This window comes from Trichogramma pretiosum, unplaced genomic scaffold, assembly GCF_000599845.2.
Source record: "Trichogramma pretiosum strain Unisexual culture from Peru unplaced genomic scaffold, Tpre_2.0 scaffold61, whole genome shotgun sequence".
NCBI classification, from domain to species: domain Eukaryota; kingdom Metazoa; phylum Arthropoda; class Insecta; order Hymenoptera; family Trichogrammatidae; genus Trichogramma; species Trichogramma pretiosum.
The window spans coordinates 452,867-524,955 of record NW_019641638.1 but is presented as its reverse complement, the minus strand read 5'-3'; the positions used below and the strand labels follow the sequence as shown (position 1 = coordinate 524,955).

The window sequence follows — 72,089 nt, the reverse complement described above, 5'->3', positions numbered from 1 at the left end:
AGAATATCGTGCTGGCCGAGGTGAGCACGTGGTGCTTGCTGATGATGGCCCCGGCACCGATGAGCCGACCCTTGTAGACGATCGCCACGAGGTACGGGTGGCGCCGGCTCTGGACCGGCTGGCGATTCGAGCGGTCGCATTGGAATTCGGGCAGACGGTAACCGGTACCACGGCCGATCGCCAAGACGACGACCAGTAGCAGTAGTAGCGTTGACGCAGCGAAGCTCGTCATTTCGCGGCGATTTGATTGATACTGCGGCTAGTTCGCAAAAAAAGTTACTCCGATCTATCTAATGAATTAAAAATTACTCCGATATATAATGGATTAAAAGAAACCGAAACATTTAAAAGCTTTTAACATCATAGTTTTTATCAGATTCCGTCGTTTCATCCTCGTATCTATTCCGCTTAGTGTCGGCGCGAAATCGTTTGTTTTTCGACGCGCACTGTGGTGCTTCGCGGGAAATTATACATACACGTGCGTGCACGACTGGATGGATAATCGGCCTAACGTTGGGTCAATTCTACGTGCCTCTAATACGCGTCACGCTTCTACGTACATGTATATATATGAACTTTCGACACAATCGCGCGGTTGCATCGATCGATCATTTATCTACATTGACCTATTATCGCTATTATAAATATGAGGTAATGCACGCGTTGCGCTATATCGCGTCGACGCGATGACATAATTGGGCCCGGTATAACTATAAAATTTAGAATTTTCAGAACCCCCCCGAAAAATCGGAGTTAAAATCGCGAACGGAGGGCGATTTATAAGCTTGGTAGGCTAGCCGTGCACTACTCCGTGTCGTTCGCACGATCTCTATCCCACATATACAACCAATAGATAGTGACAGCAGTAGTATCGCGTCGGCGTTACGCTTTAATAACACACGTATGTATACGTAACACACATACATACATACATGCTCGAGCAGCAGCACAAGACACAACTTTGTCCGCCTGTATATATATACATACACGACAACGACTCGCGCGAAAAGATATTCATACGTGTCGGACAGTATTTCGCGCTGCTGCTGCTGGGATATAAGTGCAGTCATCGCCTCGACGTGTACACTATACAGCTGCACAGACACACGTGTCTATGTGTCTAGCGGGTGTACACATTTTTCAATCCTCCGGGAATCTTCCTTTCTCCTATATACTAGTACACCTACATATACGTGCAGTGCACCACATGGGAATTTACCTTTCGAATCTACCGTGTGGCGTATGTGTATATATAGCCACTGCACACAGTGCAGTATGTATACCGTCTGAGAGAGAGAGAGAGAGATGCGGTGGCGGCGGCGGCGGCGCGCGAAAAACCACGCCGCGAGCGAGCCACACACAAGGCTCGAAGGGATTAATAATAATATAATATCTCAGCTCCGAAAGTCTGTGTGTAGCGTGTGCAGCGGCGCCGATTGCTATTTAAAAGAGCGAGAGAGAGAGAGTTGGCCAAACTATATTGCAACTTCGTGCACATCGATTGAATAATCGCGAGCGAGCGATGGCCCTTGCGGCACATTTTTTAATTACGTAATTTTATTTTCACGTGCCCGCGCGCACATGCATGCATGTGAAGTACTACTACTACTACTACTGCAGCAGCACGAGCTCACGCGCGGCGGCGGCGGCGGCGATTCGAGAGCTCGTAAACTAGCTACCACTACCACTATTATCTATAGTGTACAACATGTAATACGTGTGCATCGACGAGCGTAATAATATAGAACGAGAGAAGAAAGAAAAAGTACCGCGTGTGTGTACGCGACAGTTCCGCGGCTATGACGAGATATTACTCTACGAGACATTCGACGACCGAGTGAGAGAGAGAGAGAGAACAAGTGTTACAGTAAACACTGTTAACGTGAGTTATTTTTTTTTTCTTTCTCTCTTGTACAGCGCACATAGCGAGCCGTGTGTTATACATTACCGATTGTAAAAGAGTATATATAACATATAGAAGAAAAAAAACCCAAACATTATTATATGTAAATCTATAATATCGTGCGATAATACATACGCAAATGTGGATTCGGCGATTCTATTATGCGTATCACCTATAACGGACAATAAAATATCGCGTCTTGTAACTTTCGGAGAGATAATAGCGTCCATATCATTGCAACGTAAGCTCGACCGGCGACGCGACGAGCACAAACAGATACACTCTTACATACACTGGACTCTTTTATCGTAATATGTATGAATAAAAATTTGGAGCGAACGAAAAATAAAGAGAGGGGGAGAGCCGAAAAAAAGGCATAGATATATGAGAGAGAGAAGGAAGTCGTCCCCGTACGTATATATTCACCTGTGCGGGCGCCTTATCTCCCATATAGCTATATATACACACAAAAGCACTGTGTATAGCTGTATTACACATCCGTCTTGGGGCGACTCTCGAAGTAACTGCGTGTGTCCCCGGCGAGTGACCGCTCCACCCCACTATATACAAACACACACATGCAGCTCTCAACTTTATACAGCATATACCTATATAGGTACGTATGTATAAATACGAAGGGGAGTCGTTCTATCGCGTCTGCTACGGTCAAGTGAAATTCAAGAACATGGGTGGTTCGCACATGTATATCTATACGACGCAACAAGTCGAGCCAAGCGCATAAGATTCTTTTGCCCGGCGAGAACACCCATATTTTCCGTTGGTGGATTCTTCTCGCTCGGGCTACTTCTTTTTTTTTTTTTTGTCCATTTTTCGGGGGTGTGTTTATAAAGTACGCGTTTAATGCGTATATATCATAACGGATATACGCAGCTTCCGTATTTACGCGCGAGATCGAGCGAACGATCAGATATAGCGTTAATTTCATACTCCTTGTAGAAATATCGATCGTCTCTCTCTCTCTCTCTTCTGCAATAAAATACTCGAGCTATTATGTACGATGTACGAGGCGATGATAATCGGGTGTATATCATATAGAGTACATATAAATGCCGATCGCGAGGCGATGATCGCGCGCGAAGCTTATAAATGAACTGCATTAAAGCAGACGTCATGACTTGAAGCTGTGTCTGTGTGCGAGTGTATATAAACATCATGATCCCCTACATTATATTCAAATACGTATATACCACACGTATATATAAAACTACGCTCGCGGCAAGGTCTGCAACGTGTATATATGCACCGAAACCGGTATAATATATCTGGATGTAATCCGTTAAAGGCACGAAAGCGTTGATACGCTGCCGAGCCGTTGATTGTTGTTGTTGTCGAATTAAAAACATTATTTATTAACGCGCGCGTAATACACACACATATACATAAAACGCATTAAACTGCTACGTTATACGTACTCGAGAGCTGTCATGACTTAATAAACATCTCTCTCTCTCTCGCTGCTCGTCGACGCGCTCGGCGCCGCGCGATTAGCGAAGTAATTGAATTTATAAATGTGTGCCGCGCGCACCACGCCGACAAGTGTGTATTATATCCGTGTGTATGTGTGTGTACTGTACGCGTATATATCGATGGAAAATAAACATTATTACATTTTAACGCTTCTGTGCGCGCGGCAGCAACAGCAACAGCGATTATATTCGCGAGCTTTCACCTTGATCAAACGGAAACATTTTTATCCCTTATCGTTCGGCGAATTAAATCGTCGCTTTTATATGTGCATATATACACGATCGCGAGTCAAGTTTAACGTAACTCGCGCACATGTACAAAAATAACGCTACACGTAAAAGCCCATTGAAAATCTATCGGTACCCGGCGATCGGTTAATTTCGTTTCAACGCGCGCTCATCTCTCAATGTACATAGAATTTCGACTCCATTGGCAGGTAGAAGAAGAAGAAGAAGCAGCATCAAGAGTAAAGAAAAAAAAAAAGACAAGATATCGATGAAAAATTCAGCCGCAGCCGAGCCATAAATCGTCCGCGTAAAGGTATATAACCAGTCTGCCCGGGACCATCGATCTCCATTACGCGGCGCGCGGGGCTCTTGATTGGCGCGCGACTATATGCAGTAAGCATTCGATCTCCCGCGCAGCCAAAGTAGCTGCTGCATCGCAGCGCGGAAAAGTCGATCGAGAGAAAACATTGATGGACCTGGTCGATCTATGTATATATAGTTCGAGGCTCTCTTTCTTTCTGATAATGGGTAGTAGCTTAGCTCTATGCTGGCCCCGGCGCTGCCGATGCGATGGATATATAATGGATGATGGAATGCATAAAATGTAATAATATCTCGCGGATGATCTCTATCCCTCTGTATATAGGCAGGCAGCAGCGCCGATAGCACGAAAAACAACGCGAAATTAGATCTATTACGTGCGTAATATGTACAACAGCAACGAGACACGGGGTTCTATTATACACACACACACACACACACACACACACAAAAGGTGCACACACTGCAGCCGCGCAGCATTATTTACAATCGAGCTCTGCTCTCTCTCTCTCTCTCTCTCTCTCTTTCGAGCGGTGATCGGAGATTTAAATTTTTTCTCTCTTTCTCATATACACGATCTCTCGATGCAGCGCAGTGCCTGTATATATTATATTCGAGTTATGATAAAAATTTTTCGTGCACACATGCGTGCGTTATGTACCGGCCGTGCGCCTATGCGCAACGGTACGTCATTTTATCTCTCTTTCTTCTCTGCGCAGTTCAGGTGAGTGTCCGTGTGTGTACTCTGGTACATACATACATACATATTTGCGCATTGTTTCATAGAAAACGACTCTGCAGCGGGCTTTATATACGTACGGTGCATAGCTGCAGTTCGAATCATCGCTTATAAGCTCGCGCGCGCGAAAACAACGCGTACCGCGAGGAAAATGACACTTGTAGTCAGCTCGCACCTATGTATACGTGGTATATTTCAACGCATTATTTCTATGTATTCTATGTAATGTATATATACGCGATCATCGTACACGGCAATCACGCACTGACCCGAGCGCGTAATACACGTAGTAGCGCGGTGTCTTCCGACTACTACTACCACTAACACTGCTATAAACGCGTTGTTGTTGCGCAAGAACACAGCATCCGAGTGCGATAACAGCGCTATATGGGTGTAAGATCATTTGTTACACAGAGCGTCGCCAGCGGAGATCGCCGCTGCTGCTGTCGTCGTCGTCGTCGTGTCGCCACCACCACCACCACCTCCTGCATTGTTTTGTTTCGCCGCGCGCGCGGCTATATCTTTTGCCATTACTCGCGCGGGGGGCTATAATAAGGCGAGAAAATCCTTCTTCTTCCTTGCGCGGAGCGTAACGCGTGACATGCTGCTGCTGCTGCTGTTGCGGTGGCTACGACAACGACGACTGAGACAGATAACATCCTCGCGTTATTCTTCGTCTTCGCTCGCTTCTTTTCTATAGGTATATATATATATACCGAAAATTTTCTGCCAACTCCGCAGCATCGGGGCATCGATACAAATGGAATAATCGAGCTGATATAGCCCCCCGCGGCAACAGAAGAGAAGAGAAGAGAGAGAGAGAGAAACTGTTGTCTGTGCTCGCGCGCGCGCCGAGTTAATTCTTTATATAGCCAATATATACCTATAGTGGGTGAGCAAGAAAGAGAGAGAGAAAGCATTTATAAGAGAAGAGGAGGTTGGGCAAGCTTTTATAACAGTCGTTTGTGTATATCCATACACACGTACACACACATACACAGACAGACAACGGGATGAAAGTAAAAGTGTCTGCTGCTGCAACGCTGGGCTAATATAATGCGCGCACTGCACCAAGATGCACTGAGATGCTGCTGCCGCTGAGCTATATGTATTATGCGATCGCGCGGCCAGCTCTGCACTGTAAGCGCATGGAAAACTTCGTATAGCTCAGCAGAGCGTCGAATACAATTGGCTATTTTTGCAATGCCAAAGCGTCGACACGGAGCTCACGATCTAGGCTCACCGAGGTAGGCAGCAGCAGCAGCAGAAAGCGTCGATAGATCTGTGCTGCGCTGCTTTATGTACATATATATATACGGTTGGAGGAGGATTTTAGATGGATGTGTAACGGTGCAATAGAGTAAGAGAGAGAGAGGCTGTCGTTGCGCGAAGATTTGCATTCGCGCCCGACACATACGCGGCTGAATGTTTATACGTGTATTGGGTGCACATAGGTGTGCATGTAAGACGATTTTGTGTAAAAAATAAAGGGGGGAAAAAAGAAACAGCGAGAGGAGGGAAAATAGATGGCGATGGATTTGATGCAAGGATATACGCGGTTTCGGAGTTTTACGATATGCGAGACTCGTTAATGGTTATCGATCTATTTGTTAGATCGTCCCGACAGAGTGAACAACGTTTTTTTTCTTTTCTCGGGTATAATATAGCTGCTGATCGGTGCATTTTTAGAATTTAAATGCCAGGACGAATGCGACGGTATATAGCGACGATTCGTTGGTCTGTTAATCGAGAATGAATGTATACTCGGTAGGTAGTCGTAATCGTGTAACTTATTATCGAGAGTGAGAGGGACGATTGAAATTTTTATGCTATATTTATGTGTCAAATTGAGATGAAAACTACCCTGATCAAAATGCTCAACGTTGATGAGAGCCTATAATGACTATAAGTGAATATTTAAAGTGTTTTAAAATAAATTGCCATTTGGTACCGATTTTTCTGTTACAATTATTGAGTGCATTTTAAAAAATGACCTCAGTCGTCAATGACGATTCAATTGTTTCCAAAAATTTAGACCACTATTCACCACTAGATGGCGAGTACCTTTATTTCGGTAAATCTGCAAGTGACAAAGTTCAAATAACTGTATAAATCAAAGACATTTTGTGCATATTTGATAATTCGGTAATGCTTCGTTGTCTGTTGTATTTTAAGATATTAATTTTCCCTTGATTATATTTGTTCTGCTTATCACGGTATATGAAGAGTTTTTGGTAAGTGCCAGAGATAGATTGAAAGTTTTGCGGAGGACAAAAATAAGAACGGAAAAGAAGGAATTTCCAATTATTGATTTCCTTAACTTGTACTTGTGACGAAAGTCAAAACAAATCTCGATGCTGATATAAATTAGACAACTAAACGAAACAAATATACGAAAAACCAATTCTGGTGACGATAAACAATTGAAACTCCAAAATAGCATGGATGCGAGTGTGACACGAATCGAGTCACCGCGTGATGTGTACCATTGGTTAGATGCAAATATATATAAACACCAAATAATATATAAATCGAACTGTACCTGCAACATCAAAGCTATAAGTTAGCTTATAGGATATATATATGTGTAGCATATCGAAACAACAACATATAGAAAGGTACAAAAGTAGGGGGAGTGAAATAGGTAAAAAAGGCCGAAAAAATGAATTCGTGCGCTCTCGGCGCATCCCGTGTGCCACGGTGCGCACAAACACACATACACGTATTATAGATCCATACATATCGTACACACACATACATGCCCACACGTCTTGTGAAACTTTCACTTGGCTCCGAGGAGCAGTATACACATGCGGAGTAGAGCCCAGAGGAGATGTGCGCGCCTGTACTAGTAGTAGTATATATGCAATGGGCCTATATGGATTGCCTCGCTCTTCTTTTACCGCTCACTTCGCGCCCCCTTCACGACCTATGTGCAGTATAAGTTAGGCTCGAATGTGCAAATCGCGATCTCCATTGCGCGCGCGGACTCGAGGTGCACCCACGCTTACATGTATAGCACACTTACACACGGTTGTCCGGGCGCGATCACACGAGCGCAGTACTACTACTCGATCCAACCATATACCATACGGAGTATGTAGCTGCCCTATACGTTTTTCGGGGCACACATTTTCGAAAGAGCAGCTCTCTCAAAATCGCGATAAAAGCGGGGCTAATTCATCGGGTACGTATACAGGTATGTAATATTCACGCGTGCCAATCGTATATATACGTGTATGCATCAGCAGCGGCAGTAGGCGAAGATGGCAAAAGACAGATTGCTATCGAAATTCGTGACGAGGCAATTCATATGCATAATATACTTATTCATTGCTCATCATTATAAGCAATAGCCAATGTATAATATGCGGCAGCAGCCAACTATCGAGGAGCTTAAATGCATGCACGATTTCCCTAATACACACGCCACACATATAATATAAGCTCGAGTCTTGTCTGTGTGTGTGTGTGCATGTGCGCGGGTACGTAATTTTCCAATGTGCGCGCCTGTCTGCGTGCAGTCGTCGATCGCTATCGTCCCTCTCTATCTTACTCGCTTCCATCCTATACACAGGCTCCTTTCAAGCGCGCGCGCGAGCTCGAAGCGCTAATTGATTAATTGCGGAATTTCTGCCACGCGCATATTTTAATTTGGGTCCTTACTCGGCGCGCAACAAAAAAAAGGCACGACAACGGACGAGAGACAGCTTATATATGTATGCATGTATACATAATCGCACGAGCGCGTGACGTGCTACACAGAGAGGTAGAGAGATAGAGGAGAAGGTGCGGGAGTCGATCGCTCGGGTAAAGGGAAAAAGGACGAATAGAAAAAAAAAAAAAGAAAAGAAAGAATTATCCAACATCCTAGGCATGAGATCGGTATATACCTGTGTGTGTGTTTAGATGCCCGCGGGATACCGATCTTTCGGCACGGGTACACATTCTCTCTCTCTTCTGTCTCTAGTCTTTTCTTTTGAACTTTACCTGTGTGTGTGTTGTATGTATGTTGGCTGCTGCACCTTCATCACCCACTGAGCGAGGCTATGTGCACCTCACAAACACACACACACACACAGAACTAAACTGTTCATTCCTGACCCGCGAGCAGCACACGGGCCGCCGAGATCCTTTCCATATCGTTGTGTATTACAATATTGAATCGCTTACGAACCGATACATCCTTGCTATATAACAATATTAAATATATCTATTCATCTACATTTTCTCTCTCTCTCTCTATGAAAAATATTTTCTTTCGATTCGCGCGGACAATTATTATATTGCGTTAAAACAATGCGTTTGTGTATTATATACCACAAGATGCTGCTGCTGCTGCCGCTCCATGAGAAATAACAATTATCTTATGCTCGCTCGCGTTGCGCAAAATTCTTGCCTCGCGTCCGTACAATAATCCTGTGCACCTCCTCCTCCTCCTTCGTCTCTCTTCGTTGTTGGCGCGACGCGTCGATCCACTACCGCGCGCGCGGGAGAGAGAAGAATTATTATGCACCGGCTGCTTGTGCACCAAGCTGCTCGCAGTATGTACTTTTGCCGGCACGCAAAAGAGATTCTCGCTCGCGGTCAGCGCGAAGATATTTGTGACCAAGCCTCGCTCGACTCGCTCGCCGGGGTAAATTTGCACTGCTGCAGCTGCAGTTCTTATAAAGGACTTTCTGCGGCTTTTGGGACGACTCGACGATAATGATGATGACCAGTGGTTCGTCGCGTCGCCTTCTCGCAGTCTATCTCTCTTTTTCTTGTGTTGTCGTCGTCGTCGTCGTCGTCGTCGCGCAATAATCAAGCCGAGAGCAGAGAGCTGCAGTTGCATCAGTTGCACGAGTAGTTTTAGTAGTAGTAGTAGTAGTAGTAAGATAGAAGCCTGGCCCCTTTTGTCGCCGCGCCGAGAAAATTTCATACGTATATATAGCTATATATATATAGAGAGAGAGAGAATTTAATGATGGCCGAAGAAGAGCCTCGGTGAGCCTATATAGCCACTGCATTTATTAAAGCGAGAGAAATATTATATAGGAAGAAGAGGAACGTCTCTCTAGTCGCGCGCGCGCGCGAGCATCGCCGTATTACGCGAAATCACAATGTTTATAATGAAAATTACCCGGCCATGGCAAAGATGATCCGTGTGCCGAGCTTAAGCTACTCCTGCTTCTTGCGCTGCGCACAGCTGTGTACGAATGTGTATGTGTGTTTGTGTTTGTGTGTGTGGGAGAGTAGATCGTGACGCTGGCGAAGCGGTATATTCGCATGGCTCGCTCGAGCTATATAGACGACTCGGGGGCGACCAAACGTCGTCCTCTTAGCGGTTTTCTCCTGCAGCAGCACGAGGCCTCGATGAGCTTTCGCTGCATACAACACACGTATATGTATATATATATATTTCCACTTGTGCCACTGCTCGAGCAAGAGAGATAGATAGCGAGCGAGAGAGCTTAGGCGCACAGCCTGCGACGACTACTCGCGTTGATATATATCAACGTTTTGTGTTTATACAAAGGTGATTACACGGCTCCGAAGCGGGGTATATATACTGGTACAGCAGATCGCTGCCGCCGACACACAACCGTACATCTTATATATATACCGATTTATATGTATACACGTGACTCGATCGTCTCTGTCTGTGTATGTGTGTGTATGTATCGCACTGCGCAGTGAGCAAGTCGGCATACATAAATCGTTTATATATGTACGGCGACGGCGGCGGCAGCGCTAAAAACTTAGCGCGCCTCGCGCGACACGTTGAGAGAGCAGTGCATACATGTATATATAGGCACTGTGCACTTTATGTATGTATGTGTGTGTGTGTGCAGAGATGTTCGCGAAAGAGAGAGACTGAGACTCGTATACTCACACATACATACACGTATGCCGAAGAGTCCGATATATAGGGCACCGATGTATATATATGCACACGAGCTGCCTATACAAGAGAGTCGCGAGTCTCACGCTCTATTCATCTGCATCGGGGGCTCCTGTATAAAACAGCGAGAGACCCGTTTTGACCGCGTCTATGTGTATGTGTAGGAGAGGAGAGAGAGAGAGAGGAGCCGCTCCGATCGGTAGCTGCCGATTTTCTCGGGCTACTTTTTTTTCTCTCTCTCTCCATACATACATACGTGTACGTACACACTTTGGCCATGCTGCTCTTTAACTCGCTGAGCTTCTTCCTCGATTCAAGACGACGACGACTACGACGCGCTAAATGGCCAAATGCATTTACATGGTATACGTTTACGACGACGTTTGTGTGTACAGTGGCGGATACCGTTTTGGAATCGACCCGTTCGCGACACCGCGCGGCATTTATGTTACTAATAATATATGTGTGTGTATGTGCAAGTCGATGATCGGCTGCTTATACACGTATACATAGAGAACCAAACCAAAGGTATACATAAAATGTCGAATTGCGACCTCGCGTTCGTAGTGCACTTCGTCCGTATAATGTATGCTCGCTAGCGCGCGCGTGCATGTGTGGGCGAGCTGTGCAGCACAGGCGAGTTTCTTATAATGTTTGATCGATATTATTGTCTCGTGCCGAGCTCGCGAGTCATATATATACATACATATAGCCGCAACCCGAAACTTATACGAAGGTACGTGCTGGCCTGTGTAATAGTCCGAGCGCCCACCGGGGTCAGAGCAAACGACGACGACGACGACGACCCCGGTATCGGGGATTTCGTTCGTTTTCAGTTTTTAGCGTCGAGGAAACGGTAGAGACGGGGCTTATTGATACAAAAAAAAATCGTTAAATTCTTTCAATGAGATTTTTGTGAGAAAATATTTTTCTGAGGAAAAAATGATATTACATCATTTCACAGCTTTAAAGCTACAATTAAATATTAGGCATTGCTATTTATATTTATATTTTATATATATGTATGAAATATTTATACATAATTATTTACTCAGCCACTTGTAGATTTACAGATGAAGGCCACTCGCCATCTAGCGGTAGAGACTGGCTTTATATATAATTAAATTTTCATACATTTTTTGTACAGTTAATATAAATAATAATTTAGTATAACTAATACATTCATTTGCAACGAAGATTAATTGTAAAAGTACATTTATTAAAATTATATATATCTTACTTTATTTTTAACGTTAGATTTTACATAAAAACTAAAAGTACGGTTTTATATGACAGTCTTGAAATTGTCATTATTACTGATCAGATGATCCTGAAAAAATGTTAGCAAAGATCTGTGCCTTGAAAGTGCGAAGGTCTTCTTATAAGTAATTCTTCAACGATAACAAAGATCATCTGTAACAGTTGATCCATTTCCAACACAAGTGATTGAACATATATACATAAAATTAAATGTAAATATAAGTTTTGCACCAATAAAAAATTCTATAACTTAGACCTTTTTTTGTTTGGTGCGCTCAGAAAAATCAAAAAAAAAACCTCTGATAAAAAATTGACTACGCGGAAGAGGTATAAATTATTCGCATATAACCACTGGGCTTCAGATGAAGGCTTTCACGTTTTTTTTCTAATGATTGCAACACTTTACTTTGGGTGTTACAAGTTACGAATAACTTTCGAACTGGTGCATACAACGTGCAACCTTAATAGTCTTATGTTTTGAAGTAACGTCAGTTCTGTTGATAAAGCTTCGAATTTAACCGCTAGATGTCATAATCGATTCTGAACCTGGAAAAATAAAGTTTTCTAGTTAATTATTAATTCTAAATATTAAAAGATAGACTTCGTCTCGATTAATCCTGGTTTAAAAAATGTTTAATATTCACAAAATGCTTTTCTGTGTCAATTATGTTAAAATTATTAAGCGCATTTAAAGACTATTCTGAAATTACCATAAACTGTCACAAATAATTTATACCAGTTTTCAACTTCAAATAAGATGATCCCACTTTCAACGTACGTCACTAGATGGCAACTACCTTTATCTGTAAATCTGTAATTGGCAAAGTAAAAATAACAATATATGTCAAAGTCCGTATTCAAATATTCAAAATCATTTTCTCGCCATGGTAGAAATCATCAGCATATACTGACCAGTTAATACTCAAGTTAAATCGAACTGGTCAGTTTATAAGTCAGATACTGCCCAACTTCGCCATAAACCTTGTTAAGAACGACATGATATTGGCGCCCAAACTGGTCAGAAACTGCTTAATTTTGATAGGGTTTTTAGTCATTTAAGTGATTGAAAACTCAATTCCGTGCAGTGATTAGCTGACCGCTCGCAGGCAGTCCTACCTAACCTCGCTTAAACTTTTCAAACACTTAGTATAAGCAATAAGAATTATCAGTCAAGTCAACTTGACAACGTTCACAGTCATCAAATAAATGAATCGAACGAAAAATTTTATTTTTTCTTGTAGTATTTTTTCTTTATTAAAATTCCGTTAGAACGCGAATTCGCTATTCAGTTCAGCAGTTTCTGACCAGTTTAAAGGCTATTCATTGGCTAAAACTGACTAGTTGTACTGACTAGTTTCTGGTCATCTGAGCATTTCAAATGATTAAATTTTTACCAGGGTTCACTTTCTTGCTCAATTAGATCGCCAATATTAAGCACATTTTGAATCACTCAAAAATGACAATTGTTTTGAAAAATAATGATCAATTTTCAATCACTTCAAGTGCGATAATACTACTTTGAGCCTTCACCACTAGATGGCGAGTATCTTTGTCTATAAATCTGCAAATGGTGGAGCAACAAAATGTGTATAAAAACTAAAGGTCTTCCCTGTATCTGCACACAAATATAGAAGGAAATATGTTGCACCATTCAAACACAATACGAATCCAAAATTTTGTAATCAACAAAAATTTCTCCTCGTCCAAGCCTCCTATACATACATTCAATCGCGTTAATTCTCTCTTCCCGCGCTCGCCCGATACACATATAATAATAAACGAGCTGCTGCTGCTGCTGCTCATCGTCGTGTGCCGTCTCAACGTTACGTAATTAAAGTTAAAGAATAATAAAAAAAAAAAGGCTGCATCACGATATATTTTTCGTGTACGTATATACAGCGCACTAATAAACGCGAGGCGTGCTGAGAGCCCGTGCAGCAGCAGCAGCGGAGTAGCGAGTACCCCATAAAATCTAAGCGTCCGAATCTCGCGAAAGGAAGTGAAAGTCTATATATCTATGTGTGTGTCTGTGTGTTTGTACACAAACGTGTGCCCCGCGTCCAATTATTCTATATTCCACACGTTGTTACGCGCGGGCCGCATGGGTTTCGCACGACCTCTGCTTTAATACATAGATAGATGTATATACTCTCCGCTTGCTCGGGATCTATCGGTGCTCGCTCGCGCGCGGGTGTGCATGAGAAGAGAGAGAGAGGCTTATAAGCTGGACGCCGGTCACTCGCTCCTTTCGCGATCGCCTATACACATATACCTAGGCTCCTTTTCAAAGGCCAGCGCGCACATAGTGGCTATATGTGTATGTGCACTTCTTGGGAACGAAAAAGAGGTCCGCGCGCAGCGACGCCAACGCGCTCACTTACCATAGAGGCTCCTTTATGGCCAGGCCTATATAGGCTGCAGCAGCAGAGGATAGTCTCTCTTTCTCCTGTTTCTCGGGGGGGCCCGGGAGTCGAAAGTTCATGTACCTCCTTTCGCCTCTCTTGCGGCTGATGCCGCTGCTGCCGCTGCTGCAATCGCTACATATATACATATAGCGTGCATGTGCATAAGATCGTGCCCCTTCGTATAGGAGCTATATAGCCGTGGTCTCGATCGCGCGCGTCTAAAACGAGCCCAACGATGCCGATCACGTGCGCGCGCGACCGAGCTATATAGATAGGTGTATATGCCCTATGAGTGTGTGTGTGGATGTGTGGATGTATACATAGCTGCTGAAAAATAATCATTTAACCGGAGGGGGACAATGGGGATTCGCCTGGGCATTTAATGAATCGATAAATCATCCCGAAAAGAGCGAAGGTGTACGTATACATGTATGACGTACGCGAATAACAACACACTCGGCCCTTCCGGTTTCTATAGCTGCTGCTGCTGCTGATCGTCATCATCATCATCATCATCATCATGGGCGACATTGTGTGACCAATCGATTGGTATCGCGCCTACGGGGCTTTTTTCTTTTTCATACTTCTCCGGGCTTCTGCTATTGCTTTTTTTTTCGCTATCCATATGTCAAATCTCTTTACCGAAACACGCCAGAAACATGCCTTGGCATTAATGTCCAAGCATGCCCAGCACAAGCGAGCTCCGTGTCGATTTTTTCTTTCCTTCCTCGTGCTTTTTTTTTGTTATACATAATATCGGCCAAGCCCTTTCATGGCGATATTTAACCGGTGTGCGAGTATGCGTGGTTAGTATTATATACACAGGATTGGGGTATAACGCGACACCTTTTCGCTCGCGATGACTGATCGGATTTTTCCGGAAAAAAAAAGTTTCGAATTTAAACTTTTCACCTAGTTTTTATCGGCGAGGGAAGGAGTTTGTAACAATTACCGGGTCCGGTTGTTGCTTCACTTCTCTCTGACTTGTATACGACGACGACGACGATCCACCCACGCCACTTGTCCAAAACCTAGCGCACAACGAGAGACCATAATATCACTACGCTCATGTGTGTGTGTGTGTGTGTTTCCGTTTCTCTCCTCTCGCGAGAGTTGTGATACAGCCAACCGAGAGAGAAAAGAATATTCTTATTGGGCCGCCTTCGCATCTCTCCTTTGCCTATTTTAAACTCGATCTCTCTCTGCACTGTCTTTTATAAGTACCACATTATAGCTGTGTACGCTGCGTCTGTGTCACACAAAGAGCCGCTACAACAGATCTTTCTCTCTCTCTCACTAGGTAGTATAGGTGCGCATAGATAATAGTTATGCAATCGCCGCGCGCAGAGATACGCACACGCTTGGAAATTTTAATAAGTGACCCATGAGCTTTTCTCGATACCATTGTTGTCTGCAATAATAACGCTATAAGCTCGCTTCGACTACATCACCTCCTCTCTCTCTGTGTACGTATACACTTGAAAGAAAGTAAAGATGAATTATAAAAAAAAAAAAAAAGTAAAAGGGAAAAGTAATACCTCCCGCCCGATCTTCGAATTGTACGCCGCGTGTGTGCCTCGCGGACGTTATTATTGATGCGCGCGGTGCTTCGCGGGAGATCGGCAAGCGAGATATATATCTAAATTGTCATTTGTGTGTGTTTGCGTTTTGTTTGCTCGCTTGTTCTATCGACGAACCTCGGCGAAATTTTCTTTTTTTTTTTTGTTCTTCGCGCGAGCGCGCACACAACAATGAGATCCGTACGCGACGCGGGAGAGTGAAAGGATATTATAAAAAAGTTACACCTCATCGTTCTCTCTGCCGACGACGACTTTTGCAACGCGTGCGTTGTGTTGTGTCCGAGGAGGGAGGAGTCGCGCGCATCATGATGCTGCGGGATAACCCGGGCGCGCGTGTAAGGATACGAGCAGAGAGATATGTGGGTGCGGACAATTGAGACGCGCGCGTCCGTGTATACATTATACATTCGTGTACACGCAGACAGACAGACGTACACAACACAGATCGCACCTAGAAAGCGTCCAGGTCAGTTTCGTTGACCGCACCTTGTAACGCGTGTGTATATGAGTGGACGAGATATCCTCCGAGAGACGACGACGACGATGATGTATGCTTTCGGATCTCGCGCAGTCCCGGACGCGTACTACGACCGGAACATATATTATTAACGGCTAAAAAAAAAAAGGAGTCATAATTTCGAAGGCTGATTAGAGGCTTCTTCTTTTTATAATATATAATACGTGGTGTGCGTTGAAGGAAGTTCAGCGCCCGATAATGTCTATTGCGCGGCTTAGATATTATAGTATAGGCTCGAGAGGGCCACATTTTTTATGCTCGCACGCCGATACAAAAGGTCGCAGCGAAGAAGAAGCTGAGAGAGAGAAAAAAAACGAAGCGATCGTCGGCGTCGTTTATATTCCTGCGTACACGATATATTTTCTGCGCGTGGACAAATGACTCTGACTATAATGTAACGTGGATACATACGTGACCCAATAGGCTAACGCACGATTTTCCACTCTGTGTGTGCGTATATAAAGAAGGCGCTATACATCATTACCGGACTCTCCGGCCGAGATTCGTCGCGTGATCCGCTGGTCATACGTATAAACACAGATTTCGTATATTACGTGACTGCGGACGAAAAAAAAGGGTTTCCTTCCGACGTCTCGTTGTGATGTTATTTCAATGGCATTGAGAAAAAAAAGTAAATAAATCATGGCAGGTGCAGACCGTTGCTACCGGTGAGCTGCGAGGACGCTTATTTTTTTTGATTTTGTTGGAAAAAAAAGATAAAATTAATTCAACGTTACTCCATTGTGTTATGTACATTACGTAAAGGCATGAGATCGCATCCCTCAAAGTCCGCGCACTTGTATGTATATGTATAGGTGTACCCACACACACACACATACACACAGCTAAGAGCTTAGAGAACGTACGATTAGACGACCCAGAGCTGCTCTCTCTCTCTCTCTCTCTCAAGAGAAAGATCGAGTCTCGTCGCTCAGCAACAAATGGGCCGTTGTTAAAGCGGTACATGCCAAAAAACCAAGCCCATTGCATGCCTCTGCGCCGTGCAGCGCGCCTCATATATGCGCCTGCTTATGCAGCAGCAGCAGCCATGAGCCAGAGAAGAAGAAGAAGAGAAAGAGGCACGCGCGTCACGTTTATCCTTATCGAATGCCGCCGACGCCGACGCTAAAGTCGCGGCGCGGTTACGGCATATAGGTAGGTAGATATATGGTCGAGGTAGAGAAAGAGAGACTCGCGCGACGCTTCGAGAAAGGATCGCATACTTATGTATATGCTTATATGTGTATGCCCTATAGGTAAGAGTAAAAGCTCCGAGTAATAAGAGGGCTAATTGCCGCGAGAGAGCAGCTAGACATGTGCAGCAGCGATTCACGAAATTCTTCCTATTTATTTGTTACATAAAATATATAGACCCTATTACCTGAACACGTTGCGTTTTTTTTGTGTGCAAGCCCAGTACTATAAGAAATAAAAAGACGAAAGGTATTTTGTGCGTCGATCGCGTCGAAGCTGTATATAAACGTCGCGTCGAATGAACACGTCGCGTTTCTGCGTCCAATATCAAAGTCTATTTAGGCGCGTGTGCGAGCTGCAAGCCGAGATTTCTATTATAATAATAAAGTGTACGAACGAGAGAGATGCAGCAGCCCCCGCTGACGGAGGATCATCTCACTCTCGATCAGTTCGAGCGTCAAAGTGTGAAAATCGGCGCTCGTTTTTTTTTGTGTCAAATGGACATCACGCGTCGTCATCGACACGCGTATACGGTTTTGCGAAAAAAAGAATAGGAAGAAGAAAGAAGAAGAAGAAAAGACGAAGAATGAGACGAGTCTTGTATGTATACATGCGTCGGGTGACTCGATCGCTAAATGTTACCTTTTTTTTTTTAGACTACGTAATAATAGAAACGGACAATCCGCCTAATCGATCTCGACACGTTTAGCTCCCATTGATACTCTCGACGTGTGCGCCGATCGATTGTGAAAAGAGAAGGAATATGCGCGATGGGCCGTACCGCGTCGTAATAATACTTTTGGTGTAGAAACGCTCGAGATGTTATGGCTAGTTTTTGGCGCAATGAAAAAATTTGTCGGACGTAAAGGGGCCACATTAGAACTGGGCTTCTACTAATCAGAGGTGTAAAGTTTCTTAGTTTATGGACGCATAGTATTTCAAGATTTTTTTAATGACCATTTTTTTAACTTCCTTCAATTCCTACGAATAATGATCTCTCAGATTGTTGCTATTATTAAAAGTAAAAATTTGTGCTGCGATTTATGCAGATATTTTTGCTTTGCCACTTGCGGATTCACGAATAAAGGTACTTGCCATCTATAGCAGTACACAATCATGGGTAATTATTACATTGATTCCTTATTCATGTGTAATTTTCTGATTACCAAGTGAAATTTATCATTGATTTGGATTGGCACTCGGAAATATACACAGCCACGCATATTGTCACTTGCAGATTGAACAGATAAAGGTACTCGCCATCTAGTGGTGGATGCACGAAGTGGTATCATCATATTCGAAGTGGTTGAACATTGATCTATATCAATGTTATGTAAGATAATTGTATGAAAAAATTATAAAAGACGAATCAATAAATGTTGAAATTTTAAAAAATATTTCAAGTATCAATATTTCGGTCATCGGACCATCAATAAAGTTGAGCATTTCTATACCAGGGACATGGACGTCCGAGAGCATATGTATCTTCTCTCCTTTACAATATACCGATGAAAACTGCTCCATAATGCAGCGACGCAGACGCACACGCGGGGACGATTCACGTACATCATAAATACACGCGTGTACACCTTACGCACGTATATACACGCGTACGTATATATTTTTGCCCGCACCGCCGCGATATAATGCGTGTATACGAGCGCAAAAGATGACCCGCGCGCGCGCGCCGCACCTTTTTTCCTCGTTGTCGCTCGCTGCTCGGCTCGGTTCGTCATTATGTAACCTTCTTCTTCTTCTTGCTTCTCTTTGCCCTATTGTTGACGATGCGCCTCTCTTGGCTCGCGCGCGCGACTGGCCATCCTCGCTCTTTTCTGCATATTATTAAAATAACGACGATGATTGTCGCTTCTTTCATTTCTCTCTTCCTCTCTGCGTCTTTCGTTGTTGTTTTGCTGCCTGCGCCGTGTCATCGACGAACGAAACGCCGGACGACTGACTTTACTTTCGGCCCTCCTCTTTCGCTTGTATGCGTGCGAGTGGGTGGGTTTGGTGTAAGTCGAGTTCGCGAGTAAAATTCTCCTTTTAATTACGAGAGATAAAGGCCTATATATATATGACCGTGGTTTTATTGTAGCGGCGCGGACCGCAAAAAATCGGTTTCTTATCGGTATCGTATTTGTCGTTCGTCTTTTGTCAATCGAGTTATACGCGCTCATGAATATTCAGAGAAAAAAGTATGAGCGAGGTGAGCTAAATTTCATCGAGTGTCGCAACTAACGAGTCGCGGTCTTTCGATCGTACATACCCTACGAGACCCAAACATACACACACCTGCGCGAAGAAAATAATTACGTTACAATTTTTTTCTCTCTCTCTTTTCAACATCGGCGCGTGTAAGAAAGAAGCTCTTTAAAAAAAAAAGAGAGAAAAAAAGAAGAGACCAAATGCGCCTGTTTACCACGTATATAAACTACGCGGGAGGTCAAAACACATGCGGGCCGCGCGCGCGCGCATCATATATACACGTTTCTGTGTGTACAGTCCATTGCAAAAGACAAAAAAAAAAACAGAATGATTATCAAAGCGGCACATTTTATGCAACTCTCGTAAACGCGCGCGCGAAGGCTATCGCGTGTATATACATGGCACTGCGCACTGTACATAATAATATGCACGAAGTTAAAATAAATTTGCGTAAAATTTCTAAATAAACGAACGATTAAACCCGGGGTAATTTTCTCTCTCTCACTCACTCGGGCAGGTATATGTGTGTATACGCCCGTAAGCGGACTTGTCTTCGCGGTTATGAACAGCTCTTATACTACTATACACATATAGCTGCGAGGCGAGCAAGCGCGATTACGACATCTCTCTCTCTTTCTCTTTCTATATAGTAAGTGTGCGCCTGGCCGCGCGTGCGAGAAAACCTGACGATTTTTCGTCTCGTCGCATCTACTAAGCGCGAGCAATGTACATCGCATAAAGAATACATAGTAGTGAGATGCGGCGGCGGCGACGGCGGCGCATTATTATCCCCGCTCTCTTGGTGTCCCCCTCTTTCCTTTACCCTCGCATTGCTGTTGCTGATGCTGATGCTGCACCGAGTCTTTTTTTTTTGGTACGCGGAGCGCGCGAGGAATCGTCCGCGCGCGACACCCCGTATAGCTGACTCCTCGCGCGAGCAGAGAAAGTAATGGGTTTGCAATTATTTTGCGTAGGAGTGAGCTCGCGAGCAGCGCAGGAGAGCTGCAACTGAAAGAGAGAGAGAACACAATGGCAGTTATCTGTATTTGCAAGTCTAATGCAGGCCGTGTGTATGCAGTCGCGGCTCCGACACTTTTTGACGTACGCCGTGTATATATGTACGTGTATGTGTGTATACCCATTGTACAGCTATAGTGAGTGAGAGAACTCGAAGCCCGTCCGGAGCGATGCGAAATCGACGAGCAGTATTATATAGTAGTAGTAGTAGTAGTATGCACATTGCGTTTGCGTAATGCGAGATATCTTTTCGATTTTAGGAGTGCACACGGCGGCATTTGTGTGTTGCCTCATATATACACACAATATATCGTATACACGTTGCTGATTGTCGTCGTTGTTGTTGTCGTTGCTTCGCTGCTATGGTCAGTGCGTGCCAAACATCGTATATATACCTACCCACCTACGCCGCACGGCCCGCATGTCATCGACGGCGGCGGTGGCAGCGCGTCGACACGTGAGCCATCCGCAGCCCAAAGACAACGCACAAGCTGCATATAGTATATATAGACATAAATTCGATCGGGCCCCCATAGTCGGAGCAAAAGAGAGTGAGTGAGTGACGAACGGCCTATAGTGCACATGTATCGCAAAATTGATTATAGTATGTAGGTTGCGTGCGTATATATCCGCGAGGTTACATTGATAATATCATTTCAGTGTATGTGTGTGTGTGATGTAAAACTCGACGATACCCCTAGTGGAAATGCTTGGCGTTAACGGTGGCCTATAATGTCCAAACAACTAGACATTTAAATTGTTTTAGTATTCAATAAAATTAATTTTTATGTCACAATTGGTTTACAAATATTAAGAGCATTTCGAATGACCGCAATGAGACAGTTTAACCATCTATAGACAAAAAATACGATAATGCAACATCTTCAAATTCTCACCACTAGATGGCGAGTATCCTTTATTTGCAAATCTGCAAGTGGCCAAGTCGAAATAATTGTATAAGTCAAAGCAAAATTTGGAAAATTCATGTAAAACTTTTTCGATCGATATATTTTGTCGATATTCCAACATCTTTATTCGTAATCCAAAAATTAATAACAAAAGCACTTCTACCAGGGTAGTCGCCGTTACCAGTACGATGCGATAATTATTGCCGCCTGTGCATAGAGAGAGAATCGAACATCACCCATTAAAATACGAAAATAGCCGCTACTTCTATGTATATTACACATCATAGCAATGATCCACCCCGAACAGTAGCTCGAACAGACCCAAGATATAAAGATTATAATCTCCTTTTGCCTCCTCTTGGCTCCTTTACTTCGTCGTCTTCATCTTCGTCTTTCCTCGCTGCGTATCTGCCTCTTTATAGCGCATAACACACACACACACACACACACACATATATACCCAATTCTTATCCTCGACAATACACACACACACATACACACATGCAAGTACAAACGAACGAAGATTCAATTAAACTTTTCATATACGGGTGCACACGCAATCTCGGCCGATCCGCTCGGCCCCGGCTGTGTAAACGTTTCGCCAATGAGGTCCTATCTCTTCTTCTTCGTCGTCTTCTTCTCATTCTTATATATTCCACACGCTCCGTCTTGGGCTTCTCTTCCGTATATTATATACTGCTAACTGCCACCGCATTGCCCCGCGCGTATATAAAACGATTAGCAGCCGCGAGGCGAAACGTTTTCTCTCTCTCTGTCTCGGTGTTTTTCTTACACATATATAGGATAATGTACGCCGCAGATTATCGAGGGGTAAACGTGGTGAAAAGGACGGACAAATACGTCTGTGCTGCAGTTTGCGTTGACGTGTGCTTGTACGAAACACGCGATGGATAAACATGTCCAAGAGAAATAGAGAGAGGGACATTTTGTTATTGTTATTATCATCATTATTGCTTATTTTTTTTCTTACGAAATTGGTCATCCGAGGCCCGAAAATATGATTAACTTTTCCAACGTGACGCTGGATAAAAAGCGGAAACGTATATATGTCTGTGCGCGAGTATATACGTAACCGAAAATAGGCGACTTTGTGCCTGTGTATGTGTGTGTGCGCAAGGGATCGGTATACACACAAGCGGCGCGAAATCGGCCGATACATTTATACACCGTACACACAGCAACGACAAAAGATCACGCGAAGCGCTCATAATGAAGCTAAACGGGCACGACGACGACGACGACTGCTGTCCGCAGTCAGAGAGAAAAAGAGAAAAAGTCGCTCGGTCATGATGCGTGTGTGTGTGTGGCTATATAATATACGAGATGATGATTGTCTTGTCCTTTTTAACGCGCGTGGACGAGGTGTCCGATCATCATCATCATCATCATCCGAGAGTCGTCGATCATCATCAAATGCAAAAAAGGTGACGATTTTTCGAGAAAAATTTTTTCAACGCCATTTTCACCCCCACAAGGGTGTAGAGCATGAAAAATTGCATCAAAGGTATACACGCGTCTGACGTTTTGAAGAATCGGACTCCGGGCGCATCTCATGCGACTCTGGTCACTTCTACGAACACGATCTCGTCTTCTTTTCGCGTAAATTTTTTTTTCTTCTCTCTTCGATGCGCACACGATCTTAAGGTGTATACGTACAATGATAAATACGCGCTGCGAGTCGGTGTCTGTGCGGGATTCCGTCGAGAGATGACAATTAGGCATGATTCGTGCGTTTTCGCTGGTCATCAATGCTGTCCATCGTCGAGGGAAGGGGGGAGGATAAAGAGAGCTTGTGTATATGGATTTCGTTTCCGCAGCATCATCGTGAAAAACAATTAAGCAAAAAAAAAGGAAAAAAAAACACATACATTCGTAAGAAAGGAAGAAAAAAGTGTCGCACGTACTGATCAACGCAGCGACTATGATCCTTACGTGCTCACGAATAAAGGCGCCTACGAAGCCGGAGAATCATATTCGTCGATGTTAAATCTCACGCATTCTTTTCGCCGCTTTTTCGGAGGAAAGAGTATGCGAGCGGCTCATATGTACGAGCAAAAGGCTATAATAAAAGCGCCATCCAGAGAGAGAGAGAGAAACTGGGAGCTATTTTAACCTTTTCTCTCCCCATCGGCGACGACGTCGTCGTCGTCGAGTTACTTGACCCTTGGCCAGCGCGTCGTCGTCGTCGCGAGCCGGAGAGCATAAAAGCGAGCCTGAAATGATTATTTTTAAACCGGATCGCGGCGTGGTCGCTGCGCTAACTGCTGCTGCTGCTGCTGCAAAAATGTACATAAGTTACCGAGAGAGAGAGAGAAAGAGCCCCGTTGACATATGCAGAGAAAGAGATCTTTTACAATATCGTCGAAACGCAGTCGTCGACGGGGGACGCTTCTTTGTGAATTCTTCACTTGTTTTTCGAGAGAGAGAGAGAAAGAAAAAAATGTCATAAGTCGCTCGAGCGCAATTATAAAAATAGCCAAAAACAGGCGTGTCGCGAGCCCATGCACCGTCGTCGTCGATATCGCCTTTCGCCGTATAGTACTTCTTGATGTCTCTCTCTCTCTCTCGGCTGGTGACATCTCTCGATTTCCTGAAAAACGATATATATAATATCGACGATTTCTCGGTACCCAAGGACGTGATTTGTTTTTCGGCCGACCCAGTTGACATAAAAAATATATAATACGTACGCGTAGTTGCAAGGTTTGTGTCGTACTACCGCCATGGTGCTGCACTCATGGGTGTAGGAGCGTGTATATATCCAGGCTATTTTTGGTCCATGAGAGCACGAGCAGTAGCGGCTCGCCCACGCGTTTCTCAAAAAAAAATTCAAGAGAACCCGAGCGACTTGAGAAAAATTCATTTAGGAGCTCGCGAGAAATTAATGAACGCATATATACATGTAGTACAGGACGTATGTGCGGGGAATCGAGGAAATTAAGACGGCGTGTAGCACTTGAGCCGCGCGTCGATGATGGACGTGCGCGTCGGTGGGACTTTTTTTTTGTGTAAAGCGATAATTTTCGATATACCTTTGGAGTTTTTTATCAAGTCGGACCCACTCAAAGACGACGACCATCATCCGATACGATACGGTCGCTCTATCGATTTCCCACACTCGAGAGCGAGCTTATATGTGTCCTTACGGGGCCGCGCGCGCACTTGTGTAAAGCACGTGTATGGAGCGCAGCGACGATAGATATAGATTTCCGGACTCTTATACGTATGTACATATACATGTACGTACGGCGAATCGAACAGTTGCATCTTCGAGTATCGCGCGCCGGTCGAAAAGTCAAGCGAGAGAAGAAGAAGCAAAAAAAAGTACTCTCGAGTACTGCACGTCTACTAAACATACGGCTGGGTATATATGTATATAACGTGCATCGACGTACCTGCTCCGATTTTGGAAAAAAAAAAGAAAGAAAGAAAGGAGAAAAGAAGAAAAAAAAGAGAGATGTGTGTGTGTGCGTCGGTCTGTCTAAGCCCGTGTGCACCCGCGCTGGCTCGAAGCAAAGGGCAAGGTTTTATTATTGTGCTCTATATACACCTCTTCCCACGATTAGTCGATGGTCAGCTGGTGTTCGCGGCGGCGGGCCCCACGATGCGCTGCTGCTGCTGTGCGTTTATAAGGTGCATGAAATCTCTCTCTCTCCCCTCTAATACACCATATATACCACTTATAGCCTACTAGTACTAGGCTGGCCCTTCTATGGGGCATTTTTCTACCTAAAATCTCCTTTTCTCCATGCCGTGTATATATCGTTTTATTATTATGCGGGTCATTCGAGATCTTTTTACAGTTAGGCCAACTCGATCCCCGCTCGCGCGCGGTATATATGCGAAAATACCAAACTACGACGATGTGTGTGTGCAGCTATTCCTTAAGACTGTGCCAAATAAACGTGTGCACTTTGTACACCACGCTTACGGGGTAAAAATTATTATTTCTCAACCTCGAGTCTATAAAATACTCGTCGGTGTGTGTGTTTTTTTTATTATTATTATAAAAGAATCTCTAGCTCGAGGATAGGCCAAGACTAACTGCCCCGTGGGCCTCTAATATAGAAGAAAAGGAAACACGTAAGACGAAGAGGACGACGACGACGACGATGAAAGAAAGGAAAGAAAAAATTGGGCGTAACGTTGAATGAATTTCTGTTTACCTTTTCATGCTCTCTCTCTCTGTATATACTGCTACCGTATAACGTGCGCGCCTACATTTCGGAATCTGGTCAAGGACGAAGATCCTTGCGGCACGATCAACTCTGGTCCACGCACACACAAATTTCCTCCTTGCGCTATGTACAAGTTGTCCCGTTATGTCGTACACCGTGTGTGTGTGTATTCTTTTGTACTGCATTATGGCCAAACACAGTGTACATATAATGTATATAAGAGCCTATATGGTCTTCTAGTCTCTCTTTCTCTCGGACGATCATCAAGTGTTTTTCGATTTCGACCCTATAAAGAATAAACGGTACATGAATTTACACCGCAATAACGAGGCAGGAATAGTGTAACTACCGCGCGCGAGAGCGTCTATATGGTAACAAGCAGCATCGGAGAGCAGTAGTAGTAGCCAATTTAGAACATTTTGCTGCTGCTGCTGCTGCAGGACGCGGGTGACAGAAGAAATTATCGAGGTCACACCTGGACGTCCGTTTATGTGTATACCGAGGCGTCCTTTATACATGCGCGATTAGAAATCGAGTGTCGAGCCTCGTCGACTGTTGTGCAAAAAAAAGGAGAGAGAGAAAGAGAGAAAGAAAGAAGAAAGAGTGAAGAGCCCTTCGGCATATACCTTTTTTTTTCTCCTATATATAGATTAATAGAATAGCTTAAAAAAGTAGTGGACGAAATTCGATCGAAAAATTAGAGCCACGCACGTACAAACGCACGCGCTTACCTATACCTCATGCCTTATGTGTACATGTCCCTTTTCATGCATCGGAGCAATAAAAAGATACCGTGCGAGTTTTTTTCTTCTTCTTCTCTCTCTCTGGTCTTCTTCTAGGCATCGATCGCTGCTGTTGCTTCGTTTTTTTTTTTCATACGTACGCACCGGTGAGGCGTATTTTTTACTTACCCCTTAGCCATTGCAGCCATCTGCCATTCGTACCCATAGCGCAAGAAGAAGGGAAGCTTCGGGCTGCAGCAGCAGCAGCAGCAGCGATCCGAGGAGATTTCGTAGATGTGCGTCGGGTACACGTGTGTGAGTGCATATATGCGTGTCTGAATGTATACGTCGATAGAGTCGTAGTAGTAGTAATGGTATAGATATATATAGGCCGCTGCGATCTGTGCATAACGGCTCGATCGTGCGGCATCTTGAGATTTTGTACTTGCCCACGCGTGCGACGACGACGACGCCGAAAGGTGTGAATTACGCTTTAATAATTTCCCGCTGCGCAGAGCTTTTGTCGGCCGGCTATATGTGTATTTGTGCGATGTGTACGCGGCGAAACGAGCGGCGAACGTCTTATGAAATTCAATATATAATGTGTGTGTGTCGTGTATTGCGTTATCCTTTGAATGATGCGCTTATGTGTTTATACCGGTGCTACCGATAAATGTCTCGCGCCCTTTGTACGTGCGGAGAAGATGATTTCATTTCGGGCGAAAATATCAGGTCTAATTGCGAGTAATTGGAGACTATAACTTCACGCATGGACATGATGAAATGTGCGCCACCGAAGGATGCGCTTCGAGTGATTGAAAATTATTTGTTCGGAAATTCATAATAGTATTAATAATTATGAATTTATAAGATAATTTCAAGAAATTAGGGCTTTTAGTAGTTGTGAAATGCACATGACGAAAAAACTCTTTTAATCGAATGACCTTTAACCTATGAATAATTTACTCCAACTTTAATCAAATTCACGGAGAGTAATTTTCCTGATGGCTTGTTTTTGGCAATTTTTCTCTTACGAATGTATTAAAAATATGAAACTAACTTTAATCACTTAAAAATTACAATTTAAATTTTTCTAAAAACTTAAATCAGTTTTTAACCGCTTTGAATACTATATCACCTCTTTAAGCCTTCGCCACTAGATGGCGAGTATATCATTATTAGTAAATCCGCAAGTGGCAAAGTCAAAATAACTGTATAAGTCAAAACATGTAAAAACCATGTTTTGACGAGATATGATCCTATGGCTCTTCCATGAATTACGTAATGGGATTGGTTTCTTTGAAACTTTACAATTGAAATTTTGTACAAATTATTTCTTTTGAACAATTCAAAATTCTCGACTGCTTGAAGGTTTACGATTTTTTCAATTAACAAATTTAATTCAATCGATATTTTACGCATAAAATGTATAGTAAATTAAAACTAACTATTAAAAATATATATATAAATGATATTTTGCACTAACTATAATACGTCGAGCATCTCACTAAAATACACTCGATTATAATTGTTATATATTTGTATAGCTCAAAAAGGGCTTTAATTCGGAATATTATTAGAAAAAGTTTAAAACGTCAGTGTAAATAACCAATCTTAAAAGATGCTGCACAACTCACGACAATGCGCATCCAATCACAATCGCGCGGGAAGCTGCCTACGCAAAATTACCCATGACTTTTTTTTTTTTTTAGAGCAGAGGATATCTGCGTATGCATATACGGAAGGTGCGAGCACAGTCTACGAGTGTCCGTGTGAAAAAATACGATTAACGCGGCCCGAGGGCAGAATAATAAGAGAAAAAAATAAAAAATAAAACGATGATCAATATTCATCGAACTGGTGCGCGCGAGAACAGAACACATGTTCCGGCCCTTTGCGCGCAGCCAAGTACTTGGCTCTTGGCTATATATATACATGCACTCGTACAGCACGTATACGCGTAACTTCCGAAATGCTCACCTAATTTCTTTCCTGTGCGAATATATATATAGATGTGTATATGCGTGCAAGCATATGCGGCCAGCCGTCACTTTTTTAGCCGTAAAAAAACGAAGAAAAAGGTATATATACAGCATAAAGCCACGGGTAAAAAAGCATTTCTAATCTGGACCGTGGCTAAAAATGCGCGCGTTTTTACGGTTTTTCTCACGCAAAAATCCGCGCGCGCACCCCTATTAACACGACGTACCGCTGCACAAGTATTTCCGTAAAAAAGTTCGAAAAATATATATACGGGAGAGTAGGTGAACAACATCCCCCCTCGGGGGCCTTGGGCACATCTCGAGACACACACACACAGAAGCTCATACGGTATAGCGGTAATTCACATTTTTTTGAGGTAAAAAAATGCCTCGTTCCCTGCGTCCTTCTTTCGATAACTCGGCCGCACCGTTTTTTTTTTTCTCTCTAGCCATCGGTATGTGTACCCAAGACACTCCGGGTACGGCGCGGTGAGTTTTTTATATATTACCCCCCTTCGGTCTCTACCCCTGAATTTCCGATACAGGACGCGCGCGACCCCCCGATCGGTGTATATAAGGAAAAAAGCACACACACACACACAGACAGACAGACCGGCGAAAGGAAGCAGGGTGAGTTTTTTAACAACGGGACACACATTGCGAGATGCACCTTATATTATTACAAGGTGGAAAAAGGGAGAGAGGAAATGCTTCTGCGCGCGCGGCCTTTTTCCTTTTTGGCTCCTAGGAAGAGAGAGAGAGAGAGAGAGAGAGAAGCATATCTACGACTCATGACGGCCGAGTCTAAGCAGGGAATAATCTATCGCGTAACTACGCACACGTACAGAGAGAGAGAGAGCGCCTCGTGCGAAAATAACGACGGTGAGAAGTTTTTTATGCAAAAATGGACATGGGAAAAAATCGCTGCCGCCGCTTTTTTACTCGTTGGTGCAGTGTGTGTGTGTGTCGCTTATTATGTATATAGGTATGCTTATATCTTAGCCGGGCGTTAAGGTGATTTGTGATAGATAGACAGTCATTTTTTTATTCTTTTCTTTTTTTTTTTACTTTCGGTCCGGTGGGTATTCGATGATATACATACTTATACTGCATATCGATGGAATCGATTCCTCTCCTCAGTTCTCACCGAATGACCGCGTCTCTCTTATACACTCACCTCATCTCGTTTTTTTCTTCTACTTTTTCAATGGGACTGACGAACGCGCGATAATCGCGCGAACGCGGAAGGAAGACACTTTTTTTTCTCGTAACATAATCTTATCCGGCAATATCCTTAAACTCTTATATACTCGCTCACTTGAATACATAACGGAGCTCTCTTACGTTTTCTAAGACGTCTCTTGGTCGCGCGAGTTCTTTTTTTTGTTGTTCTTTATCAAATTTATCTCAACCATTGGTCGCGCGATAGCATCCACGATAATACATACGCACACATATAGATTTCCAAGATAGTCCATCGCGCCTTTGTACTTTCTCTCGCTGTGTTTAATAATAGATTGACTTGTTTGACTGCTGCTGCTGCGTGGAGTGATAAAGAGAGGTGACAATTGGGTGTGTGCGTGTGACGAATTGGACGCGAACGTCCGATATTACAGTTATAAAAAAGTATCATCGTTATAATATAGCCGCGGAATTTCGGCGATTGCGTTTCCTTTTGTTTTTTATCGCGGTCTTACCGTAATACTCAGCGATTGGCGACCGTATTGTCTAAGACAAAAAAAAAATAATAGACGAGCGAATGATGTATATCCAAACTGATTCATCGCGGACAGTTAAAATGACGACGACGATTACGCGGTTTCCTTCGTCCATTATCTATCTATACATGTTATATGCGGATGATAAACGCGAGACATGTGTTTGTATATTAACCTCGGGAGAGCCCAAGACGACGACGACCAAGAGACAGAGAGAGAGACGATAACGATGAAAAGAAAAAAGGAAAGAAATTTTTAAAGGCTATGTGACTCTCTTCGTGAAATAATAAAAAAAAAAAGGAGAACGAAAGAGAGAAAAAAGTAAGCAGGAGGAAGCGTAAATCCATCAACGAGCCGTAGGTCCTAACTCTTGATACACGAAAAATTTCAAACCTCTCCTCCTATTTTTTTCTCCTTCTTTCTTTCTTTCTTTCTTTGCTTGGCGCTTTTTTAGCGTGCGCGTTTATATTTTTGGTCTATATAGTGCACCCCTGCACAGCAGCAGCAGCAGCAGCAGCAGCGGACGTGGATGGCCAAACGCAGAATTTCTCGGCAGCGCCTTTTTTTCCCTTTTTTTCTTTATTTCATTTTGTTGCTCTCTTTCTCCACTCGTCATCCGCTGCAACGCAACGCAACGCGCAACGCACACGCTGCAGAAAGAAAGAGTTTTTTCTCCCTTCTTTCATACATGCGTATTCTTTACTCTCCTACGCACACACACAAGTCCGTGTATATAAGCATGCGTTTTTCTTCCTCTCTCTCTCTCTCGCTCTGCGCCAAATGGCGTTAGAGAGGGCATTGTGTGTATATATAGTATGCAACGAAGCTGTGCAATTGGTAACGTTTAGAAGCTGCGCGCGAGATACCGAGAAAAAAAGTATTTATTCATTGCGCATCGCGCGACTAATTGAAAAGTTATCATAATTTTGTCATCCTGATCGGATTCGTGCGTAATACATGTATACATACTCTCCCCCCGATATCGCTCGTCATCGAGCGGAAATATATATTACGCCTATTTTTTTTCTCCTTTGCCATGGTACCTACTACTACTAGACCAGCTGGACTCGGGTGTACTAATTTTTGTTTTTTATTTTCTTCTTCTCGTGCCATCATCGTCGCACGATACTCATAGTAATGATAATAATAATTAGAAGAATAACAAAACAAGCTCGTACTTGAGAGTGTCCAAAATTACGACTGTATCACCGATACCGTGCTTGAGTAGACGTATCGCGCGAACTCGACCGGCACACGCGAGAGACGTGCAGGAGGGGAGAGAAAGAGAGAGAAAAATCATCTTACAACTAAACATTGTGAGACGACGACGACGACGATGAAGAGCCTCTTCTTTCGCGTAATTGAGCTTACATGTATTTCGAGACACAGATACACGCACGAGGGCGTACACGAGCTTCTTTGCGCCTATAATGTGCAAGAAAGAGAGAGGCAGATGTTTTATTTCCCTTTTTTTGTTTTTCAGTCCAGATGATGAGCCGCACCGTGTCCGAAAGGAGCCAACGATATGATTTTTTTTCGCTCACATTTCTTTTTTAAATCTCGCTTAATTGCCGAGAGAGAGACAAACGGAAGGAATGGATTAATATTTGATGTCGCGTCTCGATAAACACACGGACCTTTCGGACACACACACACGTGAGCGGGGGTCGGGTGCGAATGTCTTTGACTTTTTAAAAAGCTATTACGCGCGTATGTGTGTGTATGTATATGAATCCTGCCAAAGCTTGTGTAATGTTCGAGCACAAGTACATTTGTACGAAAAATACGCGAGAGAGAAAAGGTCTCTCAGCTGCGCACATACACATTGCACCGCGCGCGTCTCGTACCTTTTATAATATAGGCGCAGATACGAATCTGCCTATATCCATGCTTTCTCTCTCTCTCTATTTCTCTCTCAAGTCTCATAATAATAAGCGCGAGTCGCTGCCTCAAGAATGAAAAAGACACAGAGAGAGAGAGAGATGGAATATATATCGAAAAGTTGATCGTTATCTCTCACTCGCGAATGCGTTTTGTTGCTGCTGCTGCTGTTGTGTACTTCCGCGATTGCTTCTCTCTCTTCAATTGCGTTCCTACAGTGAGGCGAAATCGCGTCAAAGAGCTTTTATATTTATTACGCGCGCGCGCGTGTGTGTGTATAGTAGCTGCTGCATACACGAAGCGATTCAATTATTCATTCGCGTGTGTATATGGCGCGTACTCGTCACGCAAAAGGAAGAAGAAGAAGCTTTCGAAAAGTTTGACCGAATTAGACAAACTTTTTTTTTGTCCCTTCTATCGCAGCTCTCGGAACGTCCTTTACACGTGCGCGCAAAAAAAACCCACACGCCGAGAGACAATCGCGTTTAGCTTTTAGCCGAGGCCAGCAGCAGCAGCACCGCGAGCTGTTTGACAATGTGGCGGTGGTGGCTGGCTGGCTGGCCAGTTTGTGCTGCGAGTGTTGAATCAGTTGCCCGCATATTATATTATGCGCGTGTATGTGGCCTATGTATAAAAAATGCGTTACGTGTCGCTCTTCTTTGCGACGACGACGACTACGACAAAAAAGTAAAAAAAAAAAAAAGAGAACGAAAGACAACAGGTAAAGTGTGTGTATGTGTATATATCTCTCTCTACGCTGCACGTAATATAATGTGAACTGTATAATAACGGACGAGCCGCGAGACTCGTAAAGCGCCTCTCTTCTCTCTCTCTCTCTCTGCTTTCGGAGCGCAGTACATACAGCTCGCGACGACGACGACGAGATAACTATATTTGCCTTTTATTTATTCGTCGCGCCGAGTGTGTGGCCTTTTTTCTTCTTCTTCTTCTTCATTATTTCCGACGTATCATTGCGCGCGCGCTTACGTACGATACGAGATCCTCGGCAAGCTCGGAGAGGTGTTACATTACGTATTTTATAAAAAAAAAAAAATATGTATGCGTGTTTGTGTACACACGCCTAATTACCGGGTGACCGAATGACAAAACGTTATACATATCGAAAAAAAATGATGAAAAGACAGAAAAAAAAACTCGCATGCTCCATTTCGAAATTAATTTACGATCAAACAGCGCGACGCGCCGCCGAGCGGCTTATCTGATAAAGCGAGCGCGTCCGTGTGTATGCCGTATTATAATGTTGTGTATTATGTAGCGCCCGAGCGCGCGGACGATCGTTTATAATTGTAACATTTAATAAAGCAGCGGCGGCGCTCGCGACTGATTTGTAAAAGAGGTGGTGTTTCGAAAAATTCTGCAAGCGGCGATTTTTCACTTGGAATAATTTCGACCTTGATTATGCTCGCGGGCTTCTGCTAATTAACGACACGATAAATATACATACGATGTTTAAGGAATAAAACGGCACTTAAGCGATGTATCAATATACAATCATCGGAGCTCGGAAGCTCGTGATAATAAGTATTACATGCAGCGCAGTTAATAACGAATCAACGGGTGAATCGGCGTTATATAGTAATATTTGAAAGTGGATCTCACTAGTGGTAATAGACGCGCGGGCAGGCACCTGTTAGATCCGGCTCGGTCTCAAATACACACACACACACACACATGTTTACGTACTGGTCAAAAATTAAGCTAATGAAATATATGTGTGTACAGTAGCCCCATTCATCAACGTCACGTAAATAGTATATAGGCGCGTGGCGGTCGAGATCTTAATTGACCCTCATTAGTTTAAATGTGTGTGTGTGCGGTCAAGATCACGGTCGAGACCCGTCGACACCTTCGTCGGTATAAATCGTCAAATGGATCGCCAGCAGCGGCTTTGATATATACATACAGATTTTAAAAGAGATAGTTCTCAAGAAAGAAAAAAAAATAAAGATTAAATCTTTCGAATCTCTCACTGATTGTGTTGTTTGATCTGGCCTAGCTCTTTTAAGTCGGTCATTTTCCAAAACGATTCTAAACGATCGGGATTATCAATAATCAATATTGGGCTATGTATATATTTTCCTTTGATTAGTTCCTTCCTTATTACAAGAGCTCGTCTCGACTTTGTCTTTTTATATATAATGTGGGAAAAGACACGAGGCCGTGTCCGAAATTTTTTCTTTCCTTCGAAGCTGGCCCTAGATACAGACGCGCATACATATCATGTGGATAAAAAAAGCTAATATATCTTTCGAGAGCTCGTAGTTGTAGTAGTACGACGACGTCGAGTGGAGTGTAGCTTAGGACCGGATGGACCATCAGCCAAGGCGGCCGGCGTGTCGCCCAAGACTACTACCACTACTCGTCGCCGTCTCCTTCTCATTACACACACAAGAGATACTTATATATACACAGTACATGATACGGCGTATATAAGGCATATAAAGAACCGAAGAAGAGGCGAAAAGATAAAAATAGTTCGCGCGGGCTCTCGATGTGTCGTCGTCTTCGTCGTCACGGCAGGACAGCAGCGGCATGAGCCATGAGCCAGCGGACGTGTATATAGCTAGATATATTATATATATCCTAAAAAACAGTTGCAGCGATGTCGAGCAGCTGTTTTTTCAATTTTTAAACGCGCTACGCTGCTGCAGCAGCAGTTGTCGCCATGCCAAACGCACGATGATGATGCGATGCATTTTTACCAGATACAAAAAAAAACTGTATTGCGTCCCTCCACTCCTCCTACTTCTTTTTTTTCCACGCGCGGCGAACGTATCGGCACGTGCGCGCTTTTATATACTCTTTGGAAAATATATCTCTCTCCAACGCTCACACACACACAGATAGACATCGGCGAAGGCTCAGCAGCAGCTCTTCGTCCGCGATTGCATGTGCGGTGCAGCAGTAAGTAACACGCGGACGCTCATGCGCGCCTCCCCTACTACCATCCACCAAACTGCAATGATGCACGAGTCGAGGAGTCGCGATCGCGCGCGACGGCCGTCAGGGGTACAACACACGCAACAACACACACAAAAAGGAAAATTTCACCGACGTCGACGTCGGGGTATTATTACATGCACATTGCAGCAGCAGTAGCAGCAGCAGCACTTGTGTATATATATGCAGGCACACACACACATACATTCTCGGCTTTTACAACCCCTGAGCTGCTTCGGAGCTTTGCCACCACCGCCACCACCACCACCACCAGCCAGCCACCACCAGCCTCGTGCGCGTGGGGTACGTTTCTCCGAAACCCTATATAGAGCTACATAAGTCCGTCTCTCTCTCTTCTTCTCTACTCTGCCTTGGCCGATGTGCGCGCGCGCCAGAGAGCTGCTGCTGGCTCCAATGTTTTGCCATATATAACGTAGCCACGTTCTCCTATCTCACGAATATATATACGTGTGTGCGCGTGTATACATGTATACATGCACGCGAAGAGTCCCTCTCCTTTTGCGCTCCACACATTTACACACACTTGCACACTAGAACGGAGCAAGAGAGCAGTTCAGCAGCAGTGACCCTATATACATCGCCAACAGCAGTGGCAGCGCCAGCGAGCGAAAGAGAGAGAGAGAGAGGATGAGAAAGTCCCCAACACGCGCGCCGCTCGCTCACACACACACACACGGACGGCGAGGCACCAACACAGACAAGCGCGCGCGGGGCACGAGAAGCGGTGTGTGCCAAAGGCGCTAGTGCGCTGCCGGGTTAGTGCGGCGCACGACCACAGTCCACTCACGGATACGATCCGTGCTGGACGTTTTCTCCACAAACGCTCGACGCTGTGCTGCGCGCCTACGATCAGTAGTACTACTGCTAGTACCGTGCGAATTTTAATATACACACAGACACGGGGTCCGCCGCCGCACTAGTTTTATTATTACAACCGTATGAATATACACACTGTTCACGGCGGACTGCGGACGAATTTTAACGAAGGAACGAGAAAATTTTTTAACGCAAAAATTGAATATATAAATAAAGTGACAACGAAGAGTGTGCCCGTGAATATCCTCGTACCAAGTCGCAGGATATAGTTGTTGACTCTCTACGGAGTGTGTATGTGATGTTTTATCGTAACGACAGCGACGAAAAGTGATGATAAATAAAAAAAGGTCATCGCAAGCTCGCGTGTGACGGATTTTGCAGACGAAAGAAATAAAAAAAAAAAACAAGTGGTGTTGTTATACAGTTCGTTTCTTTTTTACGTTGGTTCGTTCTTGTTTTTTTTTTCTTCCTTCTTTTTTTTTATTAACTCGAAAACGATGTTTAAATACCGTGTGATCGTGAAGCTGCGTCGACGCAACAAAGTCGAGTAGTGAACACACACGCACGCACACGCACGCACAGGAGGCAGAGAGAAGAAGAGAGGCACCTGTGGGACATTTCCAGCTGCATATGCGTGATATAATAAATTAATGAATTGCGAGGCGATAAGAGCGACGAGCCGACGACGCAGAAGAAGAAGAAGAAAATTCATCAGCGACGAGTGACGAATTTTTTTGTGATCGTTGTTTTGAAAAATTAAATAATCACATGTGAGGAGGAGGGAATAAAAATACGAGTGCGGAGAGAGGAAGCAAAGATCACGCAGTTATCCGAAAAGTGCGAGAGACAGCTTTTTTGGCTTCGATCTTTTGTTTTTTTTCATACTTGCTTTATATTTTATAATTTTCTCTCCTCTGTGTTCGAGGATCCGTCCTGTCAGTTCGAAGAAACGGTGCTACTTACTACTTTGTGTTATATGGTGAATAAAAATAAAGAGAGAATAGCACGAGCGGAGAAGTGAACTTCCGAAAACTGTAGTACATACGAGAGAGGATCGTCGACAGAGAGGGAGAGAGCAAAAAAGCTCCTCTCCAGAGAAACACAGTTAAAAAAAAATAAGTGCGCGCGAACTTCGATACAAATAATCCAAGATGAGGATCAAAATGCCAGCAGTGAGGATCGCTCAAGGTAAGCACGAAACAAACAAAAAAAAACAAGATAAACATTCGCGTCGGCATATAGAGTGGCGCGCGAAAAACCTCGTGGCAGAAGCATCGTGCTTTTCTCTACCCCCATGACGACGATGATATCGCGCGCGAGCTTCGTTGGTGGTGGTGAGGGGGTAAACGTTCTCCGTCTCCGTCTACGTCGGTGTGATACACGGTACGGATATATCCATACTTTCTTGGGCATTTTTAATTAGCCTTCCCCGCGAGACTCTCCGCAAGCTCCTCGCTTTATACTTTCGCCGCTACCCCTCCGACGCCTCTCTTTCTTTTCTTCACGCTCTTTTTCGCTTAATATACATAGATATATATAATACGCGTCGTCGTCTTCTTCTTCTTCTTCTTCTGCTTCTTCTGATAATATGAAAAGTACATCGCGACAGCAGCAGCAGCAGCAGAAGCGGGTGGCAGCGCGGCATTGGAGCGACGACGACGAGCGAGAGAGAGAAGGAACGGTGGGAGAGGGGTAGTAGGAAGGCATTGTCATGCGCGCGAGTTTTTCACCCAGTATTTTCCATCCTCTCTCTCTCTCTCCTTTTAAGAGCTTTAAAGCTCGCAAGCTCTCTCTTTCTTTCCACCCACCCGCGACTTTTCTTAATTACGAGCTGCTGCTGCTGCTGCTGCTACAAGGGGGGTGATATTCTTCGTCTTATATTCTTTCTAACTAGTCGGCGAGATGACGCCGAGGTGAAAAGTCTCTCTCTTTCTCTCCCTCGTATTTTTTCTTCGGATTTCGATGCCTTGGCTGCAGTTGACTTTTCAACGTTCCGTCAACCTCGATCGCACTCGTTATTATGTAATGTACGAAGACGCGTGACTCGTGTGTATGTGTGTACCGAGTGTGACAGTGTCTGAAGCTCTTCGCGAGATTCGCTGCGCATAATCCACCAGTGATAATTAGCCAAATCCTTTTGGCAAAGTGTGATATACGCGGCCACCTCGCGAGTCGTAAATTATACTCACGGACAGCCTTGACTGCTAAACCGATGTCTCGTTACTGCTGCTGCTGCTACTGCGTTTAGTTTTTAACAGTGCGTTAAGAGAAAAAAAGCTCCCACGATTCGCGCTCGAATCAGCTCTGCTCTCTTTGCGCGTTTGCAACGACGATAAAAAAAAAGCAGTAGAAGAAGAAGAAGCAGTCGCTCTCTTTCTCTCTCTCAAGATCGCTAATTGCGCCGCGCGGCTTTTCTTGAAGAGTCGTTTCACCGCTGCCGCCCCCGCGCGCGCATTAAAGTTGTAGCTATATACACGTCGTATACATGTGTAAGCGCGCGTGTGTGCATATTATAATATCGACACGTGCTTGACATATGCACGGAGCGCGACACACGTATCTCATAATAGTTGCAGTTGCGTCGAGCTAATTTCTTCTCCTTCTTCTTTTTTTTTCATTTTGATCTTTTGACGAGCACCGCCGTAGTCTCGTGATATATGTGTCACTTTACGCGCGTACATAGATTCAGTACGCACAGAGACAAAAAAAAAGAAGAAAGAAAGAATTATAAGCGAGGGCTCGAGTCGCGCGCGTGATGCGCTCGCAGAGATAGATCAAGTTTTCGTGTATTATTAAGTGAGTGAGTAAGTGTATGTAAGTAAGCGCTCGTCTCTCGTCTCATTTATGTGTGCTTTATAAAGGGGGTTGAGGTAATATAGCGAGGCGCTCTGTCGTGTGTCGAGCGCGTGCAGTTCAGGTATATTTTGCATACCGGAGAATCCACCGACGGACACGTATGTATATTCGACGATGAATACACGAAAGCGTCGCGGGGCAAAAAATCTGTGTACAAGTCCGTACGCGTGCGGAGTAACTCCAAAAATTATCAGAAAAAGCTCGCGCGTGTCGGCTAGAATTCGTAGAAGGAGCTTCCGTCGCAACGAATCGAATTGTTGGCAGTAGCAGCAGCAGCAGCAGCAACAGTGGTATAAAAAAAAAGAAGGACTAATTGAATCTCACGAGTGGAACGCGGAAACGATATACATAATGAAACGCGAAGACGCGCGCGCGCGATATCTCTCCCTCGCGGTGCGTGTGCTGCGGCTCACTGTGAGCCAAAGGAGATTCTTATCCCGTGTGTGTGTGTGTAGCAGCAACACAACAATATAACGAAGAAAGGCGGCGATTCTCGCGGAAAATCGGGGCCTCATCGCGCGCGCGATTCTTCTGCACCCACACGCGCACAAACACACAGCGACCGACGACAACGCTGTATACTCGCTGCGACGACTAATTGCATATATACGTAGTTCTCTCTCGCTCGCTCAAAGCACGGATGTACGTGCGATTTCACGCGCTCTAGGCTAGATATACATTTTATGCACCTACCTGTAACACGGCCAGAGATGAAGATTTCCATTGGTGTGTATGCTCGTGCGAGGAGGAGCAGGAGGATTATAATGTATATATAGTAGCGGCTGAGAATGCGTTTATTAAAATATGGCACGCACTTTTCGTGTTAATATTATGTTAATTGTGCGACTTGTCGAGTGCCATTATTATGTATTAGGCGTGTACTGCGAGGATCGGATATCGATGCTTTCGATCTTCGCATCGGATTGTAAGTATATGAGGTCCAAAAATACCGAACGTATCAACGAGTGTATCGAATTCACGTAAACATTGTTGAAAAAGCCCCACGTTGGGCGCCAACCAAATCTCGAATTATAAAAAAAACAAGGTATAAAAGCAAACGGTGGACGCGCGAATCGCCGATACACAGCCGCTCGCGCTCATAGCACGTAAAATAGTTGGTCGTCGGCGAATGAGGTGGCGCCACGAGGTGGTGTGTCGGGCCGCCCGCGCGTACATACACCGCGATAATGTATACATTATTATTATGTGTATACACAAGCCCGACGATGCGTTGACGCGCGCTACTGAATCTTCGCGCGTTAACTCGTTTATTTTTAATAAGGAATAAAAATGTATAATACGGGACATCTCTATAATTCATGTGTGGCAAAACTACTAACGTATTAAATTTTCCATTTCTTTTTTCTGCACTACTCTCGTTATCGAGTGGAAAACTACGCGCTCGTGGTCGATCTCCGCTATCTCTCTCTCTTCCACTCGATCCAAACGTATACGTATGCGTATAGAAATGTTAGAATTACGTGCACAGGTGCACACAGGTAGTGTATGCGGGTGTCTTTTCTCGCGGGCGCGATAAACGCGGCTATACACAATATTTAATACGAAACTGGCGCGAGGCACGACTTATTACGCACACACAGACTTCCATCTTGTTTGTACATTGTTTTTTTTTTTAACGCGTCCGCAATGATTTCTCTTTCTCTTTTCCTCTTTTTTTTTTTATTGCCCGTGCGTGCAACAATATTTGCAGTCGACCTTGCCTCGGAGCGCGGATTATGTTTACGCGCGCGCCGCAATTGCAATTTTTCGGATACATAATGATCGTGTACAAATGGAGATATTGGCCGAATTGACAAGGCTCTTCGTTTCTCCGTATTTGTTCTGGCGAACGTGAAAAATTTTTCTGCACGCGCAGACCTTGTTTTTTGACATTTGATGCCAGCTCGAGCGAGAGAGAAGCAAACTCGCGTTCGCTCGCTCGATAAGCTCGTCGGCGGGGCCTGGCTTCGATAATTGTAACGAGCGAAATAAAAAAAACTCATCGATGCAAATTACATGCACGTTGGCTACGTGTGCAAAGCCGAGGTGTTTGTGCTTACTTTTTCGTCATCGTCGCGATGATGATGATGATCGTCATTGCCGTTGATCTTTCACGCGTGCGTAAACTCGATCGGAGCAATCATCGACGATCAATATTGTACCCCCCGATTCGTTTAAAACAAAACACGAGCTGCTCTTTTTACGTAACGATCCGTGTCCCTCTCCTCGCTCTTTCTGTCTTTCCTAATGATACACACACACACACACACACACACATACGCATGTGTAAGATATTGTACATTATTTGTCTCCTTATCTCGCGCGCCGCGAGGAATCATAGCAGAGCTCGGGCTCTCCGCGCGCCATAAATCACGAGAGAGCAAATACAGCGCGCGCGACGAGAAGAGGCAGAGCTATATACGCCGAGTCATCTATCTGGGTATAGGCAATAAAATGACATTTACCGACTTAGATATGACGTCTGTCCCTCTCTCTCTCTTTATTTCTGCTTAACTGTGTGTGTGCGTACCATATCTGCATAATAATGCACAATAAAACGTTGTCCGAGAGGCAGAAAAAAAGAGAGACAAGCCGCAATCAAGCTCTGGAGAGGGAGAGATGACCTTCCGACGCAGCAGCAGCAGTATTGGGGCGAGCACAGGCTTTTATCGTCTTGTATCATTGAGACCAATCTCAGGCAATAGGCAGAGCAATTTGGCCCAGGCTGAAATACGACTGTCATCGAGTGTGTGTGGGAGAGAGAGAGAGAGAGAAATTACACGAGCTCTCGCAAGCTCCGAAACAACGAAACAAAAGGGGTGTTAAAAACTAGCGGCGGCCCCCCTCCTCGACCCTCTCTCGCTTATAATGGGCTCTTACCCGAAAAAGCCCCGAAATTGGACGTCTCAGATTGGCTCGCTCCTATACTACTTCTTTTTTTTTTTAGTTAGTGGCTGCACAAGAGCGCCGATAATGAACGGCCGCGCGTCTTGATAAACGATTATTGGCGCGATATAAAACCGCGACCAATTGATTAAAAAAGAAATTATAGCCCGAAGAGAAAGAGATAGAGGAAAAATTACTTTTTTTGTTTCTTTTTTTTGTCGGGTCTCTCTGGCGTGTGTCCGAAGTCAATTGGCTTGTATGTATACATTACGAGGGATATACATAATGGACAGCCACGCGCCGCAGCGCTTAAAAAGCACTCGTCTCTCTCTTCCTTGGGCCCGTAAAGGTGTTATATCCATACACATGCTCGACACGCGCTTTAATACACATATATTCAAAGCAGCGCGGCTCTTGTCTTGTTTATCGTTCTCTCTCTCTTCCTTTTTTTCTCTCGTCTCAACCTCGTATTGTATACGTCATTCCTATATACAGCAGCAGGGTTCATCTCCCCAAAAAAGTGTCTAGACGCTCGAGTCGTCGTTGTCGTCCCCTTGCAGCAGTAGTAGTAGCTGCTGGACAATTTATGTTGTATACCGACGAGTCGCTCCGTGGTGTCAGTTTCCAGTCTCTCTCTCTCTCTCTCTCTCTCTTGGCCATTGTCCAGCTAAGGTGTTACACGCACGACTGTATATACGACGGCAGCTCCGCGATAATCTAGCCTATTTAACGTGTTCCGCGCGCATTATGTTATTATACACGTCAGAGAGAGAGAGAAGGTAACACACCCCACCTGTAGGATGACTGGGCCCGATGCTTTATTATTGTAACATGTGACCAGGGGTCACTTTCTTCAGGTGCCGAAAGAAGAAGAAGACGGAAAAAGAAGAGAGTCTTTACATCGTTTATATCCCACACATCACCGCCAACGCTATGTATACTTACTCCTCTAGCGCAGCGGGGACAATTTCTTCCTTGCTTCTCAAGGATATGCAGTTATTCCGTATCCATGAATTTCCAATTGAACGACGCCGAGTGTATAATACGGCGCGTCTACGCGTATAAAAGGGCGAGACATTTTTTTTCTTCTCTACTCTCTTTCTTTCTCTTTCTTCCTCACTTTTTTTTGCGGATAGTTAGGCACGATCAGCTCGTCATCGTCGATGTACATTACATATACAGAGAGAAGGCTCGCGGGGTCGTAAGTGGATTTACTTCGGGCACCCGAATGCGATGAATACCACGGGCTAGCTGCGTTTAGTTGAATCTTATTATTTGGTCCCTGTGTGCGTGTGTGAGCGCGTATGTCCACACGTCTGGGCATGTATAAATTCCCGAGATCGATTCTTCCCCCCATCCGATATACGCGTATAATGTGTACCAAGGCTATTTGCGACCCGGTATATATAACTTTTTTTTTCTCGGAGAAATGTGTATTATAGGCCCACGCGGTCGAGGTGACATAGAGCTGCTGCGGGTTTAATTGCTTGTAAAAATATGGGCAATTTCCGATCGCTTTTTATTACGTGACGATGATCTATCTATGCTGCTGATACTTGTCTGGAAGCGAAAGAAAGACGAAAAAAATCTCGAAAGGTCAATGACTACGTCGACGATATACTTAATATACCTTTCGTCAAAATATAACATATATCAACACAAAAGCTCGTCGCGAAGCTCATTAAGCCCGTGCGTATTATTATGTATCGTCGACGAAGATCGCGAAAAATTTCGACGATATAATAATATATATCTCAGGCATCGCGTCGTTGCTCGGTTATAATTCGGTCCGAATAACGGCCAGCGCGGACCCTCCGAAAACACAAATATAATATATAACCACTGCAGCGCATTCCACTCGCAGCAGCGGCGGCGCTAAAAATATACGATGTTATGAATGCGCCCGTGTGTGTGTGTGTGAAATGTACAACAGAAAAGCCCTGTGTATCCAAGTCCAAGTTCACTCGTCGCGTCGTCGTCGTCGGGCGAACATTATAGACGGAAGAAGAAGACGAAGCAGAAGAGGCCGTCATCAAGAAGAAAATTTCCAAATAGGTGGAATACACGTTACGAGCGTGTATATAAACACACACACACACACACATACACACGCATAGAGTCGTAACGAACGATTGTGTGCGTGCGCGCGCGACCCCGACCTCTAGCAGTCATGGGAACGACGACGCCGCCGCCACAGAGCTCCGCCACATAGCGTGAGGCGAGTGAAAGAAAGAGAGAGAGAGAGAAGCTAAGCCCGGAAGCACGTAATTAAAAAAAAAAAGAATAAAAAAAAATGAAGATACCACGCGTAGGTGGCAGCCAGAGAGAGAGAGCAGCTCTCCGCATAATGTTTATTAAAGGAGCATCGTCCGCGCGCCCGCTAATATGGGAAGTTTTTCTACTACTATGCACTGCTATGCGCCGCTAATGGAGAGTTCGTTCGCCTCCTTTTTTTTCTCCTCTCCTCTTCTACTTCTTCTTGCTAATTCGTTCTTTATGTGTATACACGCGAATTTTTCTCAACGCGAGTTCGTTATTATATAGCGTATACCTACACCGACTTCGGACAATTGCAACAGGATCCTTCTACTGTGTAATAAAAATTGCGCGTTTGCGATTGCACGCAAGAATAGCCGAACGCGCGCCGAACCAAGGAAATGCACTTCTGCATTCGTACTTGAAAGCGTTAAGGATTTTTGCTTGAACGATCGTCGCTTCGATCAGCAGCTGTTACAAATAACGCCTTATCACGTCCTGCGTGCGAATTGTCCTTCTTATAATTTTTTGTCGTCGTCGTCGTCGTCGTTGCGTCGATGCACACTCGCACATTTAACTTATATATTTATTTTAAACAGTCGAAAGCCCGGAGAATAACGATCGCCATTTTGACGTGGTCCGGATTCCGTGAGTCACGTTGATTGGTCGACGAGTCCGATAATAGCACCGCGGGACACACAACACAACGCGTTATATTATACGTACCGTTGCTATAGCTGCCCATTAATATACTTATATACTTACGCATATACGCGTACGAGTATATATATGTGAATTAATCGACGAGAAACGAAAGCGAGAGGAGGAGGAGCTTAAATACCGCTGCGCATGCTCCGAAACAAACAAAAAAATGACGTAATGCACAGACTGGACCAACAACACATCGAACTCGTTATGTAGCGAGCCACTCTGGTTTTGGCGAGCTGCGGGCTGCTTCTTCCTCTTCGTTACACATACATAAAACTGGCACTACGGCAAAAAATCTGCCGTACGATACAATATCGTGCGTGTATCGCGCGTGACATCATCTCGCGTCGGCGAGTGTCGTCGAGCTGAGCGCGAAGAAATAGAAAGGTGCACACATAACATTGTTATAATGCCCTCGCGCCTTTTCTTTTTCTCTCTCGCCCGCAACGAATCGCCTGCAACTATACAGATATAATATATACAATGCGCGCGAGTCTTGTAGCTCGGAGCTTGACTATGTTTTTACAACACGGTGCTGTGTGTGACATTACTCACATTAAAGGCCGAGTCGCTGAGCTAGCTGTGATTTATCGATTTCAAATTTTCTCTCTGTATACGCGGATGACGCGTGTAAATAAACGTGCCTGTTTTGACCGCTACGTTGATTAATGAAAAAAAAGTACAAAAATAATAATAACAAATAAAGAGCGAGCGAGCGAGCTAGAGAGAATAAACGAGCGAGAAGCGATTTTTCAACGTACTTGACCCGATGAAAATTATTACAGCGTGAAGTTGTAATAATTTAAATATCGATTGATCTGCCTCGCGAGGCCGCATACACACGTTGATCGTTTGTGCGCGCTCGCGAGCACAAAACACGCTCGCGGCAGCACACAATCCCTATAAGGCGAAAATTCATACATCGATGCTCTCTCGCTCGGCTCACTTTTGGGCGCGCGATATATATAAACACACCGCACACGTAACGCATAGAGAGAGAATATACGAATATATGGAAAGGACGAGAGAAAATCGTACGAACCAAATACTCGTTAATTATTTCACGCTTTGCCACTCGGTTTACGCAGTCGCGCGGAGTAAAAGTTTATACATATAACGCGCGCATAATCACATATATATCTAGGCCTCGCAGCTTCGTAAGCCCGCGAATTTTCGTTGTTACTATGTTTATGTGTATGTGTGTGTGTGGGTGGGTGGATATAATGTAACGAGCTTCTCAATGGTACAGCCCTGGAAGTTTCTAATTAAGCGCTTTCCACACACGTATAAACCCAGGCCGCCGCTGCCAAGTGAGCTATATAACACAAAAGCTCGAGCCACGCGCGCGCGGTGGTGTCAGCGACCGCGGCGAGAGAGAGAGAGAGAGAGAGAGCTTTTCAAAAGCTTTCTCTCGCTGGCACCCAAAAGGCGAGCGCGGGGGAGATACCTAGCGCCGCGCTTTTCGAATTCAACGCGCCTGAAAAAGGCGATTGTTGCGCGCCGCGGCCGTGGTGGTGGCAGCAGACTCGGGATCAGCGTTGCGAACGCGGCGGACAGAGTTTTGTTGTTTCGGTCAGCGATTGTGTGTGTGTGGGATACGCAGCCGGAGAGGAGCGAAGTAGCAGCTTTAGCCCATCCACCCCCGCGTTCGCCTTTACATCCTGTGCGTGGTGGTGGTATTTATGTATACCGATGCCGTGAATTCGTAACTCGTTTCATACACGAGCACGACGCGACTTTTTGGGTGGAAAAAATAATTTTAAAGGCTTATCTAGCACAAAAAAATTGCCAACACCGCGCAAACCTTATACAATTATTTTGACTTTGCCACTTGCGGATTCACGAATGAAAGGAACTCGCCATCTAGCGGTGAAAGTCTAAAGCGGTATTATATCGCGTTAAAATTTTTTGGAATCATCAAGATCATTAAGAATGCGCTTAATATCATAATTTTCACTGCAAAATCGCTACGAACAAGCCGATTCTCGGTCTGATTTTTACCCAGGACCTTGATATGATTTAGAAAATCTTGAATAAAGACAGCGTTACAACGGTACTCGAGCTTTACGCGACGGTGTGCTTAATTGCCAATGGACGCGCGAAAGAAAAGCAGGCAAAGAAAAGAAAAGAAGGGTATAAATACGTAGAAAAACAAAACGAAAGCCCCTCCTCCTTCGTGCACGCCATCGCCAACAACACACACACACACACAGTCGAGTAATTACTCTCCTAGCCGCGTCGTCGAAGGAGTCGTAGCGGCAGGAAAAATCGCGTGCGAAAGCATCTCCAGACCATAAATATATTCGCAAACAAGGCATCGCGTCAAATTAATCTTTATACGCGCGTGTGGTGGTGGTGCTGCTGCTGCTCCTTCTGCACTACATGTCTGTGTGTATCTGATGATGCTTTTCCTCGCGTACTTCCGGAACCGTATACCTACACGTGTACATAAATACATATATTTACACACGCACAGACACACGGACGCGCAGGTACATTAATGAACAATGAAGGCGCGTGTGAGAAAATCTCGCGTGAAAAACCGGAACAATCGTCCTTCTACTCACTCTCGCGGGCGCGTTAGTTCGCGTTCACGTCGTCGTCTGCATGGCAGCTGGTGCACACACACATATATATAACTGTACACTCCGTTTCGCGAGGAGAGCCGCAAGAAAGAGAGAGAGAGAAAAAAAGGGTTTCACGAATTGTGAATAGGAAAGAGATCACGCACACACACACTCACGCATCATAGGAGCAGGTCAGTCGCTCGCTTTGCAGCACAGTCTCTCTCTTTCGCTGCTGTGCCGTATAATAACAATGGACAGCGTCCGCGTTTAGATATATATATGTATAGATCCTCCCACGATATATAGGGAAGAGCTGCTACTACTACTACTACTATTCTCGCGTATGTACTCGGCGCGCGTGAGAAACACTGCCGTGTATGCAGCAGCAGCGGATTTTTCGCCTCCGTACACCTTTCCTTTTTTTTTCACAGTCCACACGACGTATTATGGTGGGTTTCAGCGATTTACCTATTCGCGTCAGTGAACATCTTCTTCTTCTTCTCTTTTTTCTCTCTCGTTCGGAAGGGGGGCCCCGCGCACTCTTTTTTTTTTGGTTTGTTTGTTCATTCTTCTTCTCTTTTTATTCTATACGCGATGGTCATCGTCCGTTGTTGTTTTGTGTGTCGTGGCTTTTTTTTCGGTAGCGGACTTAGCTCGGACACCGATTGAAATCGCGTGGGACGATTTTAACACGCTTTACAGTGTATTATAGCGTTTGTATACTACCTGTACCTGCGACCCTCGTACCGTTTGAATTTTTTTTTTCATTCTTTTCTTTTCTTTTTAAATCGCCTAGAGAGAGAGAGAGAAACTGTCACTCAGAGAAGTTTCGGGTGACCTATTGAACCCGTCCTACTTACGATCGCATAATACAGCGATTTTTCGTGCATACCATTAATACCAATACGTACGCGTTTGATTTTTCATCGATTACTCTCTGTATCGCATTCGTGAGCGATTATAATATATACCACTTGTGTCTAATCGTCCGCGAAAGATCAGCGCTTAATTTTCGAGCTACCTCTCTGGGTATTACAAATACGTCGATATATACACAATTGATTTCTCGAAAGCTTCCGGATCCGTTGAAGCAAAACGTCGAGGTACTTGAGTGAGAATAAAAAAACATCGCAACGCGAGAACAAATCGATAAAGATCGATCGTCTCTCTCTCTCTCAGTTTTGTCAATTTTGCTCTTACGCATAAATTTACGAGTGTACAAACGCGCACATGCAGAAAGGACAGAAGCAGCAGCACCCAAGAAGCTAATCGTACATTGGGCCTGGCTCAACGGTACATTCGTATACAAGCAGTGTCCCTCTTTTTTATAATTCAGCGTCGTCATCTCGGGGTCGAGCTACTTTTTTCTCCCATCCCTCTCTCTCTGTCTCGCTTATATACTTTTTTTCATCTCCGTCTACGCGCATCTCTCTCGCATACGGGACTGGAAAAAAAAGTACAGGCCGCATCCTTTGTGTCCACGCACAGGCACGTCTGGGTCCTATAGGGGTTAATCCGAAACATCGAAGGAAGAAGAAGAAAAAAACCTCGCTCACCTATATTCTCTGTGTCCTGTCCGTTCGTGTATATGGGGCATATAGACGTGTGTGAGAAAATCGTACCCCAGAGAGAAAGTGTAAGGCAGTTACGCGTATAGGCCCAGAGGCCCTACCACCACTACCGTACGTGTACGTGCCCGTAACGAAAGGGGTTGTGCCGAGCTGAAAAAAAAGTAGTACCCAGAGAAAAAAAAACTCACCCGAGGAAAGAAACGTTAGGTCTATAGTTGAAAAAAAAAACCAAACCGATCCCCACTCTCCACCTCTCGTCTATCGTATACACACGCATGCGAGGCCCAGAGTCCGCGCGCGCAGGGTCCGTTACATGAAACGCGTCGTCGAGGCCTTCGACTTTTTTTTTCGGCTAATGTTCTCTCTCGTCGCTGAATCAGCGAGAGAAAGGGACGAAGGGAGGGGGATCGGCATACGGTATCTAGGCGTCGCGTAGAAAAGGTCGCTAGATTTCGAGGTTCCTATTGAGTATAGTTAGCAGTAGGCAGTTTGCAATCGAGCGTGCGCGCGAAACCAGTCTGTGCCGGCTTACTGTATACAAACATTTCCTGTGCTCTGCTGCTTAAATTTTGTTTATTAAACATTTGTGACTCTCGTACTTACGAACGGAGTGGAATATGTGAAACTGGACTGACCCACATAATGTCGCCATTCATCGGTAACGTAACACCACGTCGATATATTTTAAAATAAACCAAAAATGTCGATTTCTCTCTCATCCTTATCTACGCGTCTCTCGGTCTAATTCCTTATCAACCCATCACCCGAGTAATTCAAGATATAGCTCTACTCTCTTACTCTCTCGTATAATCCTAGGTCCTGTTGTGCACCCGTCGATTTTACGTCTATATATCTATACGTGTATTCCTGCAGTTGTCTGTGCTCGCCTCGCCTCGGCTCGCAACTTGCCAATACTAATGGATAATGGAATTATTGGTTTATTGGTCGTACAATCGTTGCTTACCCACACACATACACACATACATTCATATATGTCGTGTATTGCGGCTGCTGCCGATGCCTTTGGGGATGATCGTAATTCAATTGCACACACAGTGTCTCTGTATGTGTATGTGTCGCGAAGACGGCAACATTACGTCGCGTACGTACGTACGTTTTGACAGTTAGGATGTTCTAACAAGGACACTGCCTCCGGCGACTTTAATACATATAATACACACGCGCACACACACGTGCATTATGTGGGTATGTCACAACTGCGATGTTGCTATATACGGTGCACTATATAGGAGGAGGCAAGTAGTCGCACGTCGTTCGTCTTCATTCTCCTCGTCTTCTTTCTCTTTATTTTTCCGCGTGACGGAATATTAAACGATACGTATAGCGTTTATTTATTACGGTCCGCTCGGTACTAATGCAGCAGCTACAGTAGAAATATATAATATAAGATTCTCATTATGTGGACGGGACGCGCGAGAGAGCAAATGTAAACTCCAATTTTCGTAAATTACAATATCGTCGATTACGCCTGCGCTTCGATTGCATATACACACATACACACAGGCGCAGATAGATATACACTTGATACATCGATACAGATATAGACGTATAATAATAACGCGAAAGAAATCACAGAGAAAAAAGAGAGGGCAAACAATGGCAATATCGTGTCGTACGCAAGGAGAAAGAGATGTTTTTTCGATCGGCGGGGCATTACGGATGTATAAGGTCAATTTGTAAGCAATCGAACTTATATATAACAGCCGCATACATATATAGCGCACCGAGAGAGAGAGAGAGAGAGGCAATATTGTATTTTTGTGGCTGTATATGTATGTGCGCGCGCCTGGGCATCTGTATACGATATACCGCACTTGGAATCGAATTTATATTTTCTCTTCTCTCTATGAGCTATAACATATTATTCGTATGTATAACCGTTGCATTGATTTATATCGTAGTAGTAGTAGTACGTCGTCGCGATTTTTCCATCATCGCGAGGCAACGAACGTTAATCGAATGAATCGTAGAGAATGATTAGGTCGAGGCTCGTGTAATAGTACGTACAACGATGAGCGTAACATAAGAGATGTTTACCTCCCTCGCTCTCTAACTTCCTCTCGCGATGCGCGTGAAATTGACCAAAAAAAAAAAAAAAGAAACTAAAACAATCTCGTACAAAAGTTGTGTATACACACACGACGACGACGATTTACACCCGAGTCGTATAATGTTTACAGGAGCAGCAACAGCAGCATCCATCCCGCTAGACGGAAATACTCGTTGTACACGCGTGTAAATGTGTGTGTGTATGCAGTACGTATATAGGTACACGTAGAGAGAGAGAGAGCCCCGCGTGCTGCTGCTGCAACAGCATCCACACATCTGCCCCCGAAAAAACAAAAGTCCCATTGTTGCCTCTCACTCTCTCTCTCTCTCTTCGCCTCGTCTCTTGTTTCTAAAACCGGCCGCGCACGTCGTCGTCGTAGCAGCAGAGCACGCTTACATATTTTTTTTATTTTCCTTTTTTTTTTTTTTTATAATTCAATCTTTTTTTTTCTATACTCGCATTCTTCGGGTTCTAACGGGGGTTCTCTTTACGCTGTATATAATGTACACGCTAACCTTCACCGCAGCTCGTAGCAGTATATTTTTCTCCGAGAGACGAAGGAGAAGTAAAAAAAAAAAGAAAAGTTTAACGCGTGCTCTTGATACGCACGCACACACACTTATATACATGCAACGATAAAACCGAGGAAGTTTGCCTGTGTGCGCGCGCGCGCGGGGGTGCGAGAGAGGAAAAACTCTCTCTTTCGATATTTTAATTCTCGCGTAGATTAAGACGGCGGCGAAGAGAAAGTGTTTCGCGCGTACCCGCTATATAGAAAACTCGCAGGCAGCGCGTATATATAGCGTGACTTTAAAAGTCGCGTATATTTAGGGGTGGTGCGCGCAGCAGCGGCAGCGCCGAGCGAGGAGAGGGTTGAAAGTCTCTCTCTCTCTCCCCTCCCCCTTCTTCTTCTCCGATGCACGACCGCCCCTCCCTTTCTCTCTCTCTCTCTTTTCTCTTTTTTCTTTTTTCGTCGCGTGCTATATACTATATACATAATGCACGGCACATGGCGTACGGAACGCGCGGGACTTTTAAAGACCGCGAGAATACAGTGTGTGTGTGTGTGTGTGTGTGTGTGTACGTGTGTATGAAACTAGACACGGGAGCTCGAGAGAAGAGAAAGGTGTGGCCGGCTCTCGCGGGGCGATTATACATCATATATATATATCGAAGAGGGGAAAACTCGGACACGGCGGCGCGCGCAGATGGCCAATGGTCAGTCGCGCCGGACACTCGTGACCACGCCCAATAGTCCAATCGTGTATATAGAGGCTACTACTACCTACTATGTATATAAGCTTAAAAAATGGAGTCGAATCTTTTTCGCTCTCTCTTTTTTTTCTCTCTTTCGTTTCGGTCGGAAAAGTAAAGCCAGAGAGGAAGGAAGAGAGTAACTGCGTGCGCGGAGATAAAGGTTTTCTTATATACGTATATTATACATATAGTCGAGTCCTGCTGCCTCTGCCACACACTTACACACACACAGTATTATCTGGAAAAAGAGAAAAAGGAATCGATATATGAACTCATGCCAATCTCTATGTTAATCTCGAGTCCCTTTTTCTTCCTTCGTGTGTATATAGCTCGTGTTGGGTAAGGCACACACGAATGTACATGTATGTACACACATGTGCAGGCGTGGCAATAAATAGTGCCAAAAGAAAAGAGAGAGAAGTTCGCCCGACGTTATATACGAGTCTGGCGAATGCTGAACACACACACACACACGTATATAACAGAGATGGACTTTGAAGGAGACCCTAAAAGTGAATTGTTACGTCTGCGGCTGACCTCTCCGGGTAGTTTTCTCGTCGAGTACGGGGCTATTAAGCGCCTGTATATATAGCTGTATCACCCAGCAGCGAATAAGGGCCAAAATCTCGCAATTTCACCCCGAAAAACTCTTCTCTCTCTCGCCCAGATGATAATAAAATAAAATATATAAAGCATCCAATTGACTTTAATCAAGCGTCTCTAATTTTTCTTCTTTATTATTGCAGCGGAAACATCGCAGAGCGGCGGCGGCAGCGGCAGTGGAGTCGTCGTCGGTAGCGGCATTGGCTCCACGAACGTCGCCACGAGCCTGGACTTCGTCACTTGCGGCGGCTGCAGGGCCTCCTATCCGCTGGAACACATCGTGCGCTTCATCGAGCACAAGGTCAATCACTGCCGGAGCTCGCTGCCCGGCTGCCAGAGTCCCTCGGCGCTGGCGAATCACGCGCCCGAGGACTCGGACCCGGAGGACGCTCTAGGTCTCAAAACTGGTGGTGCTGGTGACCCCACAACGACACAGGGCACGGGGACGATAACGACGGGTGGCACGTGCGGCGCGTCGAGTACGGAAAAATTGACGGCAGTGCCGAGCATCTCGGCGCCCATCATCAAACGCTCGTCGTCGGCCCGAGCGCTCGACAGTCCGCCCACGTCCCATCATCATCATCATCATCATCATCATCACAGTAGTAGTCATCATCACAGCGGCGAGTCGGGAGGAAGTCCGATCGAGCTGAGGGCTAATGCGAGCTCGACGCCCAAGCGAAGAACGGGACAGGACGCGAGCCTGGAGGACGACAAGGACTGCATCGAGGCGCTGAAGAAGCCCAAGACCGAGTCCGTGGACGCCGACACGAATACCATCAGTAACGGTGAGTGATTTTCTGATCTTTTATACACGTTTCTTAAAGGGAGCGAAAACCAAAGTGCAAATCGCGTGTATTATATGCCACGCTGTCTCGTGGCTGATCATCGCGTGTGCATACGCATTACGTGTCTTTATGTGTGCGAGTGCAATATTTACGATGTGTACGTGCGGGCTATCGATTAAACGAAGCCCCGACCTGTACACCGGCGCTTCGGCGAGCGGTAATTGCTTGCTCGCGTGCACCTACAAACACTCACACACACAAGCACACTTGTGTATTGCTCTAATCGCGTATATGTATATAGTGTATATGGTGATGGCTTCGAGGCGAAAGAGGCAACTTTCCCTTTTCACCGCACTGCATACACGCGCGGAAAAACGCGGGTGGCACGTTCTCTATATACCAGCTCGAGAAAATATATTCATCGAGGCCAGTATATATGCTTTCCTTTTTTTTACCCGTATTTTTTTTTTTTTTTGCTCTCGCTCCGAAGCTTAGTTATACAGACTCTCGAGTTTGACGAAACTTTTCGGACGAGCGAGAAAAGGGTCGTTAAAACGTTACTGCAGACATACGTGTAAATATAATGCAGCAGCGCATGTTGTATGCGAACTGTTGGACAGAAATTAAGACGCGTACATATATGTACGGAACGATATCGGAGCAGTTAACAGCAAAAAAGCGACCGTCGAGCAGTACGCGCGCGTTTTACAATACGCACAATGATACATTTGGTTCAACGAGTCCGAACAATTTTCACTGCCATCGACGCAACCAACCAACCAACCAACCAACCCCCTCCCCCAGCTCGTCCGTCGTTTTGGAACGGTAGACGACGACCCCTGCCTGTTTTTCGGGCTTGGACACAGCAGCGGTGTGCCTTTATGCGTGTAGTACAACGTATGATCGCGGGGGGTGACACGTACCGCACGGACGGACGGACTGCAATAGTTGTAGTAGTAGTAGTAAAACACAACGCGTAGAATCGGATTTTTGAATTTTAAAGCACCCACAGGGGCATAAAGTAATCGATGCACCGGTCACGCATACTTTTTTCATTCCTGCTCGTTTTTTATCACTTTTATATTTATTGCCGCATTTCATCGATGACATTCGTCCACGCGATTTCTTCATTGTCTCTCGCGAGTAGATCAATCATAAAATCACACCGCAACTTAACGAGCTCGTTTAGGGCAGTCAAAAATCTCTCTCGCGTGGCGTCGATTCGCTTTCGTGAACGTTATTATGATTATCATCATCGCCGTATAGGTATATATAAGAGAAGATACACAGACAGGGACGCGCGAGAGTCTAAAACCTTAATCGTCATCCCGTGCGTGTGCACACGCGCCTATACTATATATACATACGCACACCTTGACGATGACCCCTTCACCGTCGCGTGCACGTATATACGTGTATATCATCTCCTTCTCAACCCTTTTTGCAGCTCGTGCGCTCGCTATTATATATAAAGACGCGGATGCTGCGGGGTCTTCTCTCTCTGTCTGCTTATTTTTTGTCGTCGTTGTCTTACTTATACGCCGAAAAGCTCAATTAGAATCGCGCGTGCCATTGTTCGGTAGTATACGTGTGCCCTCCCCCCTTCGCTTCGCATAAATATGCAGATAGCTAACACGCGCTCGGCTCGCGACGCACGCGTATTTATATGGATAGTTTTTTTGTATATACATAACATCGGGATGTGTATGAGGCACACTCCTCGCACGCGTTTGATTCACAATTCTGTTACACTTTTTTTTTTCTTATATACGTATAAAAATTGAATGTAAAGAAACGACCGTTACGAGTTTTCTCTCGCGGTGCACGATTTTAAATGAGTCAACGAAGCGACGATGAATTATAAACGATTCGATCGCGAGATATATTTCTGTGTCACTGCTGCTGCTGCTGCTGCTGTTGGAGGAAAAGAAGAAGAAACGCCTGAGATGGACGTAAAGTGACGTCTCGCGTTACCCATATACATACGTACGAACTCCCATTGTGTCCAAGCTGCCTCCGAGAGATGCCTCGACACTGATATGACAAATATGATTTTTCAGAGAGACTCTTTTATATAATAAAGTGTCGCGTGCTTTTGTTGCCCTCTTCGTCGTCGTCGTCGTCGGTGTAATATTACACACACCTTTCGCTCGAAATTTCGATACATAATTACATTGTTCGCGCACTCGATTGCATTATATAAATTCATCGCGCGGAGAAATATTTTCTGCCAGCGAGACAGAGAGCTTTCGGCGAACGAATCGCAATAATGGTCCTACGTGCTATATATGTACAAAGCTTTCGCACCTCGCTCGTGCCAAAAAAGAAAAAAAAAAGAAAAGAAAGATAAAGAAAGAATCAAACTGTCCTGGCAACATCTGCGCACGAGCGGCTCTCTCTTATGCATAAATACATGCACGCGCTGTATATATAGATACAAGCACATAGGCAAAAATGACGCGATGTGTGTGTGTGTCTGTCAAGCTGCGAATATTAATTTTACCTTTTTTTTTGCGAGGCGCGCGAGCGAGAGGCAAAAGAGAAAAAGCTTATCCTTGGCCTGACTCTTTTTTTTTCTGTTCTTCTGCACCCTCGCGCGCGTCTGTATTGCTCGTCGTAAACAAAAAAAAAGAAAGAGAGAGAGAGAGAGAGAAAGAAAAGAAAAAAACGCTCGCACGCCGTTTCTTGAAACTAGCCCGCGGCTAGGTGGAGTAGAAGAGAGAGAGAGAGAGCTACTGATATACACCACCCAAACGAAATTGCTTGGGAATTGCCTTGGAAAAACTCGAAACAAAACACGGCGACTTTTTCTCTCTCTCTCTCTCTCTTTTCTTTCTTTCTTTCTTTCTCTCTTTTTTTTTCGCGCTTGGGCTCTCCGACTTTTCCGACGCTTCTAAAAGAGTATATTATATGCTGGCAAAAGTTTACACGCGCGCATGTAGCAGTGGTACTCTTCTCTCTCTCTCTGTGTATAGCCTCGGTAAAGTTTGCATACCCGTGTATACAGACACCTAGTAGTAATAGTACCAGTAGTAGTACAGACACGACAACAACAACGTGAATTTGACTCTTCGGACGGAGCCGCGCGTATATATGTAACATAAACACGAGCGCGAGAAAAGGAGTGAAGCAAAAAAAAAAAAAAACAGTCGTCGTTGTCTTCTTACGTGTTTTTTTTTTACTCATCGTTCTTACACGCACACGTGTATATACGCGAGCACAAACCGCAGAGCGAACAAATCGGTCATTTAGCTGTGGTCTGCTATCTCTCACGTGCTTATGTATATGTGTGTGAGCAAATAACTCTGCTCTGACCAATGCGCGATAATAAAAGCTCGCGCTCGTACATGTGTGTTTCTCCCGAGAGTGACCACAATGTCGTCGTGTATGTATCGTCGCTTTACGAGAGACGCCGCAAATCGATTTTCAAAACAACAACAGAAAAAAAAAATAACAACAGCGGAGAAGATGATAATAACGATGAACGAAATGAACTATACACGCATGACGTACACACGTGCGGATCGTACTATACTCGCACTTGACAGCTTTGGCAATTAAAAATTAAAAAAAAAAAAAAAAGAAAAGAATACCATGACCACGGTCCGTGCGCGCATACACGCGCGCGAGCATCAAAGTGTAGATAAGCCACGTAATCGTAAAATAATTCTCTGCCCCGTGTACGACGTGTATACAGTATATATACCTGAAAAGAGATTCGGTGAATGTGCGGTGTGCATAAGCTGCAGCAGCAGCCCCTGCTACACGACACAGCCTCTCTCTCTCTTACGCACCGACGAGTCCACACCGGCTCTCGTATCGCGATACAAAGTGCATACGTGGCATACGTGTACGCGTATGTGTGTGCAGTAACAGCGACAGCAGCCAATCGATATTTTAATATTGTCGCAGTCTGGCGCAACACGGGTCGCAACGGTACAAGGGACGAGCCTTTGTCTGCCCCGAGCGTCCACTGTGTATATCCACCGTAGTACGCTTCGGTTGTATTATATGAGTAGTGGTACACTTTGTCGACAGAGAGAGAGAGAAAAAATACTTTTGACTCGTGACAGCAGCAGCAGCAGCAGCAAAAAAATAGCGTATCAATTATTACGCTCGATGCAGTTTTTAACGGACCCCCACCACCACTACTACTAGTACTACTACTACTTGGGATGTGTTCGAGTGCGTCACGTATATATCGTTGTGTGCGGGGGCTCGATGTGAAATCTGGCGTGAAAGAGTTCGAGGCCCTCGGAAAGGCCGTATTTCCGTCGCAGACTACTACTACTACTACGGGCGACCAATGACCAAAAGGAGACCAGGGCCGATGATATGCCCATTGCCGACGGTGCGACGACACAGACACAATGGTAAATGCAGCAACGACGATGAGGACGATTTCCAAACGATTTGACGCTCGAGTGCCGCAGCAGCGGTAGTAGCAGCAGACTTGCGGTGTATTATATGAGGAGGCATCACGCGCAATTTCGGAACTAAAACGGCTCTCCCATCGTCGTGCGGGGTTTATGCATTATACAACGTATACGCGAGAGCTCTAACTCGATAAATGGCCTGGTCACTTTACGCATGAGACTCGACGATTGCCCCGGATAGATTCCGTGTAGTTCTTTTTTTTTTTGCTTTTTTTTCGCCAAGGGAATCTCGATCTCGCTCGAAGGGGGTGACGAAGAAGACTTCTTTTTCGGTATCCTCGGCGAAAGAGAAATTACGGATTTGCGCGCGCTCTGAAAGAAGAAGAAGAAAAAGACGAAAAAAAAGAGAGAGAAGAAGAAGTAGCAAGCGAGAAAATATAATATATAATCCTATAACGGATGGCCACCCGCAAAGTTTGCATATGAAAAGAGACTCGAAAGTCGAGAGAGAGAGAGCTCGTGTGAATCGATACACCTTTATTATGTGAAGGTCTATGTCTGCTTGTGTGTGTGTGTCTATACACATCTGCACGGGGCACTTTCTTATCTCTCTCGGCGCGTCGGATAGAGAAGCACAGACACCCCCTCGAGCCCGGGGAAGTCGGCAATATTTTTGACTTCCGCAAGCGAGCAAAGAGTGAGTGAGCGGGTGAGAGAGAGAAAAAAAACGAGAGAAGAAGAAGCGCCGGAAAATAACTCACACAATTCATTTTTCGGGGCCAGTGGATATTATATATAATACCTCTTCTCCCCCGCAGCATATGCATAGCCGCGTACATAAAGCGCGCGCTCAGACAAGTGGAAAACAAGGCGTACTGCCGGCGCGGTGGTAGTAGTGGGCGCGAGTCTATGTCATCGATTGTTTTTAATGAACTACTCCTCGTGCATTATATAATATATATAAAGTTCCTCGACCTTTTGTGCCGCGAAAAAATCAGAAATGCCCGTTTAATTAGCCCGATCTTGGGATCTCGTCGTCCCCTTTTGTTTTTCTCTCGCTCGCTCTCTCTCTCTCTCTGCTCCCTTTTTGCCCTTTAACTTCCTACGGCCGCCGCCGCCGCCGCGAGAAACAGGAAAACGATCGAAAACTTCAACGAGCTTATACAACTTGCAGAACCTTTCCTAGGCGCGCCCGAGAGCTGCTCGTCTCATCTCCGGGCATTGGGGCACAGGAAAAAGTTTTTCGTCTTAACAGGTCATTTAAAGCGACTGACTTTCTCTCTCTCTCTCTCTCTCTCTCTCTCGCTAGCCGAGGAACTTCCCGAGTAGACAAAGACAAGCAGAGAGAGATGCGACAGAGAGACAGTAGAGTAAAAAAGTTTCGTACGGCAGTAGTCGTTCCATTGTTGTCCGGAAGCCATTGGTTAAAAAAAAAAAGCAAAGCAAAGCAAAGCAAGGAAAAAAAACGGTACCTCTTTTGCATTTACTCGTTTGCGCGCGCGAATATTTGCCGACGCAATTCGCTTTACTCCTATAGACAGCAGCAGCAGCCGACTAACAATAACGATACGAAAAAATTCGTTCGAGTTCGATTTCTAAGCCATTGTGAATTGGCCTTCGTCCATTATCGTCCGCGCAGTCCAGCGTCGTGTACACGCGAGAGAGATCAAAAAGTTTTTAATTAATCGTGAGAAAGGAAAGGCTATCGATAAATTAAAAAAAAATTAGATTCCCCGGGACCTCGAAATAAGCTCGATTATTAAAATACGTCGATGGAAAAAATTGGGTTGTCGCATCGGAATTAAAAAAAGACAGATACATAGCCCTATTTCGATGACAGCTCGTACACACATACACACACTTACACAGTTACTCCGACCGCAATCGGTTCATTGATTCGTCGGGTCGCGCGGCGCGAGCTCGAAAACTCGATCACGGCGCAACGACGACGACGACGACGACGACGACGACGGTGGCATGGAAATCCGATTAAAAGCATTAACTGATTCAACGAGCAGCAGCAGCAGCAGTGCCGATGCTACTGCTGGTGGTTGTGCCACATAGATACTCTGTGCGCGCAGCGGCTATAAATTTTTGAGTAGGCGCCCTCGTTGTGCAGCAGCAGCAGCAGCAGGGCCAGCAGCCACCACCACCGCCTATACCACCACTTTGAAGATATCCCGCGCTATATGTATATATAGGCAGCAGCGGCAACAGCGGCCGACGTTATAACACATCTCGAATATGTTTCGAGGTCGTGTAAAGCATCCGTTAGCTATTACCTTCGGCCTTTTTTTTTTCTCTCGCTCGTATCTACTTTCTTTCCAAAGGCTGTGCCGTTGCAAAAAAAAAAGTCTAAAATATCTATATACGCCACGCGCGCGCGGTATACTGCTGCTGTTGCATACGAGCCCGAGGGAAGTCGATCGTATGGCTGACACGACTGTGTGCGCCGACGGGGGTGACAAAGTATCGCACACGGGGGGGCTCGACTCGAATTAATAAAAAAAAAAAGAAAGAAGGAGACCACAGGATGATCGCCGTCCGAGACAACGAGAGCGTGAAAAATGGCTGAAAATCTGATATTCCGGATGAAAAACATTGAAATTCAAAACCCGTACACGGCCGAGAGAGAGAGAAAAGTCGTTAAGGGTCAGTTTCGCTTCTCTCCTTTTCTCAACCCCCGCAGACGAAACGTTGTCGAAGTCGCGTCGACAATGATAGCCGTGTCGACCAGCAGTAGCAGCTTGTCGTCGCGGATATTATTATTATTATTTTTTTTTTGCTTCTTCTTATTTTTCTCCTACTCCCAAGGCAGACGGGCAATTTGACGCAGACCACGCGGCGACCAGGCGCGGTTTGAATTCCGAATTCAATCGAGATAAAGGAGAGCGAGAGTAAGGAAGACGATTTCGTACACGGTATATTAGAGGGTTTAAAAACTATAATAAGCCAATCGATTTATCATCTTCCCTTATCTCGGAAATATACGTGTAAAGAAACTGTCATTTCTTTAATTGGTTTACCGCGATTTTCAAATTGTCAGTACGTACAGCCGACGTATACGTCAGCTATGGTAATATGCACATCAAAATTGTGAGATCATTCTCGATCGCTGACTTGAGCAATAGGGACGATACGTGTAACAACGAACATTTAATGTCCTTTCTTCTCTCTACAGGTGAGAAGTGTAAATAGTACATGTAAATATAAGTTCGTAAATAAAATTTCTCTTCTCGTTGCAGAAACTCAATTTTGTTCGCGCTTACATCTCCCTATATACTATAAATTGTCTCATATACGCAATCAATTTTTTTCTAAACATCATACATTATATTACAATATATAAAAGAAAACCTTTTCTCTTACCCCTGTTGCAGAACCAAAGTGGCTGCGATGCACGCAGTGCGGCGCGCGCTCCTCCACGGCCTGGGAGCTGGTGCAGCACGTCCAGAGCCAGCACGGCATCCGGCTCTACAGCATGAACTCGTCGGCGAGCTCGTCGTCCAACACACCGGCGCCGTCGCCGCCGACGCCCACGCCCACCCTGGCCGGCGGCGGCCCTCATCCGGTCTCGTCGCAGAGCAGCAGCGGCAGCCACCACCTCAGCCCGCTGAATCATCTGAACCTCAGCGGCAAGTCGACGGGCAGCTCCTCGGCGGCGAATTCGTCGGGAGGCGGCAGCAGCACGGGAGCCGGTGGCAATAATACCAGCGGCAGCAATCGCCAACAGCAGCAGCAACAACAAGCTCAAATAACTACAGGACCACTGAACGATCCGCTCAGCAGCTTCCTCCGGCTACCCCACAACCTGGATCGCAGCTTCCCGGTTCCCCCGATGTTCAGGCCGGAGTTCCTCGGGATCAATCCCCTGGGCTTCCGGGGCATGCAGGACCTGCAGCAGGCGACGCGCAATCTGCAGAGCCTCGGCGACCCGCTGCGCGGCATCGACGGCCTCCAACTCGGCGACTCGCTGGTGCGCAGCTCGATCGACTCTCTGAACAACGCGCGCAACATCGCCAATCTCGCCGAGCTCACCTCGGCGGCGCAGCACGCGGCCCGCGCCCAGCAGCAGCAGCAGCAGGCCCAGGCCCAGCACCCGGGCGGCCCCGCCGGAGCCCCGCCGCCGTTGGACACGAACCTGGATTTTTACTCGGCGCGCCTAAGGAGCCTCGCTAATACGTCCTTAGGCGCGGCTCCGAATAACGCCTCGGTCCAGGTAGCGAGTAACAATAATAATAACAATGGTGGCGCTGCGATAGTGAGTAGCGGTAATGCCCAGAACGGCGTCGAGGCGCCGAGTCCCGGCCCGCGGGAACAGCGGGATCGAGAACAACAGCAGCAGCAGCAGAGAGAACAACGTGAACAACGAGAACGAGACCAGAGAGAACGAGAGCAGTCAACGAAGGAGACGACGCCGCCGGTGAATTACGCGCAGAGTCCGCTGCCCGGCGAACGACACCACAACAACAACAATTCCACGGACAGCGAGAAGACCTCGCCGCCGGTGACGACGTCCACCCCCATAATCGGCGGCGGCGACGGCAGCCAGATGATCGGCGACCTCGCCATCTTCGCCTGCGACGTGTGCGAGAAGAGGTTCCGCTTCCACGGCAACATGGTCAAGCACCGCAAGACCCACTACGTCAACACCTCGGCCGAGACATGCCTGCTGCGCTGTCAGATCTGCGAGGCCGAGCTGCAGGGCTACGGCGAGCTCAAGCGACACATGCACAAGGAGCACCAGGAGCCGATGAGCCCCCAGGGCAGCGTGGAGACGGTGCCCGACGACGACGACGCCAGCAGCTGCGACGAGAACATGGACCTCGACGAGGACGGCATGATAGTGAAGCCCGAGGAGGAGGAGAACACGCCCGAGGACCTGTCGACGACGCAGACGCAGCTCAACGACGTCGACGGCAAGATCGGCGTCGACCCGGGCAAGATCAGCCTCGTGGGCGACATAATGGAGCAGATCGGACTCAGCAATATCGCGCAGTACAACGAGGCCTATCGCCAGGCGCTCCAGGAGAACCACCACCATCATCGCTCGTTAGGTGGCCACTTTGGGAAAAACGAGCCCAACTCGCTCGCTCAACCCACTCACACGCTCAACAACAACAAGGAGAAGGACAGCAGCGCGCTGTCGCCGACCAACTTCAAGGCCGCGGCGAATCTGTTCTCGGGCCAGAGCCCCTTCCCCAGGGCGGCCGGTGTGCCCAGCGAGTTCGGCCTGTGGCCGCTGGGCGCCGCCGCCGCGCACTACCTCGACACGGCGGACTATCGCAAGGCCGCGGCCAAGGCGGTGAGCGCCCAGAGCCTGCACAGTCTGCAGGCGAGCCTGCAGCAGGCCAGCCCGCAGATGATCAAGAAGGAGCGCGGCCACGGACGCAACGACACCTGCGAGTTCTGCGGCAAGGTGTTCAAGAACTGCTCGAATCTCACCGTGCATCGGCGATCGCACACCGGCGAGAAGCCGTACAAGTGCGAGCTGTGCACGTACGCCTGCGCCCAGAGCTCCAAGCTGACGAGGCACATGAAGACTCACGGCCGGCACGGCAAGGACACGTACAAGTGTCGCTTCTGCGACATGCCGTTCTCGGTGCCCAGTACCCTGGAGAAGCACATGCGCAAGTGCGTGATGGCCGTGCAGCAGGGCCAGAAGATGATGGGCGGCGGCGGAGGTGGGGTCATGTCGTATCCGGGCAGCCAGGACGAGGACTCGTCGTCGGTGAGCGCGAAGGACACCTGATCGTGGCCGGCGACGCAGCCGCAGCAGAGTCAGCCTGGAGGATCGTCGATGCCGATTCTAGCGCCGACGACTACTACTACGACGACGTCGCTCATCTGGCCGCATCATCGGCCGCCCTATCCGGTCTACTGAAGTCTATATATGGGAAACCGGCTGGACGATTTTATAGAGAAAGAGAAAAAAAGTGCAGAACGTAACGTAACGCATATTTATAAATAAATAAATAAATGTATGTACGTATGATAGGCAACGAGAACCAAAAGTAACTTCGCGAGTATAGGAAGTATAATTGCATCGAGGCACGGAGCTCTGAAACAGCTCCTGTCAGCCCTTCGCGCGATTACGTGCATGATTTTTACGAGGGGCGAACGATTATGGCCAGTCTACGACGATCGAAGTTCGAGAGCGTGGCGCGCGTTGATTTTTTTCAGAAAACGATACTTGCAACGAACACGACTTTGCGAAATCGACGCGACGCGCGATCGTCTTTTTCGTCGCTCGATATATATATAGTACATCGTTCACTTACTATATCTATTTGCAAAAAAAAAAATAAACAAACAAACAAATCTTATATTTATGGTTACCAGTGTACTGGGAAGCTCGAGTTCGCGTACCTTCAAAAATGCATATATAAATATAAAACGTAGGATAAAAAAGTACGTGGGTACTTACGAACGTGCGTGAATGGAGAAGAAGCGCGCATCCGACGCGAGATGAATGAGAGAAGGGAGAAAAAAAAGTATATCATAGTCGACAGAACCATAACAGATGATTATATATGTAGATGAATATAGTATACTATATATATAAATATATAAATATTATATATAATACATAAACTATGTGAAAAAGTTGCTGTGCGTTTGCGTGTGAGCGTGAGAGAGCGAGTATGCATCGGACGAACGAAAGTGAGAATAAAAAAAAATATATTACAAATATATTACAAAAAATTATGTATATTATTATAAATGTAGTCCGAGAGACGAGGAGTACGAGGAGGACGAGGAGATGACGTATACGCGAAGACACGGCTGATTTTATTTATTTATTTTTTTAATCATCATCATCATGCATTCGTAATATCGTTAGTGATTAGGCTTACGGTTGATTGATTCGGTAAACTAGTACGTGTATCAAACATACTGTAATTATATATGTCGATTGAAAAATTGCACGAGCGACGTGTACTTTTTTTTGGTCTTGTAATTTTTGATAGCACACGCCACACGCGGTTCTCAATATGTGGCTCGAGCGCGTCACCGGGAGGGGAATGAGATTCGATTTTTTTCATTTCTATAGTGGCCAGTCGAGAACATTTTCGGATATAATAAAATTATTACGCCCCGAGGTATTTGCGTGAAACTTGTAAATTTGTCGCTGTATTTTGTATTATAAATTTGATGATTTCATTATTATTATTATTATTATTATTATTATCATTATTATTATTATTATTAGTACTATTATTGTTTGCACTTGTAATTTTTACACTATTACCATTATGATGCTAAATATTAACTTTATTGGTTATTGATTGATTATTATCACTATTATTATTACCATTGTAATTATGAATTATTATTATTATTATTATTACTGCTATTACATATGTGGTTAATATCTTTGAAAGGAAGAGAAATAAAATTTGTCAATGAGTGTTTAGTCAAGCGGTAAGAGGAGTGAGAAAAAGTTTTATCAAAAAAGTACATTTGTGATTTTTTTCGTTGTCCTTTTTTCGGATATTATTATTATTACTATTATGTGCAGTGTAAAACGAACGAAAGAGGTGATTTAAAAAAGACTTTCCGTCGCGCCAATATACGGTTCAGCGTGTAAATAAAATAACTTTTTTCATCATTACGTAATATGATAATCTTGAACTCGTAACTTTGGATTGTTGAAGACAAAATAAGTATTTTATTTTTTCTTTCTTTTATTCTTTCGTTGTTCTTATTATTGCACTCTTTCTTTCGTTTCGTTCATAGCGAGCGTTGATCTTTCGTCGCGCACCGAAAGCTCGAAGTTTTAAAAAAATGCCAAAGTTGTCTAGGTTTATTGCAATACCTATTAACGCGTCGTTACAAGGTGTTTGAGAAAAAATTTTACAAAAAGAAAAAACAAGAAAAAAAACAGACGTAACTAAAAGTAAATGAGGCTCATCGAAGAATTGTAAGCTTGAATTGTACGAAGAGAACAAAAATGAAACATCTCGTATCGACAGTGAAATACCCAGTGGTACCTTCAGCAGTACTCGGTTGAACGTCGCTCAATATTTTTTTTGTTATTTGTATTTTCTGTTAATCTGCAAAAGCGTAACTCCGTTTTCTTGATTATCGCGACTTTTGCCGGCGTAATAATCGGACATAGACCATCGCGTCTACAAAAGTCGCCATATTCTCGCTGTGTATCTCAACGGAAATGCTTTAATACGGTACTTCAAAATTTTTACTGTTTCATTTTTTCCGTACTCGCATTTTTTTTTCATGTCGTTATGACGTCGAGCTCTACGTTGTTCACGCAGCTGAATTGCGTTTTATTAATATTAGAATATTTTTATCAATATTATTATTATCATTATTGCTATTTATTATTAATTATTATTGCTGTATTATGATTATGCTTTTTGTTCGTCGTTGCAAGCGTTATTGAGAAGATAACTGTTCCTAAAAAAAAAAAATGATATAGGCAATAAGTTGTAATAATTCTATATGCACCATATGTGTGTGAAAAAATAAAAATATGCGTATGGGTGAAAGCATTTTAAGTAAATAAAACAAAATGGGAAAAAACATAAAAGTTGTGCAAGCGAGAGAGAAAGACAAATATTATATTATTTATATGTGTGAGATAAATGAGCGCACGGTTGTACGGAGCAAGCGGATAAAATAAAAATAAAAAAAATCTCATATCAGATAGTTTTCAGTGTTAGTCGTGTACCGACTTTAGATAAAAAAAAATCTCGTTAACTAGTTAAAAAAAAAAAAAGAAAAAGAAAAGAAAAAACCGAGAGAGAGAGAGGCAGAGAAGCGTTTGTTAGTACATAATAATTCAACAAGAATAAACAAAATAAAATAAAATAATACGTACATGAGCCAAGCCCTGTTTATATACGATTAAATAAAAATGAAGAAAAGTAATTAAAAATGAAATGAATAATGTAAATAATGACACTGCCGATTCCTCATTCACACATACCACACGACCCTCCAAAAACCACGCTCCACCTTTTTATCCCCTCTTTTTCCTACACCCCATTATATGAAAATATAAATAAATTAAATAGGTTTAATATATTCTCATGTATAAAATAAAACGAGAAAAGCGAGAGCAACTTTTAACTTCGCTAAACATTCGTAAGTGACAGATATTATGTATAAACTATACGAATTGTAAATGATCATCGCTCGTCGGCGTTTTGGCAAAGAAAAAAAAGGAGAAAAGAAACCAAAATTTGATCAATATAACGCTGACGGCCAATCGTTGTCGAAAATTTCTCGAACCCAGCAAAGTAGAGAAACGTGAAAAATACGGAAAAATATTATCAGACCAAACGCGATCGAACGATTGGCCGGGGCGAGAGGTTGTAAAACGCCACCTGCGATATTCAGACTTTTTCCATGAATGTTTAACTACGAAACGAAATGTTATACTTTCATGAAGTATATTAGACGGTAAAATGATATAACAATTATTCGCATCCGCGCGTCTCGAGGCGCCGCGGAGGATAATCGATATAATGAAAAAAAAGTTGATTCCAAATATACATATTATATACATAATGAATATACATATTGTATTTCTTTGTATTTATTTCTCTCACTTTAGCAAGACTTTGTACCGTTTTAAAAATAGGACCAAGATCCCAAATGTAAGATGAATCGGCGAGATTTGATGCTTTTACTACTAACATAGAGCGGGATGAAAAAAAAAACTTTTATCGCAATCGCAGCAGCACAAAACTCGCGCCGTCGTGCCTCGTATAATAGCGAGCACGACAAAACGTTGTTGAATTTTTTTAAGTGGCATTTGCAAAAAAAAAAGATTTTCTACTGAACTTACGCGCATGAAAATAATAAGTAATCGTTCCATCACCTTTTTCATTCTTTGCGCATATACGTATAGGTGAACGTTAATAAAAGCACAATAAATTCTCGTTGTCAAGTCTCGCCGCGTTCGATTTCTCTGGCGTTTCAATATGCACACAGGGTAACGAAATAAAAAAAAAAAATTTAACAAGTAAAAATTAATTGAATAAATACAAAACGACTAGTAGTATAAAAAAAAAAGTAATAAACAAAAAAACGTAAATACACAAAGACGTATTTACCGCATTCATCCGAGATAAATCAAGAATGAGGTATAAATGAAGCGCACACTAAAGAATTAATAGACTTATTGATCGTCGCCGAGAGAGAAAAAAAGTGGCGAAACTCTTCTCTTCGATCATGCATCGAATCGAATAAAAAACAAAAAATCAAAGCACATAGGTCAATCACGGAGAAGACTTACACGGCCCGCTTTACACGCGTGGCATGTAAGAAAAAAAAATATGAAAACTTTCTGATTCAGGGTAACAAAAAAAAAAAAAATTATAAAAATTTAAAAAACGCCAGCACACATCCGCTCTGATGAACTAAAATACTCAATCTCAGTGGTCAAAAATCAATTCGATTACGCATTAGACCCTTAGAATCGAGATCTATCAAGGCGAATTACGAAAAGTAATATAATTACGAAAAAAATATAAGCAAAAACGAAAAAAAAAAAAATATTGAGGCATAATTGGGTAACGTGCGATCGAGGCTCAAAACGATACAGAGAAAAGACAAGCGTTTTGCCGAAACTATATATAAATACGAATTTTCGAGAGAAAGAAAGCGACGAGCGCTCGCGGAACGGAGCTTCTTTCCCTCGAGACTTTCCTCTGAGACGAAGAAGAAGAAGAAAAATTGAGCCCCGTTAATTATAATATAGTGAATATGGTGTATGTATTGTGCGATTAAAATAAACAACAATTGTTTTTAAAAATATAAATGCTCACGATCTTGTCTCGAGTGATTTAATCCACCCTCATCATCGCATGGCTTTTATTAATATGCATTATTTTTTTCTTTTCATTATAAAATACACCGGACTCCGAAAGATCCTTCACTGCCGCTGCTGCTGCCACCGCCGCAACTTCGATGCTTTGAGAATTCCATTATCGCCTTTTCCCTATCCCCACACTCTCGCCTCTCGCTCTGCCTTATATATATACGTATTATAGGCTCCTTGACGCGCTGAGAAACGAGGTGCGCCAATGTGTATCGAATTGCCTAGCGCAAGGGGGTTCGTAGCGCGTGCGGCGTGTTACATCTTACGCAATATAAGGGCTCTACAGGGCCTATTATAATGATTATTATTCCCTTAATGGCGCTGATGTATCTGAGCGCGAGTACAGAAGTTTGCGTACACTCTTCTTTTTTTTAAATTATATCCAACTATTTGCCATTCAAAAGAGGCCCATCGCACGCACGCGCCGGTAAGATTATGATATTATATACGAAGCGCGATCGTCGTGACAAATATCTCGCGACGATTTTCGGGCGACGCGTAATATGCATCATGACACAATAGCCGCGGCGGCGTCGCGTCATCGTCGTCGCGCTCCGTGTGTATATAATTGTTTCAGCGAACCCTTATGCGCGAATTTCTGTTCGAGTACGTATACACATATCTATCTACGTGTCTGTGTGTAGGTGGTAGTCCTCCACCTCACTCTCCTTCTGATTCTCTGAATGCGTGTTAACCAGGCTGACGTCGACACAATGGGCGGACACTAATCTGCACGTCAGAAACAGAGCGAGAGAACGAGAGAGAGATGTCCCTCCTGCAGCGGCAGCGGCAACGGCGGTGTACACATTGTCTACTCTCTCTCTCGCTCGCAGCTCGTTCACTTTTCCATATTCCCTGATCTGTCGTCGGGCTTTCGCGCGCAGCTCTCGCAAAATATGTCAAATACGTCCCTATATATACACACGCGACTGAAACAGAGAGAGAGAGAGACACTACGATGCAAAGTCAGTTGCTGTAACGCGTATGTATGTATCGTACGTATATTCGTACGAGAGAGTTTCGAGAGAAAGAGGACTCTCCAACTGCGCGCTACTACTACTAGCTACTACTACACCCACCCACACCCACCCACATATACTCGCGTGCGTTAAAGAGAGCTTCGCCTCGCGCGCGAACAACTCGGCCATTAATTGCCACCGTCGCTGATGCTTCTGCTGTAGCCACCACCCCCTTTTACAACGCCGCGTGCACACACGTAGCAGCACGCAGCATGCGAGTACACACAACAATAGTGTGAGTGCACTTTTGTAGAGAGAGAGAGAGATGATTCAGAGCAAGTTTGAGGCATTCGCCTGTATGGCACGCGTGTGTGCACGCGGCGTTGCACGTACATAACGTTGTGTGCTCTCCCTGGATGTTCTCCATGGAAATATTACGCGTACGTGTAAAGTTTGTTTATAAACTGTCCCTCCTACTCCTCCTCCTGCAGATATATATAATAGGCATTGCCCTTTTACATGGGCGAGTATGGGTACAGTATATCAATTCTAAACTCCGCGATGTTCGTTGCGTACGCCGGTACACCGATTGTGTAACCGAACTTTGATATTTTCCTTTTTCTCGTATTCCGGAGAAAATACCACATGAATTTGTATCATGCCGATCGAGCACCTGCGACGATTCAACCCGGCCGACACGCAGGTAAAAATGTTTTACCTGACGCTAGGGTGGTCTCTGACGCGGGTACAGTCCCTTGCAAAAAAAGGGGGAAAGGGGAGCTAAAGAGAGAGAACTAGACCCTAGATCTAAACTATATGGTCACAGGCAGCCTCCCTATATTATAGGTACTCGTATATAATAGCTACTCTAGGGACTTTTCAATCGCGCGAGCAGCCAGCCACCCTTCGTCGGTCAAGTAATGAATCAAAGTCGCGGTAGGTAGTGCCTACTATACATCCACTTCGATGAAGGTACCCCATGTGCCCACACGTTATACATACACCTATACACGTTTCCGTGATCTGCTCCGAAAAGTTTGTTACACTAGTGAGAGGGAGGGAGGAAGCGTCTCGGGGAATTAGTCGCTCGGGCTATCTATGGCTCGAGCGCGCAGATAAGACGCGGACGAAACAATCTTAGTGGTAGCACGAGAGAGAGAGAGAGTATTAGCAGCGGCGGATTAGCGATATCTATTATTTTCGCTTCGGAGATTAACGCGCCCGAGACACGAGTCTCGTGTGTTCTATACGGACGCGTGGGTGTAATTTGTAAGTACGTATAATGCGTTAGTTAGTGCTAAAAATCAAAGATCGTGTTGGTAAAATAATTGCGTTTTTATCCCAGCATTATTTGAATAAAGCTATCGTGCAAAGTGGCTATGATATATTTGAAATCATTTGGATTGTGGAAGGACTAAGTTATTGTCAAATCGGGCAAATATTGTTATTCTGGCGCCCAACGTAGGGCACCGACATCCCCTTTTATATAGCCCGCTGGAACAATATCTTATCGACGATTAGAACATTTTCATTAAAAATACACGCCTACCGTGTTATAGGTCCGAGAGAAAGAATAAAAAAGATATAGAAAGAAAAAAAAAAGGAGAGAAACGGAGAAAACACACACCCAACCGGACGATATTTGTCCAGCATCGACTTAGCCATGCTACATAACAGTGTATAGACGCGCGACATTGGGAGAAATTCACCCCCTTCTGTGCGACATATACACACTGGCGAAAGGGTCGCGCGCCGACTCGTGTCTAACTCTGCGCGCATTTCTCCGTCTCTGTCTATCTCGCTTCTCTCGCTTTATGTGCTGTGGCATAGAGAAGCTGATATATACGTGGAAGGGTAAATTTGACCAATCCTGAACGAGGGTTGGTCGCATTGCTTAGCTGACCAATCGACGCTGTGTTGTACCTCGCTCTCTATATATATTTCGAAATGCTTCTACAAATTTTAGCTCGACTCGAGTATTTTCCTGCTATAGGTGTTGTATGTATATGTACATCGGGTCGTCATTAAAATGTGAGCACGCCACACCGGCTATATAAGTTGTTGTAGCGCTCGTGATTTTTTTTTTTTTACTTTTAATTGCAATTAAGTCGACATTTTGCATAATTTATGTGATGCACTATTTTGAATGAAATCCGACGTGCTCGTGTCGCGTTTGGCCGCAGAGATATAATATTTTTAACTTCAAATTATATCGAGCTACGTTATATACCGGTGTGCCACACACGTGTCACGTAATTTTGTTTTTTCTTTTTTTTAACTTTTTGGTTTCTGAAAAAATAGACTGCCATACCGCTGCAAGGAAGATGACGAGGGATGATGCACGTAAATTTTTTAACCGAAACCTCGTCACGAAGAGTCCTGGGGCGATTATAT

At 44.7% G+C, this 72,089-nt stretch overlaps 1 protein-coding gene across 1 annotated transcript; it reads left to right on the top strand.

The window, feature by feature from the left end:
* The first annotated feature begins 36,384 nt into the window (after positions 1-36,384).
* Positions 36,385-65,093, top strand: LOC106654021. Its single transcript, XM_014373709.2, has 3 exons — positions 36,385-37,136; positions 52,867-53,511; positions 61,268-65,093. The coding sequence occupies exons 1-3, from the start codon at positions 37,100-37,102 to the stop codon at positions 63,637-63,639; spliced, it is 3,054 nt and encodes a 1,017-aa protein (XP_014229195.1). The 5' UTR covers positions 36,385-37,099; the 3' UTR covers positions 63,640-65,093.
* Positions 65,094-72,089: the final 6,996 nt, after the last annotated feature.

Coding starts and splice junctions, on each gene's coding strand:
- LOC106654021 (XM_014373709.2), top strand. CDS start 37,100: ATGAGGATCAAAATGCCAGCAGTGAGGATCGCTCAAG. Junction 37,137..52,866: donor AGCAGTGAGGATCGCTCAAG/GTAAGCACGAAA, acceptor TTATTATTGCAG/CGGAAACATCGCAGAGCGGC. Junction 53,512..61,267: donor CACGAATACCATCAGTAACG/GTGAGTGATTTT, acceptor CCCCTGTTGCAG/AACCAAAGTGGCTGCGATGC.